Source organism: Juglans microcarpa x Juglans regia, unplaced genomic scaffold (genome assembly GCF_004785595.1).
Source record: "Juglans microcarpa x Juglans regia isolate MS1-56 unplaced genomic scaffold, Jm3101_v1.0 JmScfU0001, whole genome shotgun sequence".
Lineage (NCBI taxonomy): Eukaryota > Viridiplantae > Streptophyta > Magnoliopsida > Fagales > Juglandaceae > Juglans > Juglans microcarpa x Juglans regia.
This window is the reverse complement of record NW_024475745.1, coordinates 276,023-348,111: the sequence shown is the minus strand read 5'-3', so window position 1 is coordinate 348,111 and position 72,089 is coordinate 276,023. Positions and strand designations below refer to the sequence as shown.

Here is a 72,089-nt window from a genome sequence, read left to right as displayed (position 1 = left end):
TCTCGAGGTTCCCGAACGCGGTAGTAGGGAAGGCCTTTTCCCCTTCTCCCCTTTTTCTCACTGAGTCCCTTTCCCCTTCTCCTTCCTCTTCTTCTTCTTCTTCGAAATCAGCTTGGAAGTAGAAGTTGCGATTCCCTTCTTCTTCCTCTCCTCCTTTTTCTCCTTTGGCTCTGGAGGGACTCTACTATTCTTCCAGGCGCTCGTAGGGACTCTGCTTTCCTTCCCAGCGCCCCGCCTCCGGGGTCATCTGGGGAACCTCTCGGGCTGCCTCCTCCCCTAGAGTGTCTTCAAAAGATGTGAACGGCTCGAAAGTGCAAGGCTCGTGAAGGGGTGTGCAAGTGAAGGAACTGAAGAAAGGCGTCTGGAGGTCGCACTCGTCCAGCTCTTCCTCGGAAGGGAACAGCGGGTCAAGAAAAGACCTAGCAGAGGTAGGCCTAGGGCCCGTCAACAAAGAAGAGGGCCCTGCGATGGAGCGTGAACCACTCAGGAACGTCGTGCTCCCCCATGTTGATGGGACCGAAATCTCTGGGAGCACGGATTGCTACTGCCCCTGTCCACATTTGTTCTGGCCTTGCGGCGCCTTAGCACGGCTCCCCGGCATGGCCACGAGAAGAAGAGGAACCCCTGGCCTTACCACTTGGTCTCTCCCCAGGCGGATCGTGACATGCCTTTGGTAGTTTTGCCTTGCCGCTAGAAGAGCTTGAGGCGCGCTTCCACCCCCGGGGGGAGGGAACCTCGCCGAAGAAAGTTCCTATCGATCGCGCATGAGCAATCGGGCACGGACAAGAAGTCCCAGATGTTCTCATCAAAGAGGGCTTGATGATCTGCGACTCCCCGGCTGGTGATTAATGTGGTACATTGAAAAGAGCTCTCGAGCCGTCAAGTCGGGATACTCCTTAGCAGTCGCACTAAGGGCCATTCGGAAGATGATGCAGCTGGACACTAGGAGTCGCCATGCGTTGGGATGGAGTTGTGCTGGGGCTAGCCTGAGGTAATTGAGAACCTCGCGAAAGGGACAACAGAACGGGAGGTGAAGACCGTTGGCAAACATCAATGGGAAAAGGGCCACCCACGATGCCATACCGTTGGGATTCACCGTGTGCTCACCCCCAGGGTATCTCTAAGACGATAGAGGGGGGGAATGTTGTATTTGGCACGAAACACCCTGAGGTCTGCTCCATAGACCGATGAAATCCAGCGTTTCCCCACAAAGTATGGAGCGACACAGTCAGCCTTAGGTGCCATAGTGGTAGTGAGAAGTAAGGGGAAGAAAAACTACGGATGTAGTACACGAAAAGGAGAGGAAGACAACAATAGAGCAAGAACAAAAGGCCTAGGAGGGAGAGTAAGGCACGACGACAAGAGTAGAAGTGGGGAGAAATGGTAGGAGCTCGAAGAAACGGAAGGAAGGAAAGTTGGGAGAGATGGAGGGAGGAAATGGAGGAAGAAGAAGGAGAAGTGGGCTTTATATAGCAGAGGAAGGTTGGAGGGAGCGCGAGAAACGAAGTGACTCAGACAGTGATGATGCCAGCGAAAGCCACGCGGATCCCAACAGCCGAGGTGAAGCCTCGAATCGCAGTCGTGTGTCAGGCCTGTGGGGGGCACGGACCAATGAGGCACCAGAACATGGAGAGAAGCACAGTCGGCATATCCAATAAATTGTTGGGAGACGGAACGGATGGCTCATTAATGGCCAAGGGAATCCAAATCGGTGGGAGTCGAATGGATGGCCTCAGAAACTCAAATGATAGACGGCTCATTAATAACGGAAGATGGAAGGGTAACTGAGACAAGTCACCTCAGGAACTCGAATTGACATGAGCTGAACGAGTGACATCGAGGGAATGACGGGCAGCACCATTACTGGGTGCTATTTTGAATTCCTACCACATTTTTGTGATAGGAATTCACGGGATACTGTGAGGGGGCTTAGGCCCAAAGACGTCAAGCTGTGGAGACCCTAGGTCCTCAGGCGAAAATGCAGAGCAAGCCAGTACCCCAGACTGGGAAATTGCGTATCAAGCCCCTGATTGTAGACCCATCTAGAAAGGTTTCGAAAATCGCGTTCCCACCACAGGGTAGTGATCACCTCGGGACTCGATACCCTACCGAGCCCTACAATAAGGTACAGTATGGACCTACCGCTGATGGAAGCAAGTGGCTGGGCATGTACAATCGTGGGCACACCAGCCTGAGACATGTCGCATTCAATGCGTGTCAGGGAACCCAGCATGCAATGACTTGCTACTGGAGGTGCCATAGGACGACATGACCACGACTTGACACCCTGCCACAGTAGGATGGTGGCAGCAGGTGTAATTCAAGCACAACCTGACATGCCACGATCTCCCTCGGCAGTCTGAGTTGTGACCTGATATGACAACACGACAGGGAGTGGTAGCGGACCTGACTCAGGTACAACCTTATACACCACGATCTCCCTTAGAAGTCGGGTCCCCAAACCAGGTATAAATAACAGCCATTCCTCTCATGGGAAGGCACTCTAAACCCTTTTACCATTTTCTCTCGTTCTTTAAGGTTTTCCCATCCAACGAGGATTCTTCAATGACTTTGGCATTGAGTGACCCCGGAAGTTACCGGAGCCCCTTCTGCCTCTTAGTTGCAGGTGGTGTGATTTTGGCTGCCGTGACACTTCTCAGGCTGCAAAACATGACATCGACATTGAAGCAATAGAACAATCCTTGGAGTTCATTTAAATGTTCACACTTTTAAATGAACTCCAAGAACTCTTAAAGTCCATAAATATACTCACACTTTTCAAATCAAGTCCAAGAACTCCAAAAATCCATAAATATACTTTTAACATGTTTATAAGTCAATCCTAAGAAATAGCATGCTTGAACAAACAAACAAAAAACCACAAAACATCACCCAAGACAATCGACTAACTTCACAACCAAGTAACACATGTTGGCATGGATGACTTATATAGGAATAGAGGGTGAGAGAGGATTTGAGGATGACCATTTGATGGTGGTTTTGTCAACCAAAAATATGGGCAAAACCGTGGGCAACAACACATGGTTTTCAGCCATGGAAGCTGCCGTGTGATGGGTGCTGTTGAGGTGGTTGATTGACCTTTCATCAGCTACTATTTGGGCTGACAAGGGTAGTGAAAGTACACCAAGGGCAATGGGGGAGTCTTCCTCAAGAAGCCTTGCTTGGGTGAAGCTTTTCGGTGAACTTAAACCAATTAGGCCTAATTTAGGATTTCAAGAGGGTTATGTTTGGGGTTTCGATTTCCAACAAGTCCAAATCCAATTGGAGTGGGGCCCAATGAAATTACCAATGCATAAAAGAATAAATAAAGGTGCAATGACATGAATTGTAGTGGTTAATAGCATGTGTAAGTGATTTCCTTATTTATGCCCGGTCCCTGGGCCAAACAAAATCGATCACCCACTTTGCCCTTGCACTTAAGTGGTTAAACACTAAACTAAAACCGATCAACATTTAGGGTTTGGGGTAACCATTTAGGGTTTGAGGTAACCATTTGGGGTTTGAGGAGACCTTATAGGGTCTTGGCTTTCATCAAGGTTTTGAGGTTTCAATTGGACCTTGATGGTTTGGGGTTTCACTAGGGTTGAAACCCTCTTTGGTTTGGCACAAAAATGAACGGTTGAATAGAATAGTGTTTGGCTTAGGTGGCATGATCAGTGATCGCAATGCTTGACTTTCCTTTCTTTTCTTCACATTTCCATCTCATGGTTTCTCTTGGCACCAAGTGTTCTATAATATTCACCAAGTTTGGTTAAGATCTTGCCATGTCTCTAAATAAAACTTCTCTAGATTCATTTGGACAATCCACACAGTGATTTGAAAATAGGTTAAACTGAGTGCCACATGGCTCAATCATAGATGTTACTATTCACTGCAAAAAAACTAAAACTAAACTTTGCATAATAAAATCCTAAATAATCCTATGAACCTACTAGTGTAATTTGTTTTGCAAATTTTGACTCCTAAGTACCTCGTTTAAATTACAAGGCATTTTCGAACAACTGCTCTAAAAAATAAAAAATGTATTATTGCACCAAAAAATCCTAAATATTCATTTAAGACTAATGGCGCAAATTGTTTCTCAATCTCCTACTTCTAAGTATCTCAAATAAATAAAAATGCATTTATGTCATTGAAATGGGAAAGAAACTGACCAAGCTAACAGACTAAAACTTACGCGATTCCTCAATTTGTGAGACTTTTTTGGGTTTTTCACGATATTCCTAAAGCATAAAGAAATTCATCTATTGAATTTTTGGTGAGCTATTACACTGGGTAAGTGAGGGAGCTTTCCAGAATTTACATGTAAATGCTCAGAAAAGTGGTAGCACTACACGTAAAAATCCACACTACATATGAAGGGTCACATCTGATGTGGTTTTACAATGAAAGGTGAAGAGTTGATGGGTCAAGTCGACTCAATACAATAGTACGACTCAACCACATTTGAGACCCACATTTGACAATCTGTCTTTGTCATCCTGCAACATGATAGACATGAGAGAGAAGGATTAAAAAAAAATCCTTACCACAGCTCCAGAGTCGGAAATGACATATGACAATTCCACCCTATTTAAAGCACCTGGACATGAGACAAGATCTCACGTTTGGAACTTTATTCACCAAAAATATCGTGAAATCAATTGCCATACAGAACAAGGAGCAGAGCGGCGACAAGAGGATTTTTGACGTAGAAAGGAAGGTTAGTTTCTAAGACAGTGTTGGGAAATGTGAGGTGAATGTTGTGAGTAAGAGGTATTGTATTATCTCCATAACTTCTCTCCCCCATTCAACAATTATGAATAAATATTTCAATCATTATGTTTATGCTTATATTTACACACTGATTTCCAATATTTTGAATATTTGAATGTGTTAATTGTTTTCGATGCATGATCATGAATCCTTGTGTGGGAACTCAATATCTCTGTGTGAGAAGTCGGTAGCCTGAATCTATAATCATGGGATGGGACAGAGAATTCCCTGAACCATTTTGTGAAATGTTTTCACATGATTCTTATGAGAAGGAGAATGCCTCGTGGGGATTAGGGTAGAATGGTGTCATTTTTTGCCTCACCTGATAGTTGGGATGTAGGATCCCCAGCATATCACGTGATGGTGTCTTCGAGTTGGTTGGTTGGATAGAAGCATCCCTAGTGTAACAAGCCTTTTTGTGTGAGAAGTCTGTGTGACGAATCTCTATGTGATGAGCACCCGTGTGGAACAAGTCTGTGTGACGAATATTTATGTGATGAGGACCTGTGCGGTGGAAGAATGTATTCCTCGCCATATTAATACTAATGTGTTTTCTATATTTTGCATAAGAGGAAAGGGCAACGTCCCTTGAGGATGATTCCTTGCCATGGCTATGTGTGTACATGTGTTATTTGAGAGGGTGATTCTTCGCTACGTTTGAGGATGTGCGTAGCGTTAAGAGTGAGGGTGACTCCTCTCCATGCATATACGTGTCCATCTAGTTTTCATGAAAGTGTTCATTGCATCTTGGGTAGTATTATCTCTTATTAGCAGTCATATCATAGTTGCCTAACCTGCATATGGTTTCATTCCTAGGACCATAGATTTTGATGCAGGTCTAGAGCCCAACGTGACACTCAAGGAAAAGGAGTCACACCCGCACAAGTCTTGTGTTCGAAGGCTAGTACCTGTCATAGTTACCTAATACCTTCCATTAGAATGTACAATATTAGGTATGGTGACTACTTGTATTTGGTATGCTGCCATAAGGTGACAGGCTTCATGTATATTTGGATGATGTAATATCTCGGGATTTAATGAAAGGTGAGAAGCCCCTTTTGTTGTGAAATTGATATTCTGGTACTTGACAGTTAGTGTTGTTACCACAATGTATTCTGCTTAAAAGTTTTGCTGCGATTACATTAGTAAACATCTTACACGTGTAATTTCCTCTGAAAAATTATATGCCAAGTTCAATTCCCTCTTGGGTGTTGACCATTAGCTAGCATCGTTGGCACCACATATCCTCGCCTAGACCTTCATGAGGAACGGGGGAGCCACACTTGCTCTTCTCAAAGGAACTTCTCTTTCCCAAGAAACATTCATGTATTTATCCTTGATATATATATATATATATCAAAAGTAAGTTTATATTAATAACTTAATATTAATATTCACGTTTAAGATTAAATTTCATGTTATATTAATTTTATGTTATAAGATCAAAATTTGTATGTTATATCAAATGTTATATTAAATTTATATTATGAGATTAATAGACATGAATAATAAGATTAAAATCTCATGATATATTAATTAGCAATTTAGCATATAATATATAATATAATATAAAAAATTATTATATATATACGGGTCCGGTTCGATTCAAACCCGTTTTCAAAATATGAAAATGGGTACCGGATCGGACTGGTTATGCACACTGGTTCGGTCAATTCAACCAATTTTCTAGTTTTTTTACACCCCTACCTACAACTAAGTTTAGTGAATTCATTCAATGCTGTATCGTAGTATTATGATAGAAAAACCTATTGTCAACTCCAGGGTGTAACCGATCCGGTTTGGTCTGATTTTGGACATATTTTAGAACCGAAGCGGTATATACCAGTTTTAAAACTTGAAGAACCGATATTGCACCGGTTACACCCCTAGATCGGTACTTCCGGTTTTATTGATATTGCACTAGTTACACCCCAAGGCAATCAGAAATTTAAGGGCTAATATTAGGACCTATAATCCGAACGTAATCCTTTTCTCGGAAATCTTGGTGACAGATGAATGCATCATATCTATTGTAAATAGTTTAGATTTCCACCATTTTGTTCATTTTCCAGCAGCTTGTAAAAAATGGGTCTCTTACTTTTGTGGTGTCTGGGTGTAGAATTGAAACCTGTACAAACTAATATGAATGCAATTTCAGTTTTAGTCTACTCGGATCCTCCTCATCAAACATGGTTAATTACTTATGTGTATGCACCAGCCCAATGGAACTACAAATAGAATTTTTGGAAACATCTGGACTCAATATACTAAGCATTTCTGGGCCCTTGGATTTGTATAGGTGATTTTAATGATCTTATTGATCAATCTGAGAAGCAAGGTGGGTGCCTAACTAACATCAACCAAAGCAAAGGTCTTAAAGCTTTGATAAATAGAAATGGCCTTATTGACATTCGCTTCACGATTCCAAAATTTACATGGTCAAATAACAGATATGGGAAAGCCCTTATAAGAGAATGACTAGACCAAGTAATAGCTAATTAAGAATGGAGATTGTTATTCTCGGATGCAAAGCTGCAACACTTAGCATCATCAGCATCAAATCATCATCCACTATTGATGCACACCATGACAAACCATTGTCAAGCCTCATCTTTCAAATTTGAAGAATTCTGGATTAGAGAACCGCTTAGCCATCAAATAATAAAAGAAGCATGGGACACAAGCTATCAATGCAATCCGACCTATATTCTCTGCAAGAAAATCAAAGCAACCAATGAAGCACTCAAACAATGGAATAAAACACACTTTGGGCATATCCAAAAGAATATACAAGATCTAGAAAGAGAGTTGCTAGAAACTCAAAGCTGCCAAATGACACCTTACAATCAGGAAAAGGAAAGAGCCTTGTAGCGTAGACTGAACAAACAAAGAGAAAATGAAGAAACATTGTGGCATAAAAAATCAAGGATCACCTGGCTCAACTCTACGGATCTCAACACAAAATTCTACCATCTCACAACAACAATTCGAAGGAGAAGAAATGCCATCTACTTCACTGAATTTGGACCAGGTAACTGGACAATGGACCCTCTTATTATTCAATCTTCATTTATAAATCATTTCAGATCAATATATACCTCTTCAAACCCGTAAATCCTGGAGCAACTTGAAAATATTTTTGATAAGAAAATTTTGGATCATGACAATGAATGGCTCAATCTGATACCAACCGAAGAAGAAATTTTAAGTGCTCCAAGACAAATCCCAAGCCACAAAGCACCAAACCCAGATGGCATGTTGGCTCTTTTCTACAAGAATTATTGGGTGATCATAAAAACAGAGGTGGTACAAGTAGTTCAAAATTTTTTCAAAAGCTGAATCACACCAACATTGAGATGAAGATATAATGAGAATGAAGTATTGTAAAAATTAGAAAAATACTAGAATCATTATTAGTATGTTATAATGAGCAATGTTTCTCTTCATCATGGATTTTATCATTCCAGTCACACTAGTTGGTTTATGATAACCGTTTTATTGGTTTCTGTCTTCTCCAAGTAGTTGATTGTTGTTTTCTTTCGTTGTTACTTGGGAGTGCTTGATATTTTTTTTTCTTTGTGGTTTATTGATAGATTACCATTACCATCTCTTGTCTCCTTCCATAGGGATTATCATTCTATTACTTTTGTGAGAATTGCTAAAAGTCTTTTACTATGGCAAATTATCTGTCCCAATCCGTGGAAAAATTCCATTTATCAAATTTGGAAAATTCAAAAGTTGTGGTTAAAGACCCTATTTCAATGATCACTGTGGAGTAATCAAAATGTTGTAGTTTTGTAATGACCCACCTAAAAAGCTCCTTAGGCATTAACCTTAGTAGCCTTAATCCTAGTTAATTAGGAGTTGGGCTATTTGAGAATAAGAACAATTTTGGATACTTGAGTTGGCAAAACGGCCGTATACTTTAGGTTTAGTAGAATTATTAGAAGAATCTAGTGCAATATTCATGTTAAGAAAGGAAATTTTTGGAGCTTGATTGATTTAATAATATTATTTTGGAGAATTTTTAGTGCTTTACTATTTGAGGATAAGAAGCCAAAAGGCCCATAAGGGAATGACACATGGTATATTGGAGGGCTGCCACATCAATGGGTTAAGTAATTTGGGTTAAATATTTGATGGAATTGGAGAAGGCCCAAATAGTGGTTTACTAAGGACCCAAACTTTTTGGGTATAAAGGCTTATGATAGACATAAAGACATTAAGCCTAACTTGGGAGAAATAAGATTTTAGGTCCTACTTGATAGACATAAGACTTTAGGCCCTACTTGATGGACATAAGACTTTAGGGCCCTAATTCACTAAAGATGTGATGGGCTAAGGAAAAGTGTTAAAAGCCTTTGGCCCAACTTGGGAGATATAAAATTTTAAGCCTTTCTTGGAGGACACTAGAAAATAGATCTAATATAAATGACATAAGTCATTGGGACTAACTTAGTAAGAGTGAAGGCTTTTGGCCCAACCTAAGAAAGACCTAAAATTAGGACCCAACCTAGTAGGCCTTTGAGTCCATGGATAGGCCCCACAAATTTGGACATAAGGTCCATATAATAACCCACTCCAAAGCCCACAACCAAGGTTTGTACATTTGGCCCAACAAAACCCCAACCCTTGAAGCCCAAAACCTTGTCTTTTATTTCATTCTTCCAAGTGGAGCCCACATACACTATACTGATGGGAACCAAAGTGAGTCTAGTCTTAAAGATCCTTTGCAAGTTCTAGATGGGTCAATCACAAGATCAAGAGCCAAGAAAATTAAGGAAGCAATGTAAGGCTTGGTGCAACCTACTTGAGATGAAGCTAACAAGAGCCCAACACTTAAGATGGGCTTGAAAGAAGGAGAACCAGTTTTGATCCACTTGATACAGGCTGTGGAAGACATGACTTAAAGTTATTGATTGGGCCTATTGTTATTGAAGGTTTTCAAATTGTTAAAGGATTTATTTTATTAGTTTAGAATAAGTGGGCTTGAGAATGTTTGGCCCACATATGTCTTATTTCTTGTGAACTAGGGTTTTTGGGAAGATCTTGTATTTTGGCCAATGACTTATTTGAAAAGTTACTTTTGTAAGAACTAGGATTTCAAGAAGTTACTGTAGCGTTACTGTAGCCGAGATACTATTCATCCAGAGACATTTTGGGTAAAAGGGGCCTTGTTTTGGCCTAGGGTTTTAATTAGATTTTGGTTTAAATACTCTTTATAGCCTCATTTTAACTTTGATACAATATTGAAATTTATTTGTGAGTTGAGTTTACTCCTCTTATTTTTATTGAACTTTTAAACTTATCAAAGGTAAATCACAACCTTTGTGGTGTTCCTCATTGTAATCTGGGTTCTTGAGACGGGTTCTTCAATGAGTCTAGATTTTCATATAATCTAGGTTCTTGAAACGAGTTCTCATCAGGTCTAGATTCTCCATCCATTGACTTGATTTTGGCTTTCTTGGGTGAGTTTTCAAATTGATTATGGGTTCAAGGGATTCCATTCCTACGGGTTCATATCACATACCATGGGTTTCCCTTAAACCCAAGATGAACCACACTCCCCTAGGGTTCCCTCCCAACCATGGTTAAGCTTCTAACTTGAGTTAAGAAGAACTATTCATATCACACATGAATAGTAACCCACACCATATTTTTGCATAGTTTTCTTTAAATTATTTTTTTTCACATTTATGATCTGTAATTCTTGGATTTTATAATTATTTTGAATCACTCTTAGACAAACCTTGAAGGTTAAAATTAATCCGACCCATGTCACTTGAGTCCTTTGAAGCAAACCAAGTGGCCCTTCAACAAACCAGGCCCAAACCCCTGCCTCTTCCATAATTTTTCAAAGGGTTTTCTACACATTCACCTAGGAAGCAAGTTTAATTCAAATTGGCTGCCCCTTCATCTTTCATGAATTTTATAGACCTTTTTGCCTCACTTCCCCAGGCCACATCCCTTTTCATTTTTTGCCTTGGAAGTTCTTCAAAGAACTCAAGTGAAAGCTTACCCAATTATCTCCCCAAAGCAGCCCAACCGATTGGCTCAAAGAGAGGCACTCACATGAACTACTTGGTTGAACCACCCCTCTTTTCACCGCTTTTATTTTCAGCTCGGGCACGATCACTTGTTAGTCCTTCATGCCTCTATTCCTCACCTAAAAAATCCTTCAAATGATAGTCATAATGCCCCAAATCAGACCAAGAGGTCGGGACAAAAGAGGATAAAAAATTTGGACAGCTTTGAAGGAACCCAAAACCGTTGGCCATGGTTTGATTTCTTTATGATTTTTTGTTTTATTTTTCTGCACCAATGCAGCCCACTGAACCTAGAGGCTTCTTCTACCTCCTTTCCAAAGTTATATCATGAAGATTCAAGTCATTATTCAACTGACAAAGCATGACACAAAGCTGAAAATGCAATCAATACACCACCTCCCACACACACCAATCACATTCACTTCCTTGGAGCCAAAACCAATGCCCTCTTGCCTTTGACCCTCCATTGAGTCCTATAGATACCTCCCATCATCTCTTACTTCTTCACACAGCTCTCTCTAACTTTTCTTTGGTGTTCTTGAGAGCAAAGCATTCATAGTGTGAGAAAGGGTTGAAACTGAGAGTAGCTTGAGTGAGGTCTTGGAGTGAGTTGAGTTTTGAGAGCTCAAAGGCCACGAATTTTGTAAGTATTCTTACCTTATCTCTTTTTGGGTGTTAGATTAACATGATAGGTTTTGAATCATGGCATGAGAATGAAATTTGGATTGAGTTACCTGAGATTTTATTCAAGGTGTTGCATTTCGGTTCAGATTTAGAGCTTTGATTGAATAAATTGTTTTGGGATAAAATTTTAGCCTTGACAAGTCTTGATATGATTTTATATGTTTTAATAATATCTTGGGAGATTTAATGTAACACCTGGATCCAATCAAACTCATTTTTTTTTATTGATTTTGTTATTTATTTATTTTGTTCATTTTATTTTGTTTTATTTTCTTCACACGTAAAATATTTTTACGCATGTTTTATTTATTTTTTCTTTCTTTCCGTCTATGTTTCTTTTTCACCCGTAAGTATTCGTTTCGTTCATGGCATGCATACACAAGCACGACTTAGTTTCCCCACGCATAGAAGCTCCATGCACACACACGTCTCTCTCGTCTCTCTAGGGTTTTATTTTTGGTCATCCTTTCATCTATATATTTGCACGTTCATCATCCTCAACGAAAACTTAGAGTTGTCGCCTCTCCTTTTTCACGCCTTAGCCTCAACCAACCACTGTACCCACTCATTGCTGCTGCACAATTCATCCACTCTCCACTGTGAAGATTAGCCTAGACCTCACCACTGTGCCCACTGACAAGACCACACGAACGTAAGCCTCAACCATTGCACTGTCGTAGCCTGCGTCCTTGTACGTTTTCAGCAAACTCCTCCGCACCGCCACCTCCATCTCCACGTAAAATCGAAGCAACCCGTGCACACTGCGTCTCCACGGATCGCAACTCCACCTCGCCGTGCATCACCTCCACTTGACCATCACTGGAAGTCCAGCTCCTCCGCCGTACACCGCTGCACCACCACCAGAGTATTGAGAACAACCATCTGCGGAGTGATCCGAAACTCCCCTATTTTAGCCACCGAAAACAGAGCAACACAATCCAGTGCCCTTGTCGTTCAACGCCACCACACACAGTGGCAACGCCTCCAAGTCGTTACCACCAGCACAGAGAACTCCGACGGTCACTCCACGCCACTCCTTTTCCTCCGCGTCCCTTTCGGTAAGCCACCGACAGTACCTCCGTGGCATTCTCTCGACTTACTCTATGTCGTTCATTGTTTTTCCTCATTCGTTGGTCTCTCTCTCTCTCTCTCTCTCTCGTCTAGGGCTCCGCCGAGATCACCGCCGTCTGCCTGGCCCCTGGCTACGTCGCACACTGCCGCGTGATTTCCTCCGTGAGTAAGCCCTGCCGTGCATGTTCTGTTGATTTAGGTTGGTTTTGTTTAGTTTTCAAAGAATTAATTGAAATTACCACAATATCCTCTAATACATGATATATTAATGGGCTTTTAATTTATATTATGTAATAGTATACTCTTATATATTTAGGATTACTGAAAATCACTTAAGTATTTTTTAACATGTTATTAAGTAAAGATTTATTTTAGGAGTAAATAATATTGGTGTAATGTTGTTTTTACACTTTAGATATGATTTAGTCTATTTAAATATAGTTATGGTTTATTTTAAAATAGTTTGAGATAATAATATTATCTAGTATTAAACTTTATAAATTGCTTTCAATAATAAATAGATCAAACTTTGAAATGTTTTAGTCATAGTTATTAAATGAATAGTGATGATTTTAGAAAGTGATTAGTTGAATTTTAGGTTTTGAGGAATTTAATAGGCTATTTTAGCAGCGTAGGATTGAATATCGAAATATGAGATTAATTGGAAATTTACGAGAATTATGTGATTATTTTATAGGTGACGATTAATTATTGTTCGACATTTTTCAGAAAAATTCTGAAAAAGCTAAGAAGTCCAGGTAAGTGAGGTTCCTATGCTAGACTTTGCATTAAAATAAAATGAGTTGAGGTTGACTTTTTGAAAAATATACATATTTGGTTATGAAAAGAAATTTGAACTATCTCAGTTATTTGTTCTGCATTATTCATGAGATTTCGTTTAAGAAGAAAGTATTTTCCATCATGACTGGTGTAAACATGAGCTTATTTTTGACATTCTGTTTCTGAATTTTGAAAAGAGAGTGAATATGAAAATTTGTGCATAATTATGTAAATATGCTTTGGATCTACTTTGATTGCGAAGATGATATGAATTTGTTCAGTACTCTATTGGATAAGATGTGATTTCTGAAAACCTTTGGCATGACTCTTTGATTCTGAATTTGATTTTGTTTCCGTTCTGTTCAGTTACGGCCCTGTCACAGGTTATAATAGTAGATACGGCCCAACCACAGGTTATAATAGTGGATACGGCCCAACCACGAGTAATAATAGTGGATACGGCCTAACCACAGGTTATAATAGTGGATACGGCCCTGCCACGGGTTATAGTAGTGGTCTCTGTTTTGAGTGCACACCTTGGTGACAAAGTGATTTATGTTCTGCTTGGTTATCCGCATATTGCACGACCCTACCACGGGGGTTATACACGGCTTCTGTTTTGATATGATGTTCTGATGATGATGATGATCATTTATGCTATGCCAAAAAGGATATTTTTGAATGAAATTATTTCTAAATATTCGCTCTGATATTTTGATAACATGTTTTGCTTCCGCACTCTGAAAATGAAAATGTTTTGTTCTGCATTCTGATTTCTATAAATGCTCATGTTTACACACTAGTATATGTCCTCTGCTTACTGAGTTGTTGATAACTCACCATTTATCTCCATATATTTTTCAGATAATTTTGATGGTTCAGCTGGAGAACAAGAGTAGGAAGTTTTAGCAATGTGTGATGATTGAAGTGGAATAAGTGCCTGAGGGTACAAGTGCTTACTTGAAAGTCGTAGTTAGTAAACTGATTTTATTTTTTGGGTATTTTGATTTGATGAGTTAAGGATAATTTTGAGTTTTGGAGAGTTTTTAATTTATGTTGTTGAGATTTTCTTTATTGTCCCCATGGAGGAACTTAGATATTTGGATTGATTAAATGGATTAACATTTTATGGGATTTTCTGGATTTTATAATTGTGTTATTTAAGTTGATTTTAGGCATTAAGAGTTAACTCTCCGGACTTCCGGGAACGGGGCGTTACATTTATTGAAGGTTTAAATTTGAGGAAAATAACATGTCATTATAGGTTTATAATTCCATATATTGCATTGACAATGAGAAGCTAGAAACATCATGCATACACACAGTTTGAAGGTTTTTGATTGATTTGGTGTTATTCAATGCCTAAGTGCTAGGATGAACTCGGGTGGTATCATTATAAGTTATAAATATGTTCCAAGGTCAATTTTATGGATTTATGTTTATTAGAATTGGATCGCACATGCATGCAAAGAAGCTACAGGTTTGAAATCACAAAATTGTCACCAAATTGCATGCCATGGGTTGGATGATTTTGACATGGTAGTTGGTTTATTTTTAAAATTCTAAAGTCATACATGGATTTAGAACAAATAAAATTTGAGGTTTGTGACGTTTGGTGAATTCTGGGGTCAAAATACAAATAGTAAAAATTTAGGGCCTTAGTGGTAATTTTGCAAAGTATAGGGGAAGTTTTGTAAATATTGATTGGTGAACCCTTTTGATTATGAACACCTTTCTTATTGTGCAATTCCTAACTTAGAATAACTTCGATTACAACCGTACCAATTCTCAAAACCTTCGAAAATTTTGTAAGTTAGCTTCTAACTTACTCTTAGATAATTTATTTATGATTCTTGTATAAGCGCAACATTCATATTATAAATGTCATTTTGAGCTTGAAACATCATATGATATATCGTTGAGTATTTGATTACTTGCTACATGAGTTGAGAAATTCTCACCATTTTAGCATATTGCATATAAATGTCATTTTTCATAAAGTTTACTACTTATGCACATGTCATGAAATACATTTTTCAAGCGTAGCATAAAATAAATTTTTTTACGATCCCAAAAGCTAGGATGGTCAATTATCCTACTGGAACTCCTCTGTCTACTCTAGAGTGAGTAAAAATGGAGCGGTAACCCTTGGATTGACGAAGCCATCAACAGGTTTCAAATAGATTTTTTTTTAAGAATGCTAGACCGAAGTCATTTATGGCACCTAATGCTGGTGGGTGCATACGTTATGATGTTATTTTATGATAAAATGTTATAACCAATGCATTAGGTTACGATGTCTACAGATAAAGACGTAGGTCAACATGAGTTGTACTACGGTCACTGGTAGGTACTCACAGTGCATAATGGGGAGCTATGATGATACAATTCGTTATGTTATGTTAATGATAGCATTAATAACGATGAAATGTTATGTTTTTGAAAGCAATGAGGTATGAATTGTTCTCATTCAAAATGTCATGTTTTTTAAATAAGAAAATAAAAAATGTTCTCTGAAAGAAAATGTGCATTAGATTTTTTCTGGGAAATGTTGAGGAATCTGGATGAAAGGCAAATACGTATTTTTCTGCATAGCATGCATCTTATGTTTATCATTAATTATGCAAATCTTATCTATGTACAAGTTAGTTGTATACATACTAAGATTTCCCCTTGTAGACCCACTACCATTCCCCCCGGAATGGTAGAAATTGTATTAGGGCCAGCATTCGACAAATAGGATGAACCATAGGTTTCAGATGGTTGAGGAGGAGCAGATCTGGAGAGGAGCTAATCTAGAGCAGATGCGAGGAAGTACCTATTTATGGTTTATAAATCATTGGGATGTTTAGTTCATTCTGGCATCAATTATTTTTATCACCCTTATTTCTGTTGCGATTATTGCATATTACTAGTTGCATACTAGAATGCATTGCATATTAACTGTCATGAACCGGGGTATATAATCTTGTATTATATATCCCGACATCCCAAGTCTCTATTCCATCCCAATCAAAGGTTGAGGGCATCACATGGTGGCATCAAAGCAATTACGTCTCTTGGTAAAACCACATGCCCTGAGGAATGTTTTGCCAGATTGTAGGTTGGAATCTTTAGTTTGAATAGGCTTGAATCTTGAAGATTGGAGCTTGGTCTAACACGCATATGTCTCAAGAGTTGGAAGATTAAAGATAGATGGCACGTGAAAGGTGAGAAAGGAATGTTGAAGGCTCTAGTGCCCGTAGGATGAGTTTGACAATCGATTCTTTCCAGAATCAGTTAAGCAGCAGAAAGCACAAGAGTTTGCAACCTTGGTGCAAGGAAGCCTCACGGTTGAGAAATATGCTGCTAAGTTTGTGGAGCTTGGAAGGTTCACTTCATACCTGTCTACAAAGTTTGTTAACAAAGAAGCCTTTAAGGTTATGATGAGATCAGTGTGGAATCCAGATGCTCTTCGATCTGAGTGAGGGACTTCTCATAGCACAGTTTGCTGAATATTGGGATAAATCTCGTGTATTTAGAAATGGCCCCTGGTTTTTTAACAAGTGTCTTGTACTAATGCAAGACTATGATGGTGACTATCAAATTTTAAAAAATTTGTATGCATTTTGCATCTTTCTAGATTAGAATTTACTACATACCTTTGAATTGTATGAATGCTATGGTTGTACGTATGCTTGGGAGTTCCCTTGGAGAGGTGGAAGACATTGACTTGCCAAAAAATTTGTTCATTTGGAGAGAATTTTCCAGGGTTCGTGTAAAATTGGATATTTGTCATTCTCTGCCACAGTTCAAATGTCTATCCATAAGCAACTCTGGTTCGGTGTGGATTTGTTTGAAATCTGAGCAATTGCCTAGCTTTTGTTAGTGTTGTGGCATTTAGGGCATTTCGATTGTGATTGTGACATTTGGTTGACTCACCAGACAAAGTTTGAGGCAGAGGGATTCCTGTATGGTCCCTGGTTACGAGTGGATGAGGGGTTATTCAGAAACAGGGTTCAAATTCCCCCTCATGATGAGGTAAAGCCTTGTTCTTCTTCTAATCTTAAAGGTCCTTCGATTCACAGGGGAAGTCATTTTCATTCATTGATAGTTTTGATGGTGGCCATTGGTGGTCTTTCAACCAATTTTGATGTGGTGGTGCAAACTAGAGCAACAACTACAGACAGTTATGGCGAGTAATTCTACTCCTTTGTCAGATTTGAAGGATTCTAGTATTTCTAGGCAACTAACTACGAAGGAAAGGGAGAGTATGGATTGGGCTAGACTTGGGCCTCAAATGGATTTATTTTTGACAAGTGGGCTAGCTTCAACTATGAAACGGGCTTCAAGTAAAGGCACGGTTAATGTTGATAGCAGCAATTTTTTTCCATTCTGCTCAATTGTCGAATTGATCTCCACAAAATCTCTGTCGAATTTACAGAACACAAGTGATAATCCATCCAAGTAAGTTTCAAGAGTCTCGGTGGGGGGTAAGTGGTGTCAGAAAGCTAATCCTATTGCTCAGAGGCAAACAAGTAAGTAACCCTCTATGCTTCCTTCAAAATGTATAAATGAAGCTAGAGTTTCAATTGTTGTTCCAGATCTGGTTGATTCTAAGAGGATTTTGTCCATGGATAAGGAGGGTCTGGTGGAAGTCCAAGTGGTATCGACGGAGGCTGATTTTCAGCCCCTCTGATCACCATGAAAATCCATAGCTAGAACTCTCATGGGCTTAGGAACCCACGTAGAGTTCATGTTCTTCATGATATAATACGAAGAGAAGTTCCTAATGTTGGAAAATAAAATTCTCTATGGGATATTATGATTGTCTTGCTGTTAACAGTGAAGGGAGAAGTGGAGGAATTATTCTTTTTTGACCTAAAGATACCAAATGGATGTTATTTCTTATTCAAAAAGTCATTTTAATGCTTGGTTGTTTGATTTAAAATTGAACTCAAAGTGGTGACTGACTGTTGTCTATGGGCATCCTGGAGTTGGGCATAGGAAGGAAATTTGGCAATTGATGAAACACATTTCTCTTTCTGTTGATTGTCCATGGCTTAGCTTTAGGGATTTTAATGAAGTGATATCAAATACAAAAAACGGGGGAGGTAGACTTCGGTGTGATTGTGTTAATGCCTAGGCCTAATACCAAACCCAAGCCAAGCCCGAGTTCTATAATAATTTTTATTGAGGTTAACATGTATGGAAAGCTCATTTTATAGATCAAGTGGACCCTTTTTAAATAGTAGTCACCCAAGAAGTTTTGCGATACTCATTATCCTGACTTGCATGTAAGTTTTGTGCACATTTATGTCCTTCCCTCCTCTAGGGCTTCCAACTACCTATATATGTATATATGTATATATATATAATATATATATTATATAGGGTTGTTGCACCTTCCCCATAGTCCATCAGTAACCCAAATCGAGCACCGCCTCCACCTCCCCTTCACAACCTTAGCTATAACATCAAGTTTTTGCCGTTGAGAATGTTCGTCCCTACACGAAGCCTAGCAAAGCACGTCCAACGGTTTTAGCCACCACGTCACAACCTCCTCCCTTTATTCAACCACCGTGCAACACCAAAACTCCTCCACAACGCTGCCCCTGTACCACCAGCCCACACTAATCCTCCATCTTCTCCTGTTTCCCTACACCAAATCATAGTATTTATTTTCCCCATCGTGAGCCACAAAGCCACTACCACCCTCCTTCGTTTCTCCACCGTTGAAAATGGCCACATGACAAGGTCAAAATTTCACCTCCTTTCGACACTAAGATTTGCCAGCCACTACATCTCGGGAAGCCACCGTGTTGCTAGACCCTCCACATCACCCCCACCTGCACAAAAAGGGTCGCCAGGCACTTCACGCCACTCTAGGTCCACCATACTTCCTCTAGGTAAGCCAAGCATGTCTCTCTCTTGACTTTCTCCTTTTCCATCGTGGTTATTAGACTAACAACAGTGAATTCTCTCTTTATCACTCTACATCCTCCCTCTCAGAGCTTCACTGTCACCCAGAAGGGAAGCCATCATGAGCTTGGTTCTCTCCGGTCCAGCTATAGGTGATAGTAGTGGCCTCTGGCCTTGCCATAGGTTATAGTTGAGGCCTTTGTTTGAGTGCATACCGTTTTGGTGACACAGTGATTCTTGTTCTACTTGGTTTTCTTTAGATTGCACAAACCCTACCATGGGGATTAAACATAGCCTATGGTCTGATATGATGCTCTAATATGATATGATATGATGATGATGCTCAATTATAATATGCCAAAGAATTTTCAAATATGAATGTTTTCAACTGTCACCCTGATATTTTAATAACTTGTGTTAATTATGCATTATGAAACTAAAAATATTTTGTTTTGCATTCTGAACCTTGTAAATGCTTATGTTTACATACTGTATATGTTCTATCCTTACTGAGTTGTTGATAACTCACCCTTATCTCAACAATAATTTTTCAGATGAGTGAATATTTTAGCTAAGGATCAAGATTAGGGAGCATGGACGAGATTATTTAAGCATAGTGGATTAAGCACAAAAGGATACTATGACTTGGTATTTTGGAAGTTGCCGTTTATATTCAGATTTTGTGGTATTCCTAGTTAGTTTGGAGTAGTTGATTTAAAAGAGTGAGATTTATATATAAGAGAAATTAGAGTCTATATCAGTACTGTAAGATATGATATTAAGTGAAAGGTAGTAACTCTCTGACCCATCCGAATACGAGGCATTACAGATTAGTAAATAAGAGATTTCAAGGAGGTTTTGCATTCCTGCCATTTCAAAAGTTTAGATATAGAGGGTGATTTTTTTACTTGGTCAAATATGACAAAAGGGGATGCTTTTATACAAGAAAGGCTTGACAGATGTCTTACTAATCCTAATTAGTTAACTTTGTATCCATCGACAAAAGTTAAGTAATTATACTAGTGCCTATTCTAATCACAATTGTTTGATGCCTAATACAAGTGGATTTATTTGTGTCCCACGAAGCGGTAGACGACCTTTTCTGTGATGCCCTCAGATTCCGCTTGGGATTGGACGGACATCCGAAGCGTCGAGACATGCAACACAAGGTTACCTGCCCCCGTTCATGACATATAAGAGATAATGTTCCTAACATGCATCTAGCATTATGCAATAATCGCAGCGGATAATTTTTTTTTTAGCAATACTATGCACCAAACTTATAATATCTTAAATACTTAAAACATAAACCATGCATACTTAAAACATCCACAATTACCACACGGGTCTCAAAAGACTGTAATCTCAAAACAACGAAAACTTGGCTCCATAATTACATTGCCAAAATATACTATTGGGCTAGTTCGTTGTGTAACTCGTGTAACTCGACTAACGATGCCGGAATACTATCCAAAGACCTAACTATGGAGGCTGCAAGCTCCGTGTTGCGTCTACGGCGTCTAGTCAACCTCCTCCAGTTTGCTAATGTCTGCTCTATGCTCTGATCCTGACACATCGCCGTAGTTGGGACTACCACGGTGAGATTTGATTATAAATCTTAGCAAGTTGACAGGAACTTCCACACAGGTTAGTGATACATGCATGGCAGTAAAAGCATGAATGCATAATCAAAGTCATAAGTAAGCATAGCATAACTTGATATACAACATGGCATAAATGACATAACTTGAACTGAAACTGAAACTTAGCTTGACGTGACATGGCATGTACGTGAACTTAAAACATAACATGGACTAGCGACATAGCATGAACGTGAACTTGAGCATAGCATGAACCTGAACATACATAATTTGAACATGAGCTTGAACATAACATGAACCTGAGCAAGACATAACATAAATGTGAACTTGGATCATAACGTGAACGTGAACATGACATAACATGAATGTGAACTTGAACATAACATGAACCTGAGCATAATATAACATCAATGTGAACTTGGAACATAACGTGAACATGAACATGACATAACGTGAACGTGAACTTGAACATGACATGAACTTGAACATAACATGACATAAACATGAACTTGAAATATATTCTTGTCTCCTGGGGTTACCATGATTGACATGAATGTAAACTTGATGTGAAACATGACTTCAATGTGAAATACATGAACTTGGAATCTTATTCAATGAACTTAATTAATAAAGTGACCATACGGGTGCTACACGGGTCCTCTTGAGCCTTGTATCCCTGCCGATTACCGCATCAAAACACATGTGTCTATACTAGCTGTGAGTGCGTTAATACGTACCCCACAGTTGTTATGGCCCCACGTACTCTATGTGTCACAATTGCTGTGTCTCACGTAGTGTATGCTCCACAGTTGTTGTGGCCCCATGAATTGTTTGTGCCACACTTGTTGTGGACACACGTAACATAATGTGTGGCTCCATCGGCGTTAGTGCCTAGCGCGCTCCAGTGACCAGCTAGTTAGGCCCTATTCGCAACCTGTTGACTGTACTTCGTCAACCCAGGAAATTTCACACCTATTTAGACACTCCAGCATGAACAAAGGAGTTTCACTAGGATATTACTCCATCCTAGTGCTTAGGGTCGTGATTGACATGAATAACTTAACTTCATATATGATATTTCGTAACGTGACGTGACATGAACGTGACATGAAGGACAGAATTCCTGACGTAACGTAACGTGACATGAACGTAAGACGATAGACATGACATAAAATGTAGCAGACAATATTTCATAACATGGCATACATGTAGCAGACAATATTTCGTAACTTGGCATAACATGTAACAAACAACATTTCGTAACATTGCATAACATGTAATAGTGAATATTACGTGACATGACATACATATAACAGATAGCATACGTAATGTGGCATACTTGCAACAAATAGTAACATGGGACAGAATATATTGTGTAACAGATAAATATTTCGTGACAGAATAATTTGTGTAATAGATAAACATGCGATGACATGGCATATATAACAACATATGAACATAAATTGTAGTTCTCTTACCCATCACACATACACAGTAAACTGATAGTAAGTTAAGAGCGAACTTACCTCGATCGTCATGTTCTACGAGATTAAAGCGCGAAACACGAAGAACTAAAAGATGGCATTCTAAAAGTTAGAACTTTAATGACTAACAATTAAAAATGTGAAAAGAGACAACTTAGAGTAAAATTACCACTTTACCCTCTACATGCAAAAAAATGACCATTTTACCCCTAACTTAAGGATTTCACAGCCTAACTCCAAAAATTATCAAAATTTACATTCCTCATGTAAATTTTGTCCTAGACTCAAATATCAACTCAAAAAAATTTAAAACCATTCACAACTATGGAAAAACCACAATGGCCGAAACATTCATAGGCCATTTCTCTTGATTTTGGTTGCAATTTCTTCCAACTTCAAAACCCATGTTTAAACCAAAATTTTTGTAACAAGGATCTTCCTATCCTAAGTTTTTAAAAAAATACACTTAAAATATCTGTTGAGGGAAAAATTAGTTGATTGGCATATTCTTGTGAAAACCTGTGTAAATTTGAGTTATAACAAGTGTTGAAGCAGTGTAATATGAAAAAGACTGAAGTGTGCTCAACATGGCTCGACTGGCACTCGAGCGGGACCTTCCAGAGAGGTTCCCTCGACGTGCGCTCGACTCAGCGTTTGAGCAGAACCAATACAGAGTGATTCGCTCGATGTACGCTCAAAGCAGCGCTCGAGCGGAACCATACAGAGAGGTTCTCTTAAGGTGAGCTCGACATGGAGCTCGAGCAGAACCCATCCAGAGTGGTTCGCTCAAGGTGCGCTCGACGTGGCGCTCGAGCAGAATCTATCCAGAGAGGTTCGCTCAAGGTGCGCTCGACATAACGCTTGAGCAGAACCCATCCAGAGAGGTTCGCTCAATTTGCACTCGACGTGGCGCTCGAGTAGAACTCATCCAGAGAGGTTCGCTCGATGTGCGCTCGACGTCTCGCTCGAGCGGTTTCAGAAGACAACGTGCGCTCGACCTTCGCTCGAGCCAATGTTCAAGACAACCTAATTTTGAGCGCCGTGTCTTGCTGGGACTATAAATAGAACAAGTTATTTCTGTTCTTTTGTGTGAAGAAAACAGAGCAAAAACACAATCTCTTTTCAAGAGTATTTGAGAGAAACTTTTCTCTCATTCAAAGTTGAATCTCTTGGAAGATTTACCTTCACCAAATCACACTCAAGATAAAAACACTGTAGAGTCCATTGAAGTGGATGTATTCATTGGCCGGAAGGTTTCAGGAGCTGCCGTGCTACAGAGATCGAGAGGTTCTTGTGGGATACTATAGAAAGGGTTATTTATGGAGTTGCAAGCCAAGATTTAGCTACTACAAAGGTTTTGTGAGTGTTTCTAAATTGGTTGTAACGAACTTATATTTCTATAGTGGATTTGTGGTGGTGACCTACACCCGGGGTGGTTTTATATTTTGAAGAAGTTCTTCAAATGAGTTTCCACTCCGTGAACAAATCTCTGCTTTGATTACTTGTGTGATGCATATTTTTGATTAGTTGTATGGGTGTCAATATGTTTAGTAGACTAAGAAAATTTTGATCTACACCTATTCACCCCCCCTCTAGGTGTTGTGTTGGGTAGAACCACTGCTTTTTCAGTTGGTATCAGAGCGGGTTCACTCCGCTAGGATTTAGTTCCTGAGTGTGATCCTGCTGTAGTGGTTAAAATGGATAGGTCTCAATCTCTAACATCGCCACCATATTTTGATGGTAGCAACTATGCTTATTGGAAAGTTCGAATGAGAGTTTTTCTAAAGTCTATAGATGAACGAGTGTGGGTTTCCTTGACAAGAGGATGGAAACAACCGGTTACAATCGTTGATGGAGTTGAAATTCACAGAGATGTGGAAGAATACACTAAGGATGAAGTCAACGAGTGTAATTGGAATAGTAAAGGCCTGAATGCGATTTTCATGGCCGTGTCCCAGGAGGAGTTTAAACGAATCTCCATGTGTGAAATTTGTAAAGAGGCATGGGACATTCTTGAAATTACACATGAAGGTACCAAGGCTGTCAAGAATTCTAAGTTTCAAATGTTAACCACTAACTTTGAAGAACTTAGAATGAAAGACGATGAAACATTTGATTCTTTCTATGCTAAATTAAATGATGTTGTCAATTCTCGCTTTAATTTAGGGGACAAACTCTCGGAAAACAGGATTGTAAGAAAAGTCCTCATATCTCTTCCTAAAAGATTTCGCCCTAAAGTTACTGCTATTGAAGAAAGCAAAGATTTGGACACTATGAGGATTGAAGAGCTGGTGGGCTCTCTACAAACCTATGAACATACTCTTCCTGTGGATAAGAAAAACAAGTCTATAGCCCTCAATACCATTAGAGAGGAGTCAGATGAGTCATCAGATGAGTTGGCTATGAGTGACAAAGAAATAGCATTCTATGTTAAGAAATTCAGGAAAATGTTCGTGTCTAGAAATAACAAGAATCAGAGACAAGAGAAGAAAAAATTTGAAAGATACAATGGAGATTCGAGTTCAGGGAACAAGGAGAGGAGCTCTAAGAAATACACTAATGCTAACAAAGACAAGAGTCAATCAAAGATACAGTGTCATGAATGTCATGGATTTGGACACATTCGCTTAGAATGTGCAAATTACAAAAAGGCCAAAGAAAGAGCTAAGATTGCATCCTTGAGTGAGAGTGAGTCAGAGTCAAGTGACTCATCAGAGAACTCTTCTCCAAAAAGAAACCTTAACTACATGGCATTTACTTCTACTGTTGGTGACAAAAGTCAATGCAGTGAACAAGTGTCTGATGATGGGAGTATATCTGGAAATGAATCTGTGTGTGAAGATCAGTTGCAAGAAATTTATGAGAAGCTGTACAAGGAGTGTGTTAGATTAAGAAAACTCAACAAAGCACACATTGAGAAAATAGTTTTCTGCAAATGTGAAAATGAAGGGCTTCAAGACAAATTAAATGAAGCCATCAGTTTATCAGATCAGTTAAAAATGAAGAATGCAATTCTGGAAGATAAGTTGAGAACTCAAGAAAGTGAGATGATTTTGTTAAATGATGGACTGAAAACCTTTTCTACTGGGAAACATAACCTTAACAAAATCCTAATCTTAGGAAAGTCCTCTAGTGACAAGAGTGGTCTGGGATATGTAAAAAGGGAATCCGATGTGGCTACAACCTCCTATAAAAATGTGGGAAGGACTGCGTTTGTTCGTGAATCAACTGCCAATGGGAATGCCAGCATATCGGAAAAGGGTAAGAAATCATTACAGGTGCAACAATTTGCTCCACCTCCAGAAAGACAAAGAGCTCGCAATACAAGCCCTATATGTCACTACTGTGGAAAGATAGGGCATGTTAGAACAGAGTGTTCTAAATTGAAAAGGTACACTATGCATGGTCCTACATCCTCTAAGAGTAAAAATGTGGATTTGTCAAAAAGGGGTAAGAATCTCATAAATGCCCCTAAGTATGCCTCACCCTTCATGAGACAGAGAGATTACAAAGAAAATTATGCGTGCCATAATTGTGGCAAGGTTGGTCACATCCGACCAAATTGTTATTAGCTTAGGAGGCATCCCATGAGAGATGAAAAGAATCATTCAAGGAAAGGGCATCAAAATCTGTGGAGTCAAGTCATGGCCTTAACTAGACAAAATGATAGACTCAATGTCAAGTTAGACCAACTGACTACTAGCCAAAAGGCTAGGAAGGCAAACTCTCCAAAAATCAGAAACATGTGGGTCAAAAAGGGAGAAAGGAACACGTGTCATGTTGCACACATTGCTCTGAAGACCAGGGATACTTCTTTGTGGTACCTTGATAGTGGATGCTCTCGTCATATGTCGGGTGATAGAACCTTATTTAAAACTGTTGAAGAGTACAAATGCGGAACAGATACATTTGGAGATGGGGGAAAGGCCAATATAATTGGAAGGGGTGAAATTGAAATACCTTGACTACCTGTCTTGAGGGAAGTCTTGTTTGTTGATGGTTTAAGAGCAAATCTACTCAGTATAAGTCAGATGTGTGATAACGGTGCTGAAGTCTGTTTTTCAAAAGAAATATGTACTGTTTCAGATAATGATGGAAAGTGTGTAGTGCAAGGAATCAGAACATCTGATAATTATTATGGCATCACTCCTAGTTCACAGTACAGTTGCAGTAGCGCTAAAAGTGAGACTACTGATCTTTGGCATCAAAGGCTTGGACATGTGAATCACAGAAATCTATCCAAGATTGCCAAGAAAGAAATGGTGGTAGGATTGCCTAAGCTGGGTAAAGTGGAGACTCCTGTTTGTGGGTCATGCCAATTGGGAAAACAAGTCAGAACAGCTCACAAGAATACAACGGCGATCCTAACCAAACGACCATTAGAGTTGTTACACATTGATCTTATGGGACCCTCTAGAACTGAGAGTCTGGGGGGAAAGAAATACATACTGGTGATGATAGATGATTTCACCAGATACTCTTGGGTAGAGTTTTTGAGAGAAAAGGATGAAGCTCCTGACGTGATTAAAATATTGTGCAAGAAACTTCAAAATGAACAAGGAAAATCAATAGTCAGAATTAGGAGCGACCATGGAAGAGAGTTTGAAAATTCAAGTCTTGAGAGATTCTGTGATGAAGAGGGTATCAGTCAAGAATTTTCTGCTCCTATCACTCCACAGCAAAATGGAGTACTTGAAAGGAAGAATAGAGTCATTCAAGAAATGGCTCGTGTTATGATGCACAGCAAAAGTGTACCTACTCATTTTTGGGGAGAAGCTGTGAACACAGCTTGTCACATTATGAATAGAGTCTATCCAAGACCGAGTACTTCTAAAACACCATATGAATTGTGGAAAGGGAAGAAACCAAATGTGAAGTACTTCAGGGTGTTTGGAAGCAAATGCTATATTTTGAGAGATAGGGAAAACTTGGCTAAGTTTGACCCTAAAAGTGATGAAGGAATTTTTCTCGGGTATTCCAGAAACAGTCATGCTTATAGGAGTTACAATCTACACACCCAAACTATCATGGAATCAATAAATGTGGTGGTGAATGATGCTCCTATGGAGGAATTGAACAGTGAAGAACAAGTTCACATACCTAGCGAAACTGAAAAAATGGGTGTTGATGAGCACAATGAAAACTTAGAGACCTTTTTTGGTGAAAAGGTAATTGTCCACAAGGAGCCATCGTTAAGAGTGAAGTTAAATCACCCTCAGGATAACATAATAGGGAAGATAGATGAATGAATGAGACTGAGGAGGAAAGTGATAAATCAACTGGCTCATTCAAGCTACATCTCACAGATTGAACCAAAAAGAGTTGAAGAAGCCTTAAATGATGAGAGTTGGTTAAATGCTATGCATGAAGAAATAAATCAGTTTGTGAGGAATGATGTATGGCACTGGGTTCCAAGACCTGAAAATTACAATGTGGTTGGTACCAAGTGGATTTTCAAGAATAAGTCAGATGAGCATGGTACGATTTTGCGAAATAAAGCAAGATTAGTTGCTCAAGGGTATGCCCAGATGGAGGGAATAGATTTTGATGAGACATTTGCACCAGTTGCCAGACTTGAATCAATCCGGATATTGTTGAGCATTGCTTGTCATATGTGTTTTAAACTGTATCAAATGGATGTTAAGAGTGCCTTCTTGAATGGGATTCTTCAAGAAGAAGTGTACGTTGAGCAACCAAATGGGTTCAAGGATCCCTAACATCCGAATCATGTCTATAGGTTGAAGAAAGCCCTATATGGTCTGAAAGAAGCTCCCAGAGCTTGGTATGAAAGGCTAACTTCATATCTGTTAGATCATAAGTTTTTGAGAGGAAGTGTTGATAGGACACTCTTCATAAGAAAAGCTGGGGAAGACATAACAGTGGCTCAGATCTACGTGGATGACATTGTGTTTGGATCATCTATCGATGCTCTTGCTCTTGAGTTTGCAGAAGAATTTGAAATGAGTATGGTAGGTGAACTGACATTCTTTTTAGGACTCCAAGTGAAACAGTTGGACAATGGGATGTTTATATCCCAATCAAAATATGAGAGGGATTTGATCAAAAAATTTGGGTTAGATGGCAATAGCCATGCCAGAACCCCATGAGCACAACTGTCAAGCTTAGCACTGATGTGTCTGGGAAAAATGTTGAACAATCCTTGTACAGGAGCATGATTGGGAGTTTATTGTATCTCACTGCGAGTAGACCTGACATTGTGTTTAGTGTTGGGGTTTGTGCTAGATTTCAAGCAAACCCCAAAGAATCACATCTTGTAGCTATCAAACATATACTTCGGTATGTGAATGAGACAGTTAATTATGGGATTTGGTACTCTAGAGACTCTAATACTGTGCTTGCGGACTATTCTGATGCTGATTGGGCCCGTAATGCGGATGATAGAAAAAGTACTTCTGGTGGGTGCTTTTATGTAGGCACTAATCTTGTAGCTTGGATGAGCAAAAAGCAAAATTCCATTTCCTTATCCACAGCTGAGGCTGAGTACATTGCCGATGGGAGTTGTTGCACACAATTGTTGTGGATGAAACAAATGTTATGTGACTATGGCATTACTCAAGGTGTAATGAGCATTTATTGTGATAATACTAGTGCCATAAACATTTCAAAAAATCCTGTCTAACACTCTAAGACCAAGCACATTGATATTAGACATCATCTCATTCGAGAACTTGTGGAAACACATATCGTAGCCCTTGAGTAGATTCCCACCGAACATCAACTAGCCGATCTCCTTACCAAACCTTTGGATGGGCTTCGATTTGAATGTCTTAGAAAGGCTATTGGTATTTGTGCATTGACCTAAGGGCTGGAACATACATTACATGCATTCTCGTTTTATTTGTTTTGTGTATTTTCCCTTTTTCCCTCTCCTCTTGCTCCTCCCTTCTATTAATTTTTATTTTTATTTTGCTTGTTGTTGTATATAGAAAGAGTGCACATGTGTGTGATAAAGATGGTTAGTGATGTCAATTCCGAAATTTTTGTAGACATATGTCGTTTGAAAATTGTATCATGTACATTTACAAGTTACAAAGGTTTAAAACATGTGTACTATGTGTATTTTGTGACCTGCATCACACACTACACTTCTAACTCAATCAATTGTTGCTTTGCCACCTGTGAGTTCTTGGGGAGGCAATCAAAGGTGTAAGGGAGCTCTACGTGTATACAGAATTGACCACGGGCTAGATGACCTCTTGATTTTATATCAAAATTCCTCTTGTGCAGTCTTTGCATTTAAAAAAAAAAAAGGGAGAAGAAAATGAAGAAGAAGAAGAAAAATGGGTCATATTACTCGATAGGCAATACTAATACAGGAATTAAAACAGAATTGTTTTTAGGTCCTAGCAGCATTAGGTTTTACTTTCTGTATCGTGGAAAGGCTTTCCAAGTACTTATGGTTTCATGTTTCAGCCTAACCCTACTCACATATTTTGGTTGAAACTTCTTGATTGAGTAGGAATTCTATAAACACGCATGTACATCTTACCTATAATACTTTGTTTCTACTACCTGCGTGAATTGTGATAATATGATGCTCTTTTACATGTGATGTGATTTTTAGGCTTCAAAATTGACTTCATTAATGCTTGAATCACTGAATGAGAAATTGTGCTTATATTTGTGAATTCTGGATTTTCGCTCGAGCGAAACTTAAATTCCGCTCGAGCGAAAAACGTTTTAAAACTGCTCTGCGACAGTTTCTCTTTCCTGCATTTCCTTTTATTTATGCACCGTTTTCTCTTCCCTCTCCGTGCGATTCTTCTATTGGGGTGCGATTCTTCCCTCTCCGTGCGATTCCTGCACCATTTTCTCTTCCCTCATGGTAAGTTTCCTTCTTTTGGGTTTATTTTCCTAATTTTGGCATTAGGGTTTGTTTTTTTTTTTCTCCTTTGCTTTGTTGTATTTGGGGTTTTTATTTTTGGGTTTCGAAATGGAGATTTTATTTGGGGTGGTTGCAGATTTGTGATTTGGGAGTAGAGAGTGATTCTCTCACTCTTGTATTGAGGAGGTTCATGGAACTCCCAAGAGTCTTTTTCATTTGGTTTTTGCTTGGATGCACACCAAATGTTCGGTGAAATGCCTCAATGAGGTTTGGTTGTTCATTTTCATCATGCATCAGCATAACATTGTTCCCATATTCATTCCATGTCTATCCTAGTGTTGGGATAGTGTTTGACATTGAGGATTGGGACCTCCATTGGTTTAAAACCCAACATTGGCTTCGCTGCACTTGAAGTGCTCAAAATGCCAAATGGGTTGTTAAATTGTATTTGTGGGCAAGTGCATTGTGCATTTTAAAATGATTTTTGACAACATTTATGCCTTGGTTTTGAAATTTTTTTTATATAACCTAATTTTGGCAAAGTATACATTGGTTTGAATCATGCATTGGGCATTTTAGACATGCATTGGACATTTCACATTTCCTTTAGCCTTGTCTAACGATCATTGATTATGTCCACAGCCAAAAGCATGTCTTGACGTGTTCGTCCACGCCAAAATCCTCCTGCCCCCACTCAAGCACTTTTCCATAATGCTCATGCAAGAGAACTTTACGCTCATAACTTTTCTAACCGTTCTCCTATTGTTGAGCGGGTAGTCACCCTCGGTGAGCTTTCTGAGACATTATCCCACATATTTTTGAGTCTTGCCAGTGGCTGGCCTTGACCACTGGTCATCCCACTCCTTTTATGGAGTTGGTTAAGGAGTTTTACTCCAACATTCATGCCATCTCTGATGATGGCTCTTTTGATGTTAGTCTCCGGAACATTGTCTTCCGGGTGACTCTGGGCATGTTAGCGGACTTGCTAAATGCCCTGCGTGTGGCAAATCCTGTGTATCCCTATACACGGACTTCCCCTCCTAGTCCGTCAGTCATTGTTGAGTGTCTAATTGGTCCATTTTCTAGCTGGGATGATAAGTCACCCATTCAAACGACACGTTTTCCACCTGATTTTCTCATTCTCAGTAGGATAGTCCTTATAAATCTCTATCCTACTGGTCATCAGAGTGATGTGGGTCCTGACCGTGCCACTCTTTTGTATGTATTGATCAACGATGTCTCCATAGACCTGGGGAGTCATCTATGCCGGGTTATGCTTGAGGCTTTTAATTCCCCTAAAACACGGACTGGTTTGCCTTTCGCTTGCCTCATCACTAGGTTAGCCCTCTCTCGGTCAGTTGCGCTTCTTCCACATGAGTCTAGAGTCCCTCTTAAAGCTCCTATTGGTCGTAGGACCCTGCAACTGAGTCGGGCTCACATTGCCCCTCAACCTCTGGATGTTGAGCATCCTCCACCACCCTCTTCTCAGCCATCGAGCTCTCGGCCTTCAAGCTCACAGCCACATAGCTTGGTACCATTCACATTGGCACCTGGTTTGATCGAGCCCAGCCTTCAGCAGGTCGTTGAGTACCTTGCCTGTCTTGAAGCCCGGTTTGATGCACGGTTTGATAGCCTTGATGCTAAAGTTAACAGCCTGCAGCAGCTTGTGACTCAACGCTTCAACGATATAGAGGAGCGCTTTGATGATGATGGCAGTCAGCCTCATGGTCATACTTGAGACCCTTGGCTTGTCGTGACAAAAAGGGGGAGTAGTACATATTCAAGGAGAGTGGTATAGATATAGGGGGAGTAGCAAGAAAGTTGTAGGGGCAGTTTTTGTTTTGTTAGTAATGGTATCACATTGTTTTTGTGGGGGAGCAGCTTTTGTTGTTAATTGCATGCTGCTATTGTTTGTCTCTTGAACTCGATGTCTGATTAATTTCTTAATGAAAAGTTTTTTTTATGAAAATTGTGCAACTGACATTGTTTATGCTTATGAGATTATTTCTTGCATATTTTTGGTGGTTCGTTTAACCGTTTGCTAAGTGTTTGCAGAAATTTCTCAACATGTTCAAGATTTTGTCTAAATCATGGGAATCCTATTTAGGGTGTGTCAGGATTAGGTCCTATGTATAGGTTAGAGGTTTTGTCACAGAAATGCCAAAGGGGAGATTGTTGCAGGAAAAATTAGTTGATTGGCATATTCTTGTGAAAACCTGTGTAAAATTGAGTTGTAACAAGTGTTGAAGCAGTGTAATATGAGAAAGACTGAAGTGTGCTCAACATGGCTCGACTGGCGCTCGAGCGGGACCTTCCAGAGAGGTTAGCTCGACGTGCACTCGACTCAGCATTCGAGCGGAACCAATACAGAGTGATTTGCTCGATGTGCGCTCAACGCAGCACTCGAGCAGAACCCATCCAGAGTGGTTCGCTCAAGGTGCGCTCGACGTGGCGCTCGAGCAGAATCTATCCAGAAAGGTTCGCTCAAGGTGCACTTGACATAACGCTCAAGCAGAACCCATCCAGAGAGGTTCGCTCGATTTGCATTCGACGTGGCGCTCGAGCAGAACTCATCCAGAGAGGTTCGCTCGATGTGCGCTCGACGTCTTGCTCAAGCGATTTCTGAAGACAACGTGCGCTCGACCTTCACTTGACATCTCGCTTGAGCCAATGTTCAAGACAACCTAATTTTGAGCGCCGTGTCTTGCTGGGACTATAAATAGAACAGGTTATTTCTGTTCTTTTGTGTGAAGAAAACAGAGCAAAAACACAATCTCTTTTCAAGAGCATTTGAGAGAAACTTTTCTCTCATTCAAAGTTGAATCTCTTAGATGATTTACCTTCACCAAATCACACTCAAGATAAAAACACTGTAGAGTCCATTGAAGTGGACGTATTCATTGGCCAGAAGGTTTCCGGAGCTGCCGTGCTGCAGAGATCGAGAGGTTCTTATGGGATACTATAGAAAAGGTTATTTATGGAGTTGCAAGCCAAGATTTAGCTACTACAAAGGTTTTGTGAGTGTTTCTAAATTGGTTGTAATGAACTTATATTTCTATAGTGGATTTGTGGTGGTGACCTACACCCGGAGTGGTTTTATATTTTGAAGAAGTTCTTTAAATGAGTTTCCACTCCGTGAACAAATCTCTGCTTTGATTACTTGTGTGATGCATATTTTTTATTAGTTGTATGGGTGTCAATATGTTTAGTAGACTAAGAAAATTTTGAACTACACCTATTCACCCCCCTTCTAGGTGTTGTGTTGGGTAGAACCACTACTTTTTCAATATCCATTAAGAAAAGATAATCATCAACACCAAACTTTTTGTAAAAGGACCCAAACTTTTTAACAAAAAGTAAATCCTTAAATCACAAGTTTTGGCCTTAATAAAAACATCTCCAAGAATTCAAAAAAAAAAATCTTACTTCTAACACATTCATAACATCATCTTAAGATCAACCATGCTTTAAATCATCAAACAAAAGCCACCAAAAATTACAAAACAACACTTGGAGTTTTTGGTTTTAAACTTTATCCAAAATAGAAACTTTTTTCTCCACTAATTTGGATCAATCTCTTGATCCATGCCTTAAACACATGTGATCTTCAAACTAAAACATCTCACGGTTTAAAAATGTGTCTTAAAGAAGATTCAACCATCAAACTTAAAATGACATGGCTAAAACTCCATAAAACATGGATCTAACCCAAAAAATAAAATCTTAGGCCTAACCGAAATCCTCTTGCATAGTAAAATCATACCTTTAAAACTAATACTAAATATCTTCAAAATAACATCCTAACATGTATATAAGAGGCTTAGGATCATCATATAAAAATATCAATGCCTTTGGAATAAGATCAAACCACAAAATATTCCAACTTTCACAAAACAAAAACTGATTTTCCACTTCCAGTTTTCAAGTTTCGAAATCTAAGGAAATATATCATCAAAAGCTTTATCCATGCAACAAAACCACAATGAACATTCATAAACACATGCTAACAACACTCCATAAAATTTTCGGACCAAGATATGTCCATTAGCTTGGTCAAAAATTCCAAAACATATCATACTCTCCAGTTTCACGCCCAGAAGGACATTTCCATGGTTAAAAATACTTTTGACTGACTAAATGAGCATAGATTGAGACTAATAAGATATCCACGGAAAATAGACTCAAAGATAAACAATGTTAATGAAGGAGTCATCATGAGAAAATACATACTAGGGGTCTAGAATGGCCACACAAAAATACCTAGAAATCTGCTCGAGAGAGCTCTTTTGGGTTTCTCTCTAAGAACGGGGAAAGGAAGTGATAATGGAGAGAAGTGTGTCTTGCACGACTTTAGACTTCTGGAGGGTGAAGTTATGGGCTTGAAAGACCCTTGATTGGAGTTGGCTGTGTGACATAAAGTAGAGAGTAATGAGGGCAAAGGACTGGCTGCAGCAGCTGTGAGAGATGGAGTGGACTTCTCCTTCACATCAAGGCACTAATGGGTGCAGCCAATGGCAGTGGATAGTCTGCCACATGGGGGAGGAAACTTCCTCGAGAAGCTTTGCCAAGGTGGCCAATTTCGTGGGCCTTGGTGGGCCCCAACCAAGTGGGCTTCAATTTGGGGTTTAAAGGGGGTTTGGTTAGGGTTTGAGATGCTATCAAGCCTAAAACCAATTTTTCTTGACCCAATCAAATTTCCAAGGTTTAAAAGGTTGGATAATGATGTCATGATAAAAATTTGATTAATTAATAACATTTGGAAGTGATTTAATCAAGTGATTAAACACAATGCTAGAAATCGGATTAAAAAGGGTTTGGAGGCCAACTTTAGGGTTTGGGGAAACCGTTTAGGGTTTTGGTTTCAATCAAGCTTTTGGGATTTCAAATGGATTCTAACCATTTAGGGTTTTGCTAGGGTTGAAACCCTCTTTCGTCTGGCACAATTTGGTTTATCAGATGAAACAAAGTTTTGCTTAGGTGGCATCATCTCACACCTTGACTTCCTTCACAAATCCATCTAATGGCTCCTCATGGTGCCAAGTGTCTAATACTATTCACTATGTGTGGCTAAGATCTTGCCAAGTGTCCAAATAAAACTTCCCTAACCTAATTTAGACATTCCACACTATGATTTTGAAAACACTGCACTGAGTGCGCTTATCGAGATTACTATTCACTTCGAAAAAATGCATAATAAACTTAGTACTGAAAAATCATAAATATTCATATTAACCTGTAGTGAAAATCGTTTACCGAAATTTAACCCCAAAGTGCACTTAAAAATAATTTCACAATTTCGAATAGTCGTTTCATCTAAAATTATGAAAATGGGTTATTGCGCCATAAAATCCTAAATAATCCACTGAGTCTAATGGCGTAGACCATAACGCATTTTGACACTTCTAACTACCTCAAATAATTAAATTCATATATATCTAGTATTATAGTGAGTTGTAACACTGACTATGTTGACAGACTAAAACCTGCGCAATTGGTCGATTCGTAAAAACATACGGGATTTACACGAGGTTCCTAAAATCAATAGAAATTCTACCGGTGAATTTCTAGTGGGCTGTTACATTTTCAATTTGAAGCAATATGGATTAGGACTGAGGGGTGTGAAGAAATAATTTGTACTTCAGTGGTAAAGAGTTTAACACTCACATTCTCTGCTTGGGATTTGTCGGAGCTTTGAAGCGTCAAGACATGCAACATATAGTTACATACCTCCATTCATTACAGTAAAAGATGTAGTGCACCTAGCATGCATCTAACAATATGCAATATTTTTTGTAGACAATTTTTTCTTTGAACAATACAGAATGTGCCAGAAACACTATATCCCAAAACATAATCATAATATCGTAATATTCACATCTTCAAAAGTTATAACATGGTTCTAACTAGTCTGTAGCAAAACAAGCATAGTACTGGAAGTGTAACTCCTTAGTTACTATTGTACATGATTCTAATCTAACTGCCAAGCAACTTCTGTAGCTCCGACATCAACTCAAAACGATGTCCCAAAAATCAGAGTATCAACTCTCCCATCCTTCCAAGGCTCCTCCTCAGCTTATTCGACATCCTCTGGGCGATTGTATACTTTTGTTGTGCTTCCTGACACATCTTCTACCATTTCAGGAGAAATGATAGTTGAGACTACCATAGTGAGTGTAACAACTAGCTAGAATTTCAAGGGATGAATTTCTTTAGGTTTTAGGAACCTCATGAAAACTCAAAAATTTTCACGAATTGACCTAATCGTGTAGGTTTTAGTATGTCAGCATAGTTAGTATAGCAATTCACAATGGAGTCAGAATGCAATCTTATTTATTTGAGGTATCTAGAAGTGTCAAAATGAGATATGGTCTGTGACATTAGTTTCGTTTGAATATTTAGGTTTTTATGGCGCAATAAATTTATTTTCTGTTTTCAGATGAAACGCTTGTTTGAAAATGTGTTTTGTTTATTTTAAGGCCTTTGGAGTTGAATTTCAATAAACGATGTTCGCTATGAGGTTAATATGTATATTTAGAATTTTACAGTGCAAAGTTTTTTTCACTTTCTCGGAGTGAATAGTAACCTCGATAGTAATACATAGAGTAGTGTTTTTAAAATCAAGGTGTGGAATGTCCAAGTTAAGTTAGGGAAGTTTCATTTTTTTTTTTTTTGAAAGGAATAATATATTCATTAAGTAGAGACCAAATGGCCAATACAGTTTGGAATGTCCTCTAATTCAATGAGTACATCTTCAATAACTTGAGCATTTTGACCTAAAGCATAAGCAATCACGTTGGATGCTCTTGGTACAAATTGGACAGACCATGATTCGAAGTTGTTTAAAAGGATCCTAGTTTCCATGGAGATTAGACCAGCCAAAGACTAGTTGGCAGTGTTGTCTTTGAGTTCTTTCACTATTTGCTTGGCATGTTCTTCAAGAATGATGTTTCTAAGACCATGTGTAGGATAGTTTCTGCAAGGAGGGATTCGGGGTATAATGATTTCTTCATCCTCATTGTTGCAATGAAGTTTCTTTGCCAATCTCTGACAGCCACTCCTACACCACATGTGCAGGATAGTTTTTGTAGACTTGTTGCCCAGTTCACCTTGTAGAAGCTTTGAGGAGGGGCCTCCCATTGTGGCACTGGATTCCCTACTGAAGGAGAAGGATTTGGTGAGTGGTTGGCCAGGATTTGCAGTTCTTCTGTCTTTTTTTTGACTGAGAGGATAGAGTGAGTGTATTGGTGAAGGTCTATTTGAATATTAGCTCATTCCTTCTCTTCCAAATCTTCCATATCACTGTTACAAATTCAACGAAGTCTACTTCCTCCATTTCAGCTAGCATTTTGAGTGCCATTACTTTAAATGAGGAGAAATATATTCTCTACTTCTGAAATTGGACTGAGCACTAGCTCCATACATCATTGGCTGAGGGGCACTCCCAAAGAGCATGCTCAATTGTTTCCTCTACCTCACTGCAAATGGGACAGTTCGAGTCTTCTCTTACTCTCCTCATTTTCAAATTAGCTTTGGTGGGTAAGGCATTATGACAAGCCTTCCATGGGAAGAGTTTTTCTGCATTGGTAAGGGGATGCTTCCATATTCTTCCCCATTTTTCTATAACATTGTAAGGAAGTTTTATTTAGATACTTAGGAAAGATTTTTGCCACACTTGGTGAATAGTATTGGACACTTGGCACTAAGAGGAACATGAGATGGAAAAAGTGAAGGAAATCAAGCTTTGTAATCATGCCACCTAAGCAAAAACTATTCTATCCATCCATCTAATTTATGACAAACCAAATAGGGTTCCAACCCTAGAGAAACCCCAAATACTTGAAATCCAATTGAAATTTAAAAATCTTGGTTGAAACTAAAATCCTAAACGGTTTTCACAAAACTCAAAGTTTGCCTCCAAACCCTGAATGGACCTAGTTTTAGCTTAGTGTTTAATCACTTGATTAAATCACTTCTACATGATATTAACCACTCAAATTATGTTATGACATCATTATTTATCCTTTTAGACCTTGAAAATTTTATTGGGCCAAGAAAATTGGATTTGGCCTTGATTTCAACCTAAACCCTAAAGCCAAACCCTCTTTAAACCCAAAATTGAGGCCCACTCATTTAAGGCCCATGAAATTGAGCCACTTTTGCAAGGCTTATGAAGGAAGTTTCCTCCCTGCCATAGCTGACAAAACATTGCCCAAATCAGCCCCAAGTTGTACTTGATTTGAAGGCCAAAGCCACCTCACTCACCAACTCTCATACGGCTGCTCTAGGCAGCAATACGGCTTTACCCATTTTTTTGGGCTGGTTTTGCCCCCTTTTTTGGCCTAACACAACCATCACTCAAGGTCATTCACAGCTCTCTCACCGCCCTTAGTTGTGTAAGAAGGCGTCCAATCCATTCCCTTTCATTTCATCCCTTTCCAACACTTTTCTTGGAGAGAAACCTAAAGGTTCTCTCGGGCAGTTTTCTTGAGTCACTTTACATGCCCTTTTTGAAGCTTTTGTAAGTATTTTCACACAAAGTTACTTTCACAATAGTTGTTGGTCTTTTGAGTCTAGTTTTTGTGGATACATTTTCTGTTGATTTTCATGGTCATTTGATTGATCAAAAGTTGTTTTGAGCTCAGAAAGGGCATCTTGATTGATAAACTGGACAGTACTTGATGTTTTGATGTTTTTGACTAGTCTGATTTTTTTATGGAGTGTATTTAACATGTTTGTAGGAACTTTTGATGAGGAGTCGTTCCATGTTATAAGCTTTTGATGAATTTGTTTCTTAGATCTAAAAAGTTGGAAACTGGAAAGAGTAAAATAGTTTTTGTTTTGTGCTTAAATCATGCTCCAATGACTTTGTTATTTTTATATGATAATCCCAAGACTTTTTTCTACATGTTAGGATGTTATTTTAAGAATTTTTGGTGTTGTTTTTAAAGATATGATTTTTATGCATGAGGAAACTCAGTTAGGCCATAAAGTTGAGGTTTGTGGTTAGATCCATGTTTTGGTTTAATTTTGCCCAAGTGATTTTGATTTTAATGCTTGGATCTATTTCAGGACATGCTTTTTAACCATGTGATATTGTTGATTTTGAGTTTTCTAACAGTATGACTCGGATCAAAGGATCTGATCAAAACCAAACCTTAAGGCAATCGGTTGTGAGTTTAAGTATTGAAGCCGAAAGTTTGGTGATAGATCTGTGATTTTTGGTGATTTTTACTTGATGATTCAAAAGATGATATTTCTTATGAGTATGTTAGTATTTTGGAAGTTATTTTTGAACTTTAGAGTTCTTGGAAATGTTTTAAAAGCATACCAAACCTTGTGAACCAAAGGTTTTTTAGTTAAAGTTTGGAACTTTTTGTTAAAAAGTTTTGTTAGCTAATCCTGTATAATTTTTAAACATAGGATGTGATCATTCATGTTGCAATACTACAGTTTGAAGTAGAAGGAATGAGGTTGATAGAATTGCAACAAAAATCAAAGTGTTTTTGCCTTTGAAGGTTTTGACCTTAGTGTATTTGTCATGGTTGTGATTTGTTTTAAATTTTTCTAATTAGATATTTGTATTTAGGATAAAAATTATATAATGAATGTAAATTGTGATTAGTTTTAGAGTTAGAATGCAAAATCTATAAGTTAGGGGTAAAATAGTTATTTTTTCACATGTAGAGTGTAAAATGGTCATTTTACTCTAAGATAGTATTTTTATGTTTCTAAACATTTTTTTTTATTATTTATAGAAAGTGTCGGTGGCCACACACATAGTGGCTCCATCCCAAGTTTATTAATAAGCCATCACTTGTGGTAGAGGAATACCATGGTTACAAAGGTAGAATAGAATTATTTGTATAGACCAAATCAACACTATTGGCACCATTCTTGGCCAACCAATCTGCCACCCTATTCCCTTTGCTTAAAATATGTTTCTAAGCTATTAGTGATGAAGTTCTAACGTTTAGAACCTTACTTATAGTTTCTTATATTTTGTGCTTTCTTCGTAATGCAACAATCACTGTAAGTTAGCTTCTAACTTACTGTCAGATTACCATGTATATGTGATGGGTAAGGGAACTACTGTCTATGTACTTCTATTATCCTATATGCCATGTCACTACATGTATGACTATTACGCATATTATATTCTGTCAGAACATATTTATCTATCACAAGATATATTCTATCACAAAAAATTTGTTTGTTATACTATATATTGTGTCATGTAATGCTATTTGTTACATATTATGTCATGTCACATAATGTTATCTGTTATATATTATGCCATGCCATGTAATGTTATCTGTCATATGTTATGTCGTGCTACGTAGTGTTATCTGTTATACATTATGTCATGTCATGTAATGTTTGTTTATTATATGTTATGCCATGTTACATATTGTTTATCTGTTTCATATTAAGTCATGTCATCCGTCTTACGTGCAAGTCACCTTATGCTACGTCAAGTCACCTGTCCTTTCGTTTCATTTCACATTCTGTCTTGAGTACAGTTTGTGTTTCTCGAAACTATTATTTCTATGTTAGTTAAGTTTGTGTACGTTTGTCACATGACCCTAAATGCTAGGATGAGGTAATATCTGAGTGGAATTTCTTTGTTCAGCTAGAGTGTTTAAACTAATATGAAATTCTCTGGGTTGACAAGGTAAAGACCAATAGGCTTCGGATGGAGCCTAATTAACTGGTCACTGGAATGAAATCAGGCATTAACATCGATGGTGCTACCCATACTTTCAATTTCATTTTATATGTACTCGCGTAGGTGCATATACGTGACACATGATACATAGATTATGTGTTCCATAGAAGGCGCATATACCTGTGAACTGGGACATATGTTAACGCACTCACAGGTGGTGCAGATACATGTGTTGTAATGTGATAATTGATAGGGACACCCAGCTCAAGGAGACCAGTGTAGCTCCTAGATTGCATTTTTATTAATCATGCTTAATTATTGAACAAGATTCCAAATTCATGTATTTCATGTTCATGTTCATGCTATTTAACATTCACGTTCAGTCCATGTTCAATTTCAGTCAGTTCATGTTCAGCTTTATGTCATGTTTAGTTCACATCAGTTCAGTTCTTCTCATGTCAATTCATGTCATGTCGAGTTTCAAGTTCAGTCCATCCTCTATTTAAGTCATGTCATGCTTATTTACGATTATGATTATGCATTCATGCCTTCACTTCCATGCATGCATCCATAAAATTGTATGAATTTCCTATTAACTTGTTGAGAATTGTACTCAAATCTCACCATAGTAGTCCTAACTACCATTCCCTCTGAATGGTAGACGATGTGTCAGGATCAAGAGATGGAGTGGAGTCTAGCCGATTGGAGGAGGTCGATTAGGCAGCATCAACATGACGTGAAGCTCATGGTCCTCATGATTAGGTTTATAAATAGCATTATGGCATCCCTAGTCAAGTCTTGATGTATGATCAAGTTTCTATAACCGAAAATCACAACTTCACCAAAACAGAAACTATTTTGAGTCATCCAGTTTCTAACACTTCAAAATCATACAAGAATCTTTTATAAAAAGTATTAAGATGCTATGAATCCAAATCTAACTTCTTTATATAAACATGTTAACTCTTGACCATAGCAAGATCTACCCAAGATTTCACCAAAAACTTTATAAAACTTTCAACATTTCACACAAACATTAAAGTTGTCCCCATCGAGACCTTTGCATCATCAAACTCAACGTTCACTAATCAAAACTCTATGAAACATTTTCCAACATATATCCATGTAAACTAGACTTAGAATGGAACAGAACATAAGAATATTGAGCCATAGAATTGACTTACAGAGGACTAGAAATGCTAGAGCAAAAGCTGCTGGAAAATTGTCTCAAGCTCACTCTTTTTTTTCTCTCTAGAAATGTGCTAAGTGTGAAATGAAAATGTAAGAGGCATGTGATATAAGGGAGGGCCTGACATAAGGGTGGCAATCAAAAAGTGGGGGACAAAAAGGGCCCTGCATAGTTGCTTTTTCCAACTGTAGTCTAGCTGAGTGGATGGGCTAGTATTGTATAGCCTTTTTTATTGCCATCAAGTTACTATTTAAATCTAGAAAATTAGTGGAATGTCAACCATAGTCTTGGCCTTGGGAAGAGGAAGAAGCTTGCTAGAGAAGTTTGGCTTGGTGTTGGTTTTTGGTGGGCCAAAGATGGACTAACCAAGTGGGCTCAAAACGGGGTTTCTGTTGGATCAAGTGTAAATAAAAATTTTCTTAGCCCAAAGTAATTACCAAGATGTAAGAGAGTGGTTAATGGTGTATGAGCGTATAATTAAGTGGTTAATAGCATGAGGAAGTGATTTAGCCAAGTGATTAAACGCTTAATCAAAATCGACTGCTTCAGGGTTTGGAAACCAGTTTAGGGTTTTGGCCAACACATGGGATTTAGGGTTTCACTTGGATTCCAATGATTTGGAGTTTCACTAGGGGTGAAATCCTCTTTTGGTTGACCAAATAGTCTTTGGTTGAAATGAATAGTATTTGACATAGGTGGCATGATCACATGACTTGATTTACCCTATATTTCATCACACTTTATTCTCCTCATCACCAGTGTCCTATTAATATTCTAATTAATGACTAGGATTGTGCCCTGTGTCCAAATAAAAAGGAATCCTAGTGATCCTTAGTGAATTTGGACATTATTCATGGTGATTTGACAACCTTTTGAATTGGTTGTCACGTGGCACTATCTCAGGTATTACTATTCACCCAAAAAATTACGAAAACTTTTTATTGCACTATAAAATTCTAGATAATCACACAAGTCTAGTGGTGCAATTTGTTTCACAGAATTTGACTCCTAAGTGTCTTAATAAATAAAAAGACACTCCCGACTACTAATCATCCAGAAAGTGAGAAACATATTATTGCACCATAAAATCTTACATATTTATCTTAGGCTAATGGTACAATTCTTTTCGCCAACTTATACTTCTATGTGCCTTAAATAATTAGAAAGGTAACTCTATCACCATAGTGCATCAGGATTCAACTATACTGACAAACTAAAATCTAATCAGCCACTCAATTCACGATATCTTTTCAAGATTTCACTACATCTTTCTAAGGTCTAAAGAAATTTATCCACTGAATTTCTTTTGGGTTGTTAGAAAGAAGCTTAAATATGACATTAATTTATTATTCGAACGAGCAAAGATGATGTGGAAATAGAGATCTCGGGCTTTGTGGTTACATTCAGATGAGCAAAACAAAAAGTTTGTCATTATGAAGCTTCTCAGCATAAGAGCAGAAATTTTATTGCCAAACCTAGAGATGAAAGGGGTGTTTGAAGAGAGGGGGATGAACAAGAAAGTGTTATTGTACCTTATTTCTCATATTTGTTTTCTTCTGGAAATCCGAGTGTTTTGGATCCAGTAATTGATAATCAGAAATCTAAGGTTACTACTAAGATGAATGAAGCTCATTTACAACCTTATACCATTGAGGACGTCCATTATTCCAAATGCAGCCCATGAAGGCTCCTAGTTTGGATGGGATGTCTTTGATTTTCTTCCAAAAGTATTGGTATATTGTCGAGGTTTAGATAAAAAAGATAGTGATTTCCTCTCTAAATCGAGGTACTATCCCCTTTTTGTTGAATGAAACTTTCATTGTTTTATCCCAATAAAATGTCAACTTGAGAAAATCCAAGCATTTTAGCCTGTCAGTTTATGCAATGTTATATATGAAATAAATTGTGTGATAATTTTAATGTCGTTCATCATGGCTCCAAGAACGCTCCAAGAATGTCTTTCTTCTTGAAAGTTTTTTCCTGCTACTTTTGACGCAAGTACTCTATGGCTGCTGCTGCTAACAACGGAGGTCGACGTCTCTTCGTGGATCTCGTATCGGTGGTTCCTCAGCCTCTTCCAGAAATGTCTGTGGCGCACCATCTGCCGAAACCAAGGATGGCGAAATTTTTTTCCAGTTTTCTAAGGAGGAAATCCAACGATCTGCCGAGCCTTTTCGGTACTCGATTGTTTTGAAGTTTCTGAGGAACCGACCATCCTTGGATGCCATTAGGGCCTTCATTCAAAAGCGATGAAATCTTGATGGCATTCCAGTCGTTTCTAACATGAGGCATCCTCGGAATGTATTTATCAGAATGGTTTCAGAAGAAGACTGCATGAAGGCTCTGGCTAGTGAAGTTAATGATGTAGACGGGATTCCTTACCGTCCATTTCACTGGACTCCAAAGTTTAAAGAAGAAGAACCCTCGATTGTACCGGTGTGGATTGTACTTCCAGGTTTGCCTCCTAACTATTATCATGAGTCCTTTCTTAAAATTCTTACAGCCCCTATTGTTAGATTTATTAGAAGTGATAACTCTACTCATTGTGTTACTCGAACTGATGGTGCTCATATTTGTGTGGAAATGGATGCTGCAAAGAAACCTTTACCTTATTTTTGGATTGGGATGCCTGGTCTGGGAACTAGCCGAAAGCAAGAAATTATAAATGAAACTCTGCCTGCGTTCTGTTCTAAGTGTAAAATACAGGGGCACAATTTAAAGACTTGCCATGCTGGGAAAAAGTGTGCAGGAAGTAATGTGTGGGTTCGACAACAAGAACCGATTGTGGAAGAGCCGACGGAAAAGATTACTACCCCAGTTGTTGAGGATACAGAAGTTGAAACAAACAAAGGTACTGAAGAGAATCGGGTGTTAGGTGATCCCATTCTTTTGGTTGAGGAGTTGGAACTGGAAAAAGATCAAGAGGAAAATCTTGAGATTGCGGATCTTGAGGAAGAAATGAACCCAGTAATGAAGGAGAAATGGATTGCTCGAACCACTTAATGGAAACAGAGTTGGAAACGGACATGAGGGAGGGGGCAGTAGTTCCTAGTTCTGCAGAAAGGGAGGTTAATAATGTTCATGAGGAAGAGGTACGCTTGGAAGATGGTTCGATGTCTGATCCGGAACCTGAGAAAAATGCGGAAGTATTTTTGCAGGAGAAGGAATATCATTCAGATGTAGAAGATGAAGTTGTAAAGAGAAAATATCAAAAGTGGCAGTTTGAGAAAATCAGGAGCTCCAGGCGGGTGATCACTAGAACACAAAAGTTTACTCAATGACTGGTTCAATATTAGTCTGGAATATAAGAGGTTTAGGTACTTCTAAGAGACGTTTACAAAAACTGCTGTCTAAACATAAGCCAAAGATGGCAGTGTTGCTGGAACCTTTTCAGAGTGTGGATAAAATCCAGAGTTTCATGCGGATATTGCAGTTTGATAAGGTGATAACAAATGAGAATGATGGTAAAAAAATCTGGGTGTTTTGGAAAAATGATGTGGATGTGCAGGTGGTCCGCAGGAGTTCGCAGTACGTGTCTTTACGTATTAGCGAAGGAGATTTTCATTTCTTGGGCAATTTTATTTATGCTAAGTGTAATAGGTATGAGAGACAGATGATTTGGGAGGAGCTGAGTTCGGATAGAATGGGTGTTGAGCCTTGCTTGTTTGCTGGGGACTTCAACATAATTCGGTCGGATGTGGAAAGGTGTGGTGGGGGTCCACGGAATAGAGTTGCAATGGATGAGTTTAATAGATGGATTCATCAGGGCGGGCTGATGGAAATGAATTCACAAGGAGGTAAGTTTACATGGTGCAATGGTCAGCAGGGATTATCTAGAGCTTGGGCAAAGTTGGATCGAGTGTTACTTGATGCAAATTTCTTGACTTTATTCCCAAATGCTCATTGTTCGTATCTTCCAAGGACAACGTCGGATCATTGTCCTATGTTTATAGAATTTTTAATTGATCCTTTCTCTTATGGCCCCCCTCCATTTCGATTTCAGCAAATGTGGGTTGAACACCCGGATTTTATGAATTTTGTTCAAAATGTGTGGTCTGAATCTGTCACAGGTTCGGGGCTTTTTAAATTAACTAGCAAACTTAAAAAGCTTAAGGTGGCGTTACGTGAATGGAACAAGAGGGTGTTTGGGAGAACTAATAATCATATTGCTATTCTTGAAGACAAGGTTGAGAGTCTTGAACATTTGTTGCAGAGAGATTGGGATAATGATATTGAACGGGAGCTAGTGAGGTGTTCTAATGAGTTGTATTCTTGGAGGCGAAGGGAGGATATAAGACTGGCGCAGATGGCTAAAATCAAATGGAGAATGGATGGTGATAGGAACACAAAAATTTTTCATGTGTGGTTATCTAATAAAAGGCATAGGAAAATTCATAAGTTGAGAACCTCGAATGGGATGGAGTTTAATTCTCCGGAAGAAATTCATCTTGGTGCTGTTGATTATTTTTCTGAGTTTCTTCAGAGATCTAATCCGGCAAGGGAGGTGCCTGATTTAACTAGATTGATATCGTCGGTTATTAATGAAGGGGATTGTGTCCAGCTTTGTGGGATCCCTTCGTTGGTTGAAGTGAAAGAGGCCCTATCATCTATTCCTATTAATAGTTCCCCGGGCCCAAATGGTTTTGGCGCGGGTTTTTTTATGAGTTGCTTGGAGGTGGTTAAAGTTGAGGTCTTAGAAGCTATTTCATAATTTTTTCTATCCAAACGCCTTCCGAGATTTTATTCGGCTTCTTTTATTATGCTTATCCCGAAGGTAGATGTGCCTTTGGGGTTTGATAAATTTAGGCCAATAAACCTTTGTTCAGTCTTCTATAAAATTTGTTCGAAAATTATTGTGAATCGTATGACAGGTCTTCTTCCCAAAATGATTTCTCTAGAGCAAGGAGCGTTTATACCTGGGTGGAGTATTTTTGAGAATATCAGTCTTACCCAGGAAATGGTTCACTCATTGAAGAGGACGACACACGGTGGTAATATAATGATTAAAGTTGATATGGCTAAAGCATATGATCGGGTGGAGTGGAACTTTTTGATTGAGGTATTGAGGTGTTTTGGCTTTCCTTCTTCTTTCTGTGAACTTATTCGTGCTTGTATTTCGAATGTGTGGTATTCTGTGATGCTTAATGGAACGACGAAAGGTTTCTTTCAAGGGAGGCGGGGTTTGCGCCAAGGGGATCCCCTTTCGCCTTATCTCTTTATTATCCTTCAAGAAGTGCTTTCTAGACTTTTGAAACAAAGCTTTGTTGAAAAAAAGATTTGAAAATTTTCCCAATCAAGAGGGACTCCTCATATTTCTCACCTTATGTATGCTGATGATATTATTATTTTTCTGAATGGAGGAAAGAAATCGGTGAAGGAACTGTTGTTGGTTTTTGAAAAGTATGAAAATTGGTCAGGTCAGCAACTTAGTAAAGAAAAGACGGCCGTATTTTTTTCTCCAAAAATTTCGTTAGTAAGAAAGAGAGCTCTTAAAAGGCTGACAGGGTTCTCCGAAGGCTTCTTTCCTTTTAAATATCTTGGGGTTCCGATTGTATTGGGGCGTCTTAAGCATGAGCATCTAGAGGAGATGATTAACAAAGTCTGGAACAAAATCAGTGGTTGGAAAATGAAATTATTATCAGCAGGTGGCCGTTTAATTTTACTTCGCCATGTGCTGTCTAGTATGGCTTTACATATATTTGCAGTATTGCAGGTTCCCCAGTCTATTATTAAAGAACTAAACCGAATGTTGAGCACATTTTTTTGGGGAGAGATTAATGGTAAAAGGAAAAAAAAGTGGGTGGCATGGGAGAGTATTTGTAAGCCAATAGAGGAGGGTGGTCTTGGTTTGCGGAATTTGGGAGATATACAAAAAGCTTTGCACATGAGGTTTGCATGGAATCTTTTGAAAGGAGAATCCCTGTGGGCTAGTTTCTTTAAAGGAAAATATGTGGGATCTTCGATTTGGTGTCTTATTGATATGAGAAAAGGAACGAGGTTTTGGAAAATGATTGTCAAAAGTATTCCGAGTGTTCTTAATAATGCTAAGTGGAGAGTTAGAGATGGTAATATTTTATTTTGGTATGACAAATGGAGAGATGGGGTCCTCTAATTGATGAGTTCCAGATAGTGGGTAATCCGATGTTGAAATTTAAAGAGTGTAAGTTGTCCAATAGTTGGGATGTGGAGTTTTTGAGTACGTTGGTTGGTCAGGATAATGTGGAGGATATTGTTGAGGCTTTGGCTAGGTGTAAGGGAGGCTCTGATGTCTTGATCTGGATGAAGAATGACAGTGGGAATTTTTCTACTAAATCTGCTTGGGATTACATTAGAGTACAAGGATCTAGTATGGAGTGGCATCCTTGGGTGTGGCATAAGTTACTTCCACTTAAAATTCGGTTTTAATGTGGAAAGTGTGGAACATGGCCTTAAGCGTAGATGATCGTCTTCGGCGCATTGGGATCCAGATAATTTCTCGTTGTGATTGTTGTGATGAAGTTAATTATGAAGATCAAAACCATGTGTTACTTACAGGTGAGTTTGCATCGGCAATATGGCATTTTTATGGATCTATTTTTGGTATTCCTATTGGTCTTACTTGGAGGGAGACGATGCAAATTTGGTTTCGATGAGCATCTTCTAATTCTCAGCTGGGAATAATAGTGGGGCTTCTACCTTCTATTATTATTTGGCATCTTTGGTGTAGACGATGTACTGCACGTATGGAGGGAAGGCTTCAGTCTATTTTTTCGGTTCGGCTTTCTATTAGTAGATGGATGGGATTAGTAGTTCGAGATATGAAAAAGGTTAGCAAATGTTCTACACATGAATCTCAGGTGTTACCATCATTGAATATTCCAGCATTGGTTCCTGATAGGAAGTATTTAAAGATAGTGGCTTGGCAAAAGCCAGCTCAAGAGTGGTTTAAATTGAATACAGATGGGAGTAGTCTTGGTAATCCAGGTTCTTCAGGGGTGGGCGGTATCATTAGGAACGATCGAGGTCTTATGGTTTATGCTTTTAATTCTTATATTGGAGTCGGAACCAGCAATAGAGCGAAGTTGTTAGCTGTTCTTCAGGGACTCAAAGCCTGTAAGGAACTGGGGATTAATTTTGTGGAAATTGAATTAGATTCTCAAGTGGTGATTTCGTGGTGGAATAGGAGAAGGTGTGGTGTGTGGTACTTGGAAGATTGTTGGGAAGATACGTTGGCTCTTATGGATTCTATGGTGTGCGTAGTTCGTCATGTTTATAGAGAAGGAAATAAAGCTGCGGATTGGTTGGCCTAGAGTGGTGCGTCGGGTCTTAATTCTGAGTGGAGATTTTTTAGGGAGGTGCCTAGGGTGCTTCGTGGTTTAATCCGTTTGGATACCCTGGGTTTACCTTCATTGCGTTGCTGTTAGCGTCATGTTCATGCGGTATTTTAGGTTGGTTTGGTAAGTGTTTATGTCGTTATATTTTTTGGGTTAACATTGTTGGTTTTTGGTGGTTTTTTTTACAGGATTGGTTTTTGCTTGGTTGTCCTTTTTAGTAAGTCTTTAATTTGATGTTTTTTTGGTAATTTTGACACCTGGGAGCGGAATTTTTTGTAATACTAGGTGTCGGTCTATAACCAGGGTATTCCTCCGCCAAAAGTGAGGGCTATTAATAAAATTTGGAAAGGGGTCACTCATGGACAGGTGATCTCGGCTCTTCTATAAAAAAAAATATATGAAATAATAGCTAATATGATTGCAAATAGGCTGAAGAATATTTTACAACAAATTATTTCTTCTAGTCAAAGTGTCTTTGTTGTAGGGAGGCTTATCACAGATAATATTATTCTTGCTTTTAAGGATTTGTCCATTATGTAAGAAGAAGGAAGAGGGGCAGATGTGGGGTTATATCTTTTAAGTTGGATATGAATAAAGTTTACGATAGGGTGGAGTGGAAGTTTCTTGAAAAAATGTTGACTAAGTTGGGTTTTGATAAAAAAAAGAAAAAAGAAAGGGTAGCACTGATTTTTTCATGTATCTCTTTGGTGTCATACAAGATTTTAATTAATGGTGTACTTACATCATCGTTCGTTTGTCTCCTCATGGGATTGAGACAAGATGATCCGTTGTCACCCTAGTTGTTTGTTATGTGTGCTGAAGGTTTATCTTCTCTTATTCAAGATTTTGAAAATAGGAGGATGATTAAGAGGGTAAAAGTGTGTAATGGGGCGCCAATAATTAGTCACTTGTCTTTTGCTAATGATAGTTTGTTGTTTTGTCAAGCTACTGTTGTTGAAAATTATGCACTCAAGAATCTGTTATAGATTTATGAAACAACTTTTGGACAACAATTAAATCTGAAAAATTCAGATGTTGGTGTAGATGAAGTTTAGGCTATCAAGGATATTTGGAATCTACACTTCATTCAAGCACATGATTGTTATTTGGGATTGCCATCTTTTAGTTGGACATCCTAAATCTATAACTTTTCAAGATTTGAAGTCTCGTGTTTGAAATAAATTACAAGGTTGGAAAGAAAAACTCATATCACAAGCTGGTCGAGAAATATTAATTAAAGTTGTAGCCCAAGCTCTTCCTGCATTCACTATGATTTGCTTCCAGTTACCTAAGTTTCTTTTTATAAAGATTTAGAGAGCATGTTTGCTAGATTTTGGTGGGGACAATGTGGATCTAAATGCAAAATGCATTGGATTAGTTGCCCTAAGATGTGTTGTGACACGCCCCAAGTTCCATTTGTGATTTGACGGAGCTTGAAGTATCGGGACATGCAAAACATGGTTACTGCTCCCATTCATGATAGATAAAGTTGCAATGCACCTAGCATGCATCTAACAATATGCAATATTCGCAACAAATAATTTTTTTTTTGAGCAATACTATTTACTAGATATAACATATCCCAAAATAATATATGCATACTTCATAATCACAAGATAACAGACATCCAAAAGTTACAATACCTGTCCAAAAGGTCTGTAACAACATGAGTACTGGAGACAACGATCCTTAAGTACATCAATAAAAGCATAACTACTAACCTAGTTTGCTAAGCCACTCGCGCAACTTGGCTAAAATAGTCATGATCCTATCTAAAAACTAAAGGACTTAAGTGATATGCTCCTCCTTGTTGTGTCGAGGCCAAACCGGCCTCATATAGGTGATCCTCTATTGGCTATCCATGTTTTGACGCATGATCTACCATTCTGGGGGGACTGGTAGTTGGGACAACCAAGCTTAGCAAGTTAACAACTAACTTAAACTAGCAGTATACAGATGCATGCATGACAGTAAAAATATATAAAAATTGACGTGAACATGAATGAGAGTGACATTACTTGAAAAATAGTGACATTTGTTGACATAACTTGAAAACTGACATGGGCTAAACTGACATGAATTGAAAACTAAAGTAAACTGAAAACTGAAAACTGAACATGAATTGAACTGGTATGAACTAAACATGAACTTAGAATCTTGTTCAACAATAAATTGGTTAATTAAATATTATATATAGATGCTACACAAGTCTCCTTAAGCTGTGTCCCTGTCGATACAGCATCACATGACAGGTATCTGCACATGTTGTGAGTACATAATGTATGCATCACATCACAAGTATCTACCCCTGCTATAAGTACGTAATAATTGCAATTAAACTACGGTTGGCACCATTGACATTGGTGTCTAATTTTGCTCTGGAGACCAATTACATAGGTTCCATTTGAAGCTTGCTGACAATACTTTGTCAACCCAAAAAATATCACACCAATTTCAATGCTACAGCGTGAACAATGGAGTTCCACTAGAATAATGTCATATCATAGCACTTGGGATCGTGATAAACATAAAAGACTCTATTGTCTTGAAAATAATGTTTTTTATGACATACTCTATGTATGTGACATGACGTGAAATGAAATAAATGATTTTATGGCAGATGACATAGCATAACATGACATAACATGTACGTGTGACTAATGGCATGGCATATAACAAATAAACATGATATGGCATTACATGACTTGTAACAGATAAGTATATACTAGAAATAAACCATGGCATGACATAACATAACATTTATAATAAGCATAATAAACATGAATGATGGTTTGTTTCCACCACACATATATAAATATCCTTAAAGTAAGTTAGAGGCTAACTTATAGTAATTACGCATGATGTATAAAATAGCGAAAATGAGTTTTTCTAAGGGTTAGAATATCTCACTAAACACTAAGAAATGTAGAACTTACTAACTTATAAAAAATTTCCATTTTACCCCTCTACTTGTGGGAAATGACAATTTTGCCCCTAAACCATAAATATCGAAATTTACATGAGAAATTGAAATTTTGTGCTAATTCCAAATATGTAATCAATAAAATTTAAAACAAAATATAACTACACAAAACATGTCTTGGACGAAACATACTAAAGGTTGTCTCTTGATTTTTGTTGCAATTCATCTAGACTTCAACTACCATGCACAAACCGATTTATGATAAATTTTAAAATCACATCCTTTAGTTTAAAATAATTCTAAGACCACACAATAGACACTTTGCAAAAATCATAAATTCCTCATGCCAAGAAAAGTGTCAAAACACCAAATCTTAGACAAATAGAACAACTCCTTAATGCACTTGATCTAACACTTTTCTAATAAACTCCAAGGACTCCATATTTCCATAAACTAACTCTTACCATATTTTTAAATCTGATCTAAGTGATAAACATGCTTGAACATCAACCAAAAACATAAAAATCAACATTAAACCACTCAGCATGTTCATAAGGTCCAAACCGAGTATCATGTGTTCTTGACTTAGAACAAACACCTTAAATCCGAAATATCAATCATGTAAACCTTAAAGAACAAAAACATATTTTTCATAATCAAGTCCTAAACATGATTCTAGCATTAAATCTAAAAATGATATGGCAAAAGGATCATAAAAACCTCAAGCAACTCGTAAGCTTCAATATTTAGCCATAACTGAACATTTTCATGCAAAATATGCTTCCAATAATTATTCAAACCAACTATATTAAAATAAAACTCTTAACATATAGATGAAAGTCTTATGAACATCATATAAGAATTTCATAGCCATTGGACTAGGTTTTAAGAACCAAAAGTCATCAAAACTTCAAAACAGAAATTGTTTTGTATATTCCAGTTTCAACTCCAAAGTAAATATGCATAACTCTGTAATAAAAATGATAACATGCTTTGGATAAACTCATAAAATTTATAAAAACGTGTTAGAATTTCATCATATCAATATCAATTCCTAATTTAAAAAAAAAAAGGTTCATCAAAACACCAAGATCTCACAACATCATCCAAATTGTCGCCCTGTATGAGCTCTATATGTTCAAACTCATTTTCACCTATCAATAGTCCACTAAAAACCACAAAAGATACATAAATGAAAACTATACTCAAAGAGGATCAATTCATATGATGTTAGTTTCGTGAGAATATACTTACAAAGGCTTCGAAAAATTCAAGCAAGATTGACCAGAAACTTCCACCGAGTTCTCTCCAAGAAAGTGAAAGGAAAGTGTCAAAAGCATGAAGGGACTGGCATGGATGACTTATAGAGGATGATGGGAGATGTGAGGATGACCAATTGTTGGGGGTTTTGTTAGCAAGACTAGGGGCAAAACAATGGGCAGCAACCCATGGTATTCCGTGACATGGTGGTTTTGGGTGGTTGTTTGGCTTCCCATCACTCACTTTTTAAATTGACAACGGTAGCCATAGTAAACCTATGGTGGTGGGGGAAAACTTCCTCATCCATATTCGTCTTGATGTCACTTTTCGGTGGGACCTAATGGGCCTAAACCTATTGAGCCTCACTTTAAGGTTTAAAGAGGGTTTGGTTTGGGGTTTCAGTTTCTATTAGGACCAAATCTAAATTTTTTTGGTCCAATGAAATTACCAAGATATAAAATAATAAATAAGAGTCTAAGAGCATGAATTTTTGTGGTTAATAGCATGTAAAAGTGATTTAATCAAGTGATTAATCACTATGTTAAAACTGGTCAAAAATAGCAAAAATAGGATTTGGGAAACCATTTAGGATTTTGGCTTCCACCAAGGTTTTGGGGTTTCAATTGGATCCCAATAGTTTAGGGTTTCACTGGGGTTGAAATCCTTTTTTCTTTGACACAAAGTGTTTGGTTGGATGGAATAATGTTTGGCTTAGGTAGCATGATCCAATGCTTGATTTCCTTCCTATCCTCACATTTCCATCTCATAGATCCTCTTAGTGCCAAGTGTCCTATACTATTCATCTAGTGTGGCTTAGATCTTGATAAGTGTCCAAATAAAACTTCTCTAGACTGATTTAGACAATCCACACAACAATTTAAAAATTAGCTAAGTTGGGTGCCACACGACGCTATCATGGATGTTACTATTCACTCCGAAAAAGGCAAAAATAAATATAGCACTATAAAGTCCTAAATAATCATACAAACCTAGTGGTGCATTTCATTTCCAAATTTCGACTCCTAAGTGCTCCAAATAAATGAAAAAGCATTTACAAGCACTTTTCATCCGAAAAATGAAAATCATATTATTGTATTGTAAAATCTTAAGTATTCATCTAAGACTAATGGCGCAAACCATTTATCAATCTCATACTCCTAAATACCTCAAATAAATAAAACGTTTCTGACACCATGGAGGGTAAGAAATTGACTAAGTTGACAGACTAAGACCTAAGCGATTGCTCAATTCGTGAAATATTTTCTAGAGTTTTCACGACGTTCCTAAAGTCTAAAGTAATTCATCTACTGAATGTTTGGCGGGATGTTACATGCATGCCTCTAAAATGCATGGAGGGTTGAGATTTCGTGATTTGGATTTGTTTAGTCTTTTATTTCTTGCTAAACAAGGGCGTAGATTGTTGACTAACTCTGATTCATTATTGTATAAGGTTTTTAAGGCCAGGTATTTCTCTCATACTTCTTTTTTACAATCAACTATTGGGAGTAACCCTTTCCTATGTGTAGAGGAGTATTTGTTCAACAAAGGATATTCTCATTAAGGGATATCTTTGGCGAATTGGGAATGGAGATTGTGAAGGGAGAAAATCCCTTATACTGGGTCAAAGGATGGGCCCAGATCGCAACCCAGATATGTGGTCTAGGTCGGATTGAGCCAGAGGCAAGGCCCACCCATATCACATGGACTGAGTCAAACAAACAACCTAGATCAAGGCTCGGCCAGGAGAGAGACCCAGGTCCTGCCAAGCTGACAGGATAGAGGATGAAGGCAAGGCTCGGGAAGGAAGGAACATGGCATACATCACCAGATGGAAGGGACTCAGGATAGAAGGAATGCCACATTTAATGTGGCCTCGGGCAGAAACCATGTTGCATTTAATCCGGCCCAGGGCAGAAAGTGTGCCACATTCAATGCGACCCAGAGCAGAAGGCATGCCGCATTCAATGCGACCCAAGGCCCAAGCAATTCACAGCAAGCCTGGGCCCTTCACGGCTTGGCAAGGTGATGATACAGGAGCATCTCGGTGAATTAACAACAAAAGCATAGTATTCCCTGCTATGCATCACCCCGCTATGGTGGAGACTTGGTCGATAACTATAAATAGGACACTACCAGTAGCAGACAAGGTAATCATCTTTAATTAGTCAATATATCGCTATCAACTTATGCTATCATCTTCATTACTGTTTTATCATCTTCTTAACCATATTGACCTAAGCATCGGAGGATCAACGGACCTCGAGGTCCTCTTCCCCCCAAGTAGTAGTTACTGTGTAGGTGATTGCTTGTATACCGGGGGTGTGAAGTTGCCCAGGCCCGCGAAACACGACATCAATAGTGGCGTTGTCTGTGGGATCTCTATTGTGCCATAACTAGTCTGTCCTTCGTATGCTGACAACAACATACTCTCAGCATTCGCAGCGTGAAATGATACAGTCCGAAGCGATGGAAGCAATATTTAATCAGCAAAATGAAGCAATACAGAAACTCATGACAGACATGGAGACCCTCCGACAAGAGAACATTGCCTTACGAAGGAATGGCGAAGAAACTGAGGTAGACCAACAGAGTCATCACTATGGGCACCATCCTCAGCCTAATGCAACCACTGCAGAATGAAGATCGACACAAAATCAATCTGCAAATCTAGATAGAAGTAGCAAAGCAGATAGGTCAACCTTCCACGGTGAACCAGCTACTCATCAACTCTTAACTACCGTACAATATAGGGATTTTGGCGGCACCTATACCTCCAAAGTTTAAAGTTCCTCATATGGAAGCATATGATGGGTCAAAGAACCCGTTTGAACACCTGGAAACCATCAAGGCCCATATGACTCTCCATGGCTTCCCTAGTGAGATAGCTTGTAGAGCCTTCCCCCTCACTCTGAAGGGGCAGTACGAGTATGGTTTGGTTCTTTGTGACCTAGAACCATAGATAGTTTCAACAAATTGGTGCGTCTGTTCTTAATGTAGTTCATGGCCAGCCGAACGAGGAGAAGGCCAACGGCTTATCTGTTGACTATGAAGCAGAGGGATGATGAGAGCCGTAAGTCATACATTTCCCAGTTCAACAAAGAACGCATGACGATGGATGACCAAGATGAAAATATCACTTTGGCCGCACTGTTAGGAGGGGTCTAGCCTCGTAACCCCTTTATGACAGAGATTACCTGAAAGACCCATCAACCCTGAGGGAATTCATGGACCGAGCAGACGGTTGCATAAATGGAGAGGATACACTTCAAGCATTAATTGCCCCTATAAAGAGTGACTTGGAAAGGGCAGATAGGAAAACAACAGACCGGCATCAGGGGTTGAACCAAGGGGCTCACATGAAAAGGATTTACGAAACCAAGGGCAAAGGGAAATTCAGCCCTCGTATACACTCTAATTTAACGGTACAAACTGAGGAGGACCTGAGTCAACATGAAGAGCAAAGAAAAAGTTTGTCGCGCCCCAAATATTGTTCCTTCCATAGGAGCAATGGACAAAACACGCAAGATTGTTATACGAAGTGGAGAAGATTTGATGGCCCAGAGATTCGTGCCAACCAATATAAAAACGAGAGGGATGAGCCACGACGGGACTATTGTCCCTACTCTTGGAGAAACCAGGACTAAAGCCCCATTCGAAGATACGAAGACTGAAGCCCCATTCAGAGGAATTGATGTCCAATTCACAAGAGTTACTGCGCAAAGACCAGAATCCTACTCAGAGGAATAAAAGAAGCCCCAACAGAAGAGAACCGGGAACCCCCATGAATAGAACCCGCGTTAGGGAAACCTGAGAAGAGAAGAACCCCCCATAGGTGAAATTAGCACCATAGCTGGAGGATATGCTGAGGGAACAACTTCCTCAGCACAAAAGGCCCATGCAAGGAGCGCCAGGTACGAAGAAGTATTCTCTGCCCAACAAGCATCCCGTAACAACAGAGATTCTTTTGGAGAATATCTAGTGACGTTCAACGAAAATGATGGAGAGGGTTTGTCGCGCCCTCATGACAATGCACTAGTAGTAATGATGCAAATTGCTAAGTACCGGACCAAAAGAGTATTAATCAACAATGTCAGTTCCGCCGACATCCTCTTTTGGGAAGCATTCATTAAGATGGGGCCCGATAGGTTGCGGCCAGTACCTATGCCCTTCAAAGGCTTCACAGGGGACACCATCCAACCAATCGGGGTAATCGCTCTGTCTACATTGGTAGGAACCACTCCCAAAACAATATCTCTCATGATAGGCTTCTTGGCAGTGAAGGCCCCTTTACAATGTGATACTCGGACACCCATCCTTGAACCAAATGAAGGCTGTGACTTCCACATATCACCGGAAGGTAAAATTCTTGACCCCGTTGAGAGTAGGAGAGATGTGCGGCGAATAGCAGACCGCGAGAGATTGCTACACCTGAGAGATGAAGTCGAAAGTAATAACTATACAAACTCTTGAGCAAGGCCGCATGGAAGTGGCCACACCTCCACTTTAGGCTCAGACTGAACTAGACCAAGAAGTAGAGGCATTGAGGCAGGCGGAACTTGATGGGGCGGCCATGCCTCCACCCCCGGCTGTAACTGAACTAGATAGAGAAGTTAGGGACGAAGAGGCACTAAGGCAGGGAGAACCCAACGAGCCACGACTTTTTATACCAATGGATCCTGAAAAACTAGAGCGGACTGTGCGAATGGGATCTTAGATGCCCGCCGAGCTAAGCCAGTCTATGAAGCAATTACTTGTGGAACATCGTGATGTCTTCGCCTCATGCCATGAAGAAATGCCAGGTATCGATGGATCGGTAATAGAACCCCATCTCGGTATAAAACTAGAGGCCAAAAGAGTCAAGCAAAAGTACCGCAGTTTCAATGCGAAGAAATATACGGCCATTATTGAAGAAGTGGAACGCCTTCTAACTGTGGGGTTCATTTGGGAAGTTCACTATCTCGAATACCTCTACAACATTGTACTGGTCAAGAAGACAAGTGGGAAATGGAGAATGTGTGTCGACTTCACTGACTTGAACAAAGCCTGTCCTAAAGATAGTTTTCCCCTTCCAAGGATAGATATGATTGTGGACTCGATGGCCGAGCACACCTTGCTCAACTTCACGGATGCATACTCTAGCTACAATCAGATCAGGATGAGCCTCGATGATGAGGAAAAAATGGCATTTATCATCGATAGAGGACTTTATTTTCGTTCGGCCTAAAAAATGTAGGAGCGACATACCAGCGTCTGGTCAACCGAATGTTCAAAAACTAGATCAAGAGAAACATGGAAGTCTATGTAGACGATCTTTTGGTTAAGAGCAAGGAGTTTGAGCAGCATCTTGATGGCCTCTGGGAAGCTTTCGCAGTACTGAGAAAATTCAAGATGAAGCTCAACCCGCAAAAATGTGCTTTTAAAGTCGAGTCAGAAAAATTCTTGGGTTTCATGGTTTCCGAGTGAGGGATTGAAGCTAATCCCGGAAAAATTAAGGCAATCGTGGACATGCCTCCATCCCGAACTATCAACGAAGTCTAGAAACTAACAAGGAGGATAGTCACCCTGGGCCGTTTCATTGCAAAAGCATTCACATTAGTGATCACTGCCAGACGGTTAAGACCCTACTTTCAAGCTCACCCAATAAAAGTCCAAACTGATATACCCTTAAGAAAAATATTGTAGAAACTAGATACTTCTGGTCGAATGACTAACTGGGCGATCGAGCTAAGTGAGCTTGAGATCGAGTATCTTCCACACACCGCAATAATGGGGCAAGTGTTAGCAGATTTGTAGTCGAGTTCTTAAATTTTTCAGAGGAAATGGTCCTTATGCCTCAAGGCAAGCTATGGCAAGCCTACGTCGATGGCTCATCCTGCCGGTCTGGGGGAGGAGTAGGAGTCCATATAATAACAGATTCAGGAGAAAAACTTGATTACGCACTCAAGCTTGGATTCAAAGTCACCAATAATGAAGCCGAGTATGAAGCACTCTTGTTAGGTCTAACAATTGCTAGATCTTTGGGCACAACTAAAATTTAGGTAAAAGCTGATTCTCAGATAATGGTGGGGCAGGTAACCGGACAAATCCTTACGAAAGGAGAAACTCTGAAAAAATATCTCCAACGAGTAGGAGATGAGTGGGATCTCTTCTAGTACTCTACCTTCCATTAGATTCTGAGAGGAGAGAACCAAGAAGCAGACCGGCGAGCCAAAGCTGCCTTAGGGCATGAAAACTTCCCACTCTCGGATCACGTTGTAATTTGAACTATTGATGTGGTAGTAGTAGGAATTAGGGTGTCAACTATCGAAGTCCTACAACCCCCAGAATAGGCCACAGACACTTTAAAATTTCTTCAAGAGGGAATCCTTCCGAATGACCGGGAAGAGGCCCAGAAAATTAGGAATCGAGAGGCTAGGTTCACTTTGGTAGAGAGACTTCTATACAAAAGAGGCTACGCCAAGCCTTTATTAAGATGTATCTCCTCCGAACAAGATCAATACGTGCTAGCAGAAATACATGAAAGAGTTTGTGGGAATCATGCGAGTGGAAGGGCATTAGCAGCGTGAACTACTCCAGCAGGATACTATTGGCCTAACACTCACAGGGATGCCGACGAATTCGTCTGAAAGTATCTCAAATGCCAAGAGAACGCCCCTATTCCTCATTCCCCCCCCCCCCCACCTAAACAAAAAAAACTCACTTCTGTCACCGCCCCATGGCCCTTTGCGCAATGGGGATTGAATCTCATCGGTCCCTCCCTGCAAGCAAAGGAGGAATGAAGTTTGTCGTGGTGGCAGTAGACTATTTCATGAAATGGGTGGAAGAGGAGGCTCTAGCAATGATTACGGCTCGGGCAATAACAAATTTCCTCTGGAAATCTATAGTTTGCCGCTTCGGAATCCCTCAAAGCTTAATTTTAGACAATGGGAGACAGTTCATCTATTCTTATTATCAAGAGTGGTGCTCGGAGCTCAGAATCAAGACTAAGTACTCTTCACCAGGACATCCCCAAAGCCAACAGGAAAGTAGAAGCGACCAACAAAACATTACTTAACATTCTGAAGATGAAACTAGGAGGCCAAAAAAGGGAATGGGCTGAAGAACTTCTGAGTACATTGTGGGCATACCGAACGTCCGTAAGAACCCCAACAGGGGAAACTCCTTTCTCCCTCGTCTATGGAACAGAAGCCATGATCCTGGTTGAAGTGGCAATACCTACAAATCGTAACGACGAACGATTGAGAGAGAACTTGGACTTTTTGGAAGAAAGGAGGGAGGAAGCTGTAAGCCGAGCGGCAGCCAACAAGTGGAGAGTTGAGAAGTATTTTAACAAACGAGTTCAGCCCCGTAATTTCAAAGTGGGGGACATGGTTTTGAAACAAACAGGGGTTACTACTCAGGATGAAGGCAATCAGAAGACCTGGTTCGTACCGACTTAAAGACCACAAAGGATACGAGTTGCCGCACCCCTTGAACGTTGAGCACCTAAGGAAATATTTTGTATGAAAAATCCAAGCCAGGCTCGAACAATGTAAGATTATGATTAATTGAAATTTTATGGACTAATTTTGAGTGTTGTATTATTGTTTCTCCTGTAAACAATCTCAATCAGATAAGCTCGACCTCTAGATCGGCCACGAAGTATAAAGCACAGGAACCGAGCCACGAGCTCTGACCTACTAACATCTATTCTCAATGCATTCTAAATGACTTGCCGAGCTTCATGCAATATGTGAAATGCGTTGGTGAGGGAGCAGGGTCCTCAAGCTCTACCAACCTATAAGTGTAAATCCATGAAGTATAAAGCACAGGAACCGAGCCATGAGCTCTGACCTGCTAGTAGCTATTCTCAACGCATTCTAAATGACTTGCCGAGTTTCGTGCAATATGTAAAATGCATTGGTGAGGGAGCAGGGTGTAACCCCCGCTCCTTTCTTCTTACGTAAGCTTCTCTCTTTCTTACGTAAGGCTCCTCCTTTCTGACGTAAGCAAATTTCGATGACGGAATTACGCAACAGTCTGCCATTCTTTTGGGCGACTGCGAGCATCTTCATGTGTGCCGAACCATGACAACGTGCCTCTTGAGATATTAAGTGACTTCTAAAGTATGCCCAGTGTTTAAAATATACTGGAAATATTTGTATGAGGTATTTCCAGTATCGTTGAGTTAAACTTTTTTTTTAAATGAGACAATTATAATATATTGGAGACAATTATAATATTTTGAAGAGCTCCAATATATTATAATTGTCGGAGATCATTTTAATATTAATTATTAAAATGATTCCAGTTATTTAAAATATTATGGGATTTAAATTATGTTGAAAGCTTTAATTAATTTAATGGTTTTATTCTCTTAAATATATTAAATAAGACTTCATCATTTTATTAAAGATGAAGAAATATTATTTTATAAACTAAAGTTAGTTTAAAATAATATTTACCTTAATTCCTCTGAGTGCTTTTAATTAAGTTAACGTTTACACATTTTCAAATTAGTATTTTAATATCTCAACGTTAGATCGTTTTGAGGACCCCAAGACGAAAGGACTGGGTTAAATACCCAGACCCCCTCTCTCTTTCCCTCACTTTTCCCTAGCCCTTTCTCTCTCCTCCCTTTAGGCTTGCACAACTCGTAGTTTGTCCCTCTCTCCCGCCTGAATGCTTCTTCCTCCAGCCCGGCGCTGCCATGCGCCGCCAGCTCTCACCGCTGGCACTATTGGCCTCCCCTTCCTCCGGCGAGCTCCCCCATCCCGGTATCTCTCCCTCACGCTCTCTCTTCCTCTCTCTTGGAAGTGTAATGCTCGAATGGGCATGATGCCCATTCCGCCGCCATGCGCCACCCAATGGCGTCACCATCACTACCAACAGCCTCCCCTCTCACCGGAGAACCCCTCCCATGGAACCCAAGCCACGGGAAGTCCCCCTTCCCCCTCCGTCGCACGTATGCACGAAACCCATTTATGGGTTTCGCACGGCTTCAAGCTACCTATGCTGCTAGCACCGCCGTGCGTGACTCCCACGGCCACTAGGCACCACCATGGACCTCTCCTCCCCTTCCCCTTCCTCCTCCATGTGACTCAAGGCCAGTAGCCTCTCTCCACCGCACGGCTCCCTCTCCCTCACACGCAAGGCTTTGCACTCCTCCACCGCCGTGCACCGCCACCCACGGTAGATGACCACCACCTCCAGCCTCCTCAGGCCACCACCAAGCTATATCAACCACCCATGGCCCCAATCTGCCACCCATGCACGCACATTCTCTCTCACTCTCCCACGGCTTTTCCTCCATCGTGCGGCCGAATCTGCAGCCGTGAGCCACCGTGGCGCCACCTCGACGCCACCACGAGATCCACCGCTTTTCCCTTAGCCAAGCCCTAGGGTCAAACCACCACTTTACGTGGTGGGTAATCACTGCACGTGATGGACAGTCACTGCGTGTGAATGACCGCCACTGTACACGGCTAGATCCGCCGTGTTACGCTCCTTGCCACCATCACAAGGCCTTCACGAGCCCTTCCAAGACCACACTTAGCTATCCAAACGCCCAAACAGTCGACGTACGTGGGTTAGCTGCCACGTACGACCTCTCCGACGTCATCAGCTGTGACGATCAGCGAGCAAAGCACGGGTTATCCCGTTGATGGTATAACCCTCTATCTCGTTATTTATATTAGATATTGATTAGTTTATTAGGTTGTGGACTATACTGTTAGTATTTGTGGAGTTCGCTGTATTGAGATGCGCTGTGAAGTGTTGGGCATTCTGTGTTGTGAAGTGTGCGGTGAAGTATGATTGTGGAGTTTGTGCTGTAATTATGGCGTGGTTCTGTATTGTAATGTACTTGTGGGGCATGTGCTGCATTGGTGTCGTGGTATGTGGAGTGGGAATAGTACACGCTGAGTGTATTCTGTGTGTGGTGCAGTGTGAGATAAGGAGAGTATATGTAAAATATACCCTCCTGGCATATTGTGGAATGGGAAGAGCACACACAGAGTGTACTCTGTGTGTGGCATAAAGTGAGATAAGGAGAGTATATATGAAATATACTCTCCTGGCGTATTGTGGATTGGGAAAAGTACACGTAAAGTATATTCTGTATGGCGTGGTGTATGAATGGAGTACACATGAAGTGTACTCCATATGGTGGAGTAATGCACCATGTGGCGGATATGCCAGAATGGTGATGTGAAGTGATGTGTAAGAAAGGAGTACATGTGGAATGTACTCCATATGGTGGAGTAATGCACCATGTGGCGGATATGCCAAAATGGTGATGTGGAGTGATGTGTATGAAGGGAGTACATGTGGAATGTACTCCATATGGTGGAGTAGTGCACCATGTGGTAGATATGCCATAATAGTGATGTGGCGTGATGGGTATGAAGGGAGTACTTGTGGAATGTACTCAATATGGTGGATTGATGCACCATATGGCAAGTATGTCATAAGAGTGATGTGGCGTAGTGCATGTAAATGGAGTATGTGAAGGGAGTTGTACTCCATATGGTAGAGTGATGCACCATAAGGCGGGTATGCCATAGTAGTGATGTGGCATATGTGAAGGGAGTATACGTAGAGTGTACTACATGAGACAACGACACTCCGTGTGACGTGTCGCAGAGATAAGGATGGTTGTGCAGTTGATGGGCGTAGAACATGGTGAATAGTGGTGGGAATTGTGAAACAATGTCCCGAAGTAGTTATGGTGTAGCATGTAGTCTGAGGTGACAAGTGTCACTGTGATGGACTTATGGCTAGGAGTATGAGTGTAGTAGCAGAATAAGTATAAGAGTATGCAGCGGAAGCATGACTGGGCAACGTCACGAAGTGACGTGGTTCTTGACAGTCAAGCTTATGATGGGTGAAGAGTTATTGTAGAAATGGCGTAACGGGAACGTGACGAGATGTCACGATGTGACAGGAGTACGTGAGAAACCGTACTCGTGATGAGTAAGAAGTTGGCGTAGAAGTGACGTAACAGGATGTCAAGTGACGTGACAAGGTCACGGTGTAGCTTGAGAGTAGTCTCGAGCTATGTGACGTGACGCAAGGCGTAGTTGTGAACGGAGTCTATCGCGTTAAGTGTTGGGATGAACTGTAAGAAGGGACGGCTAGCTTGAAAAGTCATGCTGGCCAGGTTAAGAGAATGTTGGTATCGGAGTATGACCCTTGTCCCTCCGAGCAAGTGATCAACATGTTATATGTTGATCTTAGATGATAAAGGTGTAAGGTACATGTGTAATCTGGTTAGACACATGTGCCGGACGGATTCACCATATGTAATGAGTAATCTGTCCTAAGCATAGTTACACGATGCTTAAGCCTCAGAGTTGGCTTAGAGCCGTGTGGCTTGTATGGATGGGAATGAGGATTAGTATGGGCTAAGATGTATGGAGGTAGTGACGGGTGTATTGTCTAGGATTGGGATGCGTGACTTAGTTGGTCTGAGTCATGCATCAAGATGAGTTCAATAAGGAGAATAAGACAAATGTCTTAGTGTCTTAATCCTAAGGTGAATCATGGGTTCACTTTAGTGAATGAGCACTCGAGGCAAGACGTTGAGTTGGAAGATGCAGTGATCGTAATGGGTCTCCGAAGGTTTTAACGTAGTAAAAGGCACGTAAGTGCACGGGATAGAATGAGAGTGTTCTAAGCATAGTGTAGTTCTGTTTCTAGTTTAAGTTGCTTATACACTACATAGAGAATGACGTTAAGGTTATGTATGCATGTAGGTTGCCAGCTGACACGCACATGAATGGACTGCATGGTATGAAAGTAGCATGGAGTCCAGGTAAGTATTACGTTTATGCCCTTCTGGAGTTTTCTAGAAATTACAAAAAGAAAACGAAAAGCTCCCTCTTTAAGAAAATGCTCACGAAAGAAGATGCCATGCTTTCAAATGTATATGTACATACGGCCCCTCCGTTAAAGCCCCTTTTTACGCACTCAAAGTTATTAATTGTATGTATGTGAATGGATGACTATAAGATGTATCTATTGTATATATTTTCAAAGAAACAAACTGATGAAAATGCACGAAAGACGAGCTTGAGCCGACGACTTCGTGGATCCTACGGACCGATGCTGTTGTGAGCGCCGCGAGGTGATGCTCGCGGACGCCGCGAAGGCCGACATCCAAGGTGATGCTTGGGGATGCCGTGAAAGGTGAAGTTTGAGCCCGTGCTTTATGTTTTATGGACGGTGCGAACCGACACTTTTGTAAACGCCGCGAGGTGATGCTTGTGGACGTCATGAAAGAGGACGTTCGAGCCCATGCTCACGAAATGACGTTTTCTCATGAAAAATAAATATTTTCTCATGTTAAATGAAAGAAAGAACTGAATGAAAGCTCCAGTTCTTCAGAGCTGGCATGAACGAATGAATGAAAGCATGAAATGTATGAAGATACGTAACGGCCACGTGAATGAATGAAAGGGTACCAATGAATGGGCAGATTGCAATGCCGAGTAAGTAGTACTTGTAGTGCACCCAGTGCTGCCCCCTATGAAAAGAGATTCCCAACCTGTGGCCACGGGCGGAATCCAGGTCAAAGGGCAGCTAACCCTAACACACGGGGCGTAACAGTGTCTACCGGCCTATGAAAGTGAAAAGAAAGAATGTATGTATGTACGTATGTACGCATGCATGAATGCACTTTAAGAAATGAAGGCACTGCACTCTTGCAAAAATGAAGGCACTGACGGGTGAAACGTTTAACGAAAAGAAAGGAAAATCCCGTCCAGTGACGTTTTCAAATAAACGCACGTATGCACGCATGCATGTATGTATAGTATGTACGAATGATGAATGCATAAATGAAAACTTACGTTATTATATTTTAACTGTATGAAGTAATGCTTACGAGTCTTCGACTCATTTTAGTTTTTATGCATGTCCCTCCCCCCCTCCCACAGGGAAGGAAATGAAGTATGCTTCGGGACATACACGGCCCATGGGAAAGAGCACGGAAGTCTAGGCACGAGGTTCAAATGTAAGAGAGGCATTTTATTATTAAAATTGATGTTTTCAGCTGTAAATCTCTTTTATTGCAAAAGCACATTTTTATTTTATAAATATAGAGTCTTGCACACTGGGAAGAAGCAAAAAGTTTTAAATCGGACGGTAATTCCTGTCGTCCTTTCTCAAAATATTTTATAAAAAGACCCACCACAAGGACGGGCGTTACACAGGGCCTCGGGCTCTGCCAACTATAAGTGTCAATCCAATAAGTATAGAGCACAGGAACCGAGCCACGAGCTCTGACCTGGTAACCACTATTCTCAACGCAGTCTAAATGACTTGTCGAGCTTCGTGCAATATGTGAAATGCGTTAGCGAGGGAGTAGGGCTCTGCCAACCTATAAGTGCCAATCCATGAAGTATAAAGTACAGGAACTGAGCCACAAGCTCTGACCTGCTAACAGCTATTCTCAACGCAGTCTAAATGACTTCCTGAGCAAACTCAAGCTCGCGCTCCAGCCTCAAGACCTCGGAACGGGCACCATCTCTCTCATCAAAAAGGGGACCAGACTGGGCTCGTAGATCCTCAAAGTCTCTCTGTACAGACTCAAAACCGTCGACTATTAAGGACATCCTAGTTTGGAGTATGTCTATCTCCATGTCCTTCAATTGGAGTTCCTTATCCTTAACCTTGAGCTCCATGGCCATTGCCTTTAGCAACTTTCCCGTCTTCTTGGCTTCTTTCCGCTGGTCACAGATCTTCTGATGGCAGAGCACGTTGTCCCCTCTCAAGGACTCATTCTCCACCTCAAGAGCGCACAGGTCACCCATCAACTTCTCCCCTCGAAAGTTCAGCAGCTTGTTCAACGCCTTCTGAGTTCTAAAATCTTCTTCAAGGATCTCTTGCTCTTGGGAAACCAAATCAGCTAGCTAGTGGTGGCCTATGAAACCAATAGTAACAAAGTTCATTAGCAAAGTATGAAAGACCGAAACAACAATATAGGAAAGGTACTCACATTGGCAAAAAGAGGCCTGAACTTCTGGGCATATGCTTCAAAAGACTCTGCCCGGGCATCCTTATAACCTAGCCTGGGACCCTGCGAATTCCCAAGCCCAGAAGAGGTAGCTAGCTCGACACACACCAACGACAGAAAAGCTTCAGTATGCACGAAAGGTAGACTGGATTCCTCCTTGTGCAAATCGAGAGCCTCAATGAGCGGATCCTGTAGGAGGACAAACTGGGAACCTAGCAATCCCTCTGCTTGCGCCGAACTCCCGCCCTGAGTAGTTCTCGAGCAGGGGGCTGCAAGCAAGGGAAGAATTGTCCTCCGTCTCCACTATTACAATGTCTTCTTGCAGAGGAGAAGACTCAGCTTGAGGGGTGTGGCTTTCCTGAGGCAAATAAGTGGCTCGGCATAAGGTAAAACAATGAATGATTAGTAAAGAAAGAAAAGCAAAGAAGGAAGAATAGATACTTGAGCAACGCCGGCCAAAAAGGTAACTCTTGAGATCAATGGGGGAACTGGCTCGACCGCTTGTTCCAACACGAGAGAAAGAACTGGGACTTCCTGAGGAACGGGTTCTGTAGCCCCCTTGGAGCATGGCTCCACAGACCCGAGCCGTTAGGCAACCTCCTTGGAGCATGGCTCCGCAATCTCAGATGAAGTTCATCCCTTGCCCCCGGCGGGAGTAACTTCTGTCTCCAAAGGCAAAACGGGAGGAGAGGCAGAGACCGTTGGAAGGGGAATCAAAAGGCCACTAGAGGAAGCTGGACCAGAGAGCTCGGAGGGTGGAATAGGGAAGTTGGTGAAACACTCTTCAAAAGATGCCCCAACCTCAGCAAGTATTTCTTTGAAGTGAGCTGGTTGCCTGCACAAGGGGACTTCCTCCTCAAGGAGAGTCTCCTCGAAGGAAGGAAAAACACCCGTCGCTTGCCGGGACCCCGAAGCACCGGGTCTTCAAAGGCTGAAGCAAAAAGAAAGGCAACAACCGTTTCTGCTCCTTCTCCCCTTACGGGGACTGCAAGAAAAGGCTTAACGCCATCATCCTCTGCTTAAGTGAATTTAACAAAGTGAAGGAATTTAGAAGTCTTGAAGAATTACCTTCAGGGGGATTGTTTCTAGGAACGGCTCAGTGGGAACCCTCTGCGGTTCGTTGAGAATTGCCCACTAAAGAAACTCGGCGAGAACTACTCTTAGGAGCAGCTCAATGAAAGCCACTCCCTAAAGAGTCTTGGCCAGAACTGCCCACTGGGGCGACTTGCTAAGAGCCCTTTTTCTTCTTCTTAAGAGGGGCATCTGGCTTAATAGGGGGCAGTGAAGTGGCCGAGATCTCTCTAGCAAGAACCGAATGTGTGGGAACGAAAGTCCCTTCCCCTGTACGGGACCGCTTGGCGCAGTTACCTTCAGGAGGAGAAGTTGCACGATGCTTCTCTCTTGAAGGCGAGGATGGACCCAATAAGAAGTCCCGACCTAACACATGAGCGCGGTACGGGAGAACAAGATAGCGATGAATGTAATCGTCATTAAGTAGCGCGTCCGTTTCAGCTAGGTTGGGATGAGCCATAACCCAGGATATGACAGAGGCAATTCTAAATTCCTCTCTCTCCGATAGCATAATAGCAAGAGATTTACTGGTCGGAACCTTACCCCAAATGGATCGAACTGGAAACTCATTATATTCGTGCTCCCCCTCTGGGCATTCCCATCTAGAGCCCCTAATGAAAAAGAATTGCCGGTGCCATTCCTTTATCCAAGAATAATGCCTCTCCAAAATAGGGAAGCATCTTTCGGAAGAATAGTATTGGAAGCTGCAACAGTTGCCATCAAGCAGATTGATTCGGTACACACACAATTGGCCAGGAGCAAGCGCCAAGCATTAGGGTTAAGCTGTGCCAGAGCAAGTTGCAGCTTAACCCTGCTCGGACGCATCGGACGACAGAATGGCAGACACAGGCCAATGGAAAACTTGTGGGGATAAAGAGCCACCTTCGTCGACAAACCCTGCTCGTTAACCATTGTAGCACAAGGTTGAGGGAGTTCCAGAGCAGTCTTGGCATAAATGGGGAACTCTCTACAGAATGATCGAAGTTCGTTACTAGTCATTGTTGATGTCCACCCCTTCCCAGCGTAATAATTGAACCGAACCTCGTTCGTGCTTCGTTTAGTCATGGTAAGAGTAGACGGAAGAACCGAGGAAATTGTTAGGGCTTCAAAAAACCGAAAGGAAAAGAGCAAGATAGGGACAAAAGGAAAGAAAGAGGAGAAGGAACAAGGAAGAAGAAATAAATAGGGACGGAACAATTGTGTGTCAAAAACTGTGACACAGGATTCAAAGAGACGCCTCGGTTGTAGGAAAACGACGTGACGTTTACCTACTGCACACATATATAGAACGAACCAATCCTGAGCAATGTTGGCACATTAAAAGGTAGCTTTAATTAATGAGGCCGACGTTAATGATTATGGAGAGATCAGTTCGCGACGACAGTGAACAAGCGACGACAGTGTACTAAAATTTCGCGGGGTACTATGAATGGAGAAAATCCCTTATATTGGTTCAAAAGATGGGCCCAGATCACAACCCAGATATGTGGTCTAGGTCGGACTGGGCTAGAGGCAAGGCCCAACCTTATCCCATGGACTAAGTGAAACAAACAACCTGGATCATGGCTCAGGCAAGAGGGAGACTCGGGTCGGGCCAGGCTGACAAGACAGAGGATGAAGGCAAGGCTCGAGAAGGAAGGGACATGGCATACATCACCAGATGGAAGGGACCCAGGACAGAAGGCATGTCGCATTTAATGCGGCCCAGGGCAGAAACCTTGTCGCATTTAATGCAGCCTAGAGTAGAAGGTGTGCCGCATTCAATGCGGCCCAGAGCAGAAGGCGTGCCGTCACGTTCAATGCGGCTTAGAGCAGAAGGTATGCCGCATTCAATGCGATCCAAGGCCCAAGCAATGCACAACAAGCTTGGGCCATTCACAGCTCGACAAGGTGATGACACAGGAGCAGCTCGGTGAATCAATAGCACAAGCAAAAATGCAAGGTAATGAGGTTGTTTATGTGGGAAGGCAGGGTAATGAAGAAACACATTTATTAGCACCACATGCAAAAAGGATTGAAGATACGGCACAATGGTGGCACTCTTTCCCTGATTTTATTTCAAATAGGGTGATTGTAGATATATACTAATTTGTAATTGGTTATTTGTATTTGTATTAAGAGATCGGAACTCATGTTTGCTGTAAGCTGTCTTACGTTCTTGAACCTTGAATGAAATCAGAAGTTTCTCGACAAAACATAAAAAACATGTGCACTTCCAAAATTACAACGTTGCTTTTTATTGCAGCAACTGACAAAAATAATAAGGCAAAATTTGCCAAATCAACAGCCAACACCGCTTTTTTTGAGGGGGAGACAGAAAATAAAAACAGGGAAAGGAATTACAAAGTCACTTTACACCAAATGAGAACTTTGTGAGATCATACTCAGAAATATAACAGTAATATCTCAACATGGATAAGTGCAAAATTTCCTACACTTTATAAAAATCCAGATGACAATTCATTGCCAGAACACAAACTCAAACCCCCAGCTCAAAAACATCGCCTTCCATACGACACAATCATTCTTCAATGACATCACCTAGCTCATACTCCACAAGAGAGAGATTGTGATCCTCTTTAACATCAAAATTTGCATGTTCAGTGACCTCAACACGCCCCCATTTATCAACTGCTATCCTCATAAACCCATTAAATATCTCAATCTTTGCATTCCGCAGGATCACAGTGGCACCGGGCTTCATGATATCAACTTGATCATTGCAAGCAGTGAAGACGATGGTCCCCGTCTCATCGCCGACAAGGCACTCGGCAATTCGTATGGGGTGTAGGTGCCGAGAAAAAATCATAGACGATCGCGCAGGCTTGCTGTTGGTGACCTTGACGGGCTTGGAGCTAACAACCTTGACAGCAAGGGTGTGGTCTTGCGTGCAGGGTGTCAGCTAGTCCACCTTGATGAACACAGGCTTCCTCTTCGCAACCCCTGTCGATGTTGTCGCTATAGAAATCTCAGAATGAGAAGCCGAAAGGCCAGAAAAGGCCTTGGATTCCTTCAAGGACTTCAAAACTTCTTTATAAGCTAATTTTTTTGTTGTTTTTCCGTTGGCAGCTGTAGCTGTATGCTCGATTAATGAGAGACCTTTAGCATCTAGTACCTTTACTGTAATGGAACTAAGACCATCGTTGTCATTGCCGTTCTTGTTTGTCTCTTTAATATTGTAATGCTCTTTTTGGCATAGTTCCATCAACTCCTTTACAGGATGAGATATTGGCGTTTCAGGTGTGATCAGAGGCTCTAAAAGAGGCCTTATACTACCAAAGACCATCTCCTTATTGTATCCTGAATCAACAAGAATGGCACCTGCTAGAGATTCTATAATGTCACCAAGTACCGGTCTCAAATAAGAAAATATGTTATGATTTCTCGAATAAAATCAAAGAACAGGAAAAGCCTTTCTGTATTACACCCACAAGTATAAAGGTTAGGTCTTTTGAAAAGAGAAGACCGCCGGGGGGGGGGG

The 72,089-nt window shown here is 40.0% G+C and overlaps 3 protein-coding genes, 1 long non-coding RNA gene and 1 pseudogene across 4 annotated transcripts; 4 read left to right on the top strand and 1 right to left on the bottom strand.

Moving 5' to 3' along the window:
* The first annotated feature begins 28,447 nt into the window (after window positions 1-28,447).
* LOC121245212 (secreted RxLR effector protein 161-like) lies at window positions 28,448-28,984 on the top strand. The gene has a single exon (XM_041143487.1). It carries the CDS (start codon window positions 28,448-28,450, stop codon window positions 28,982-28,984), a length of 537 nt encoding a protein of 178 aa, XP_040999421.1.
* A 473-nt stretch (window positions 28,985-29,457) lies between these two features.
* Window positions 29,458-41,846, top strand: LOC121245198. The gene is made up of 3 exons (XR_005936584.1): window positions 29,458-29,591; window positions 29,694-29,697; window positions 41,837-41,846. It is a non-coding gene; the product is annotated as an uncharacterized LOC121245198 (long non-coding RNA).
* A 3,566-nt stretch (window positions 41,847-45,412) lies between these two features.
* LOC121245211 lies at window positions 45,413-46,756 on the top strand. Its single transcript, XM_041143486.1, has one exon. The coding sequence runs from the start codon at window positions 45,413-45,415 to the stop codon at window positions 46,754-46,756; it is 1,344 nt and encodes a 447-aa protein (XP_040999420.1).
* A 13,708-nt stretch (window positions 46,757-60,464) lies between these two features.
* On the top strand, window positions 60,465-60,980 carry LOC121245210. Its single transcript, XM_041143485.1, has one exon. The coding sequence runs from the start codon at window positions 60,465-60,467 to the stop codon at window positions 60,978-60,980; it is 516 nt and encodes a 171-aa protein (XP_040999419.1).
* Window positions 60,981-70,971: 9,991 nt separating this feature from the next.
* Window positions 70,972-71,982, bottom strand: LOC121245193 (annotated as a pseudogene).
* Window positions 71,983-72,089: the final 107 nt, after the last annotated feature.

Excerpts from the sequence above, each read along its gene's own strand:
- LOC121245211 (XM_041143486.1), top strand. The coding sequence starts at position 45,413 with ATGGCAGTGTTGCTGGAACCTTTTCAGAGTGTGGATAAAATCCAGAGT.
- LOC121245212 (XM_041143487.1), top strand. The coding sequence starts at position 28,448 with ATGAGCACAACTGTCAAGCTTAGCACTGATGTGTCTGGGAAAAATGTT.
- LOC121245210 (XM_041143485.1), top strand. The coding sequence starts at position 60,465 with ATGGGAGACAGTTCATCTATTCTTATTATCAAGAGTGGTGCTCGGAGC.